General features: G+C 40.9%; 1 protein-coding gene across 2 annotated transcripts; it reads right to left on the reverse strand.

Moving 5' to 3' along the window:
* Positions 1-29038: 29038 nt before the first annotated feature.
* Positions 29039-54163, reverse strand: LOC126941770 (pregnancy-specific beta-1-glycoprotein 3-like). Of its 2 annotated transcripts, XM_050768508.1 has the most exons (7): positions 54006-54163; positions 52415-52774; positions 40335-40613; positions 37322-37600; positions 36667-36921; positions 31515-31598; positions 29039-29643 (listed from the first exon to the last, which is right to left on the reverse strand). In XM_050768508.1, the coding sequence occupies exons 1-6, from the start codon at positions 54067-54069 to the stop codon at positions 31546-31548; spliced, it is 1290 nt and encodes a 429-aa protein (XP_050624465.1). In that variant the 5' UTR covers positions 54070-54163; the 3' UTR covers positions 29039-29643; positions 31515-31545. The 2 variants fall into 2 exon arrangements, with proteins under 2 accessions (XP_050624465.1, XP_050624466.1); XM_050768509.1 differs by lacking the exons at positions 29039-29643; positions 31515-31598 and adding an exon at positions 33187-33254 and having other exon boundaries at positions 54006-54069.
* Between the last annotated feature and the right edge of the window lie 17926 nt (positions 54164-72089).

Consider the following 72089-nt stretch of genomic DNA (forward strand, 5'->3'; position numbering starts at 1 on the left):
TTAGCAGGGTGTCCTGTAGAGGGCTTCCCTGGAGCTTCCCAGGATCCAGATGCACCTGCCCTGTGTGGGCACCAGGGATATGACCATTTGCTTGTGTCCCTAAAGGTCTTGTCACTCAGGACCTTTGTGTGAGAGCAACTGGGGTGATATTACCCTCCCCTACATTTCTGGGAACATAAAAATTTGTAGAAATCTTGTAGAGTAAAATTTCTTAATGCATGTCAAAATTTAAAAAATATATATTTTTGCCTCCCACACTTTACTGAGTAAAATTTATCACAGTCCCAGTCAGGAAAAATGACACCTAATTAGGGTTATTCACTGTATTGTTTGTTTAACAGCAAAATAATGGGGAAAACCTAGACTTTTACCAGCATAATGCCAATTAAACAGGTTACCTTATAGCTACACAATAGAATATGATGCAGCTGCATTAAAAAGTATAGAAACTTTCAGCTATTCATATGGAAACACCTCCATGTTCTATTTTAATTATAGCATGTAAACATCACAGAATTAGATGCAGTTTTTGTACTAGATCTGACCTTAGAACATTATTTTTACTGGTTTTTTGGGTTTAATTTAAAAACAGAGTGTCTCACTCTCATACCCAGGCTGAAGTGCAGTGGCGAAATCATAATTGACTGCAGCCTCAACCTTGTGAGATCCTGCCTCAGTCTCCTGAGTAGCTGGAATCACAGGCACGTGCCATCATGCCTAGTTAATTTTTTGTGTTTGTTTCTGTAGAGATGGAGTTTCACCCAGGCTGGTGAAATCCCAGGCTGGTCTGAAACTTTTGGGCGCAAGTGATCTGCCCACTTTCACTCCCTAAATGGTGGAATTACAAGCAAGTGTCATCACACCTGCCTTTTTTTTTTTTTTTAATTGGACTGCCGTCTACTCACTCATCTCTTTCCCCGTCAGATGATTTCTATTTTTCTTCTATTTCTCTGCCATATGTCCATGCCAAAATCTAGATGTATTTGCTTTTGTTTAGAATTAGATTTTTTTTTTTTTTGAAAGAGAAGCCTTAGGAATGGTCTCCTAGCTGATTTTCAGGATTCTAATCTTCACTGTCTAAGCCATAGGTTTCCAATTCCAGATACTGATTAGAGTCACTTGCAGGGCATTTAAAGCCTAACAATGCCTGTACCATCTCTCAAGCTTATCTGATTTGGCTGATGTGTGATGTGGTCCAGGGATTGGTTGTTTAAAAATGCTTTCAAGGAAAAGGGTTATTTTGCAGTGGAGGAACTTTAGCCCAGTGATCAAAATTGACATCCCCAGTAATCAGAGTTAATGAAATCTTAGGGCATTCTAATATAATGCATGGAGAAGGTGCAGTATCATCCCTGTGGTATTCTTGTACAAAGTGTATAACCTGAGTTTAATCATGAGAAAATAATAGAAAAGTCCAAACTGAAGGTCATTCTACAAAATAAATGACGTATACTCTTCAAAAATGTGAAGGTCTTAAAGGTAAATCCTAACTTTCCCAGATTAAAGGAGACTGAGAGAACAGTACAATGAAGAGCAATATGTAATACTAGATGGGATCCTGGTCCAGATAAAGGACATTAGTCAGAAGATAGAGGGGGTTTGGGTAAGGTCTCTACAGGCATTCATTTTACAGTGTTAACAATCATTTATAGATTTTGATTATTAGGTACATATATATAATGTTAATATTTGGGGAAGTTGAATGAAAAGCATATGAGGACTTTGCCTAATTTTGGAACATTTTTGAGAGTCTGACATTATTTCAAAATTAAACATAAAGAGCAAGGAAAAGAAATAGAGATCTTTTAGATATTTCTATTAAGTTGCCAAAGTTGAAGGTCATTTCCCAACTTATCTTGCTTGATACTGGTAAGAGTAATCTTCCTGGAAATGCTGTTTGTCATGTTTGTGACCTTCTCGAAGCTTTCCAGTGACCTCTCTTATCTGTAGGATGAAGTTTCCATTACGTAGTCTGCCATTCACTGTCCTCATAGCATGGCCCTAATCTCCCTTTTTTTTCATCTGTGTTGAAAGACCTGACCAACATTTTACTTTCTTATGGCCAAACTTGTTCTAATTTTTTCTTATATGATGCCCTTCCCTGTCTTCTCAACTGTGGGACTTCAGTCAAGGTGGTGGGAAATATTTTAGAAGAAAAATTATAAAGATAGTTATAGGAAATAGTCACAAACCTTCTTGAAAGTCTGGGGAGTTGCATAGCTTCAGTAAAAGGTTTGGCTGAAGGCAGCTGAATTATCGTAAAAGCTTAAGGCATAGATATACAGCAATGTAGAGGAGATTATCTAAATAGCTTGTTTACTCAGGCCATCCTAAATCCAACATTTAATTTTATGCTGGGGAAACTACTCTCAGGGAGGTCCGCAATGTCAATTACCTTCTAGTGGTGTTTACTCAAGGCCTTTGTCTTTTAATCCGTACTAAATAATGCGAACTTCACTGGCTGATCAGGACCTCTGCTGTTAACTCTTTACAGGACCCTTCTTGGTATCAGTGAGTGACAGGGCCACCTAGCCTGCTGTTTCACTGGATATTTGTGTCTGAGTGTATTTGTTGATCCATTGCTGCATCAGGGTCTGCCGGTCGGACCCAGAGAGTTGGTGCCCCATGTGAGGACCTGGCATGTTGGTGCCCAGGTCTGAGGTATAGCTGCAAATAATTGCGACAGAACCCTCAAAAACTAAGGTGAAGACTGTGTGGTTGGTAAGCCAGTAAGTGGATAAGTCAGTAAGTCAGTAGGTCATCGGTACCCGCTTGGGATCTTCAAGTTCCAGGGAATTGTTCAGGGTAGGGTTTTATCACAGGACAACAGTTATCAGCACAACAGAAACAGTATTTAAAAGTATTCAAACAGCCCCTTAAAGCCACTGGATCCTCGGTTTTGCAGGCTCAATTAAGGGACCTAATGCAAATTGTATCACTTAACCCACAGTTCCTGGAAGAAGGTAAGCTAGACGTAGAGCTTTGGGAAAAAGTGGGAATAAATCTTTTTGTTGTTGTTGTTGTTGTTTTCTTTCTTTCTTTCTTTTTTTGAGACAGTCTCGCTCTGTCACCCAGGCTGGAGTGCAGTGGCCCGATCTCGGCTCACTGCAAGCTCCGTCTCCTGAGTTCACGCCATTCTCCTGCCTCAGCCTCCTGAGTAGCGGGGACTACGGGCGCCTGCCTCCACGCTTCGCTGATTTTTTTGTATTTTTAGTAGAGACGTGGTTTCACCTTATTAGCCAGGATGATCTCGATCTCCTGACCTTATGCGCAAGAGCAACGGGTCCCAGTATAATCTTTAATGCTATGGGCTTTAGTGAGGGTGACTCTGGTCCCATTATACACAGAAGATACTAAAAAGGGAAAGGAGAAAGAACCGTCACCTACTTTACCACCCCTGAGTCCCCCAGCCCCACTATCACCGGGTCAAAATAACAAAGAGGAAAGGGAGTTTTTGCCTAAGCCCCCTCCTCCAATAAACAAGAGAAAAGACAAGGCATACACTACAGCTATGGGACCCTGTCTTAAGCAAGCGGCATTAGAAGGGGAGCTTTTAGCCTGCCCAGTGATGCAAAATCAGTAAGGCAATCAGGTATATGTTTATAAAGAGATAAGAAAAGGTATTAGAAGCCGAAGCTGTGCAGCCAAGCGGGCGGCGGGCGTTAGGAAAGGCTCAGCGGGAAAAAAGCCGGCAGTGCCCAAGCTGACAGGGTTCATCCAGGCAGGCAGCCTCAGCCCAGCGGTGGGAAGAGTGCAGACAAAAAATGCCGCCTATGCAAGCCCAGGGGGCTGCTGCCCAGGACTTGAGTCATTGCCCTCAGGCTACAGGGGCGGCCCACTGTAAAATTTCATGTGTTCCTTGTATACAAGGAACATCCCAAATTATAATTCTCTGTTAAAATTTAAGTTAAATTTAAATTTAAATTAAATTATAATTATGGCCACTATTTTTCCTCCACTACCCCTGATGTGGCTCTCCCAAAATCTTAATTGGGTAGAACAGTGACCTCTGAAGGGAGAGAAATTACAAAAAGCCCATGAATGCGTTGAGGAACAATTAAAGCTGGCCATATAGAACCAGCTAACAGCCCTTGGAATTTACCCATTTCTTCATTCCCAAAACTGTCAAATGGAAACTTTTCCATGACTTCCATGCTATTAATGCTAATCTACAGCCTATGGGACCCCTTCCCCGTGGCGATTCCTCAAGATTGGCCTATAATTGTGATTGACTTAAAAGACTGTTTTTATACTATTCCTTTCACAGAACAACAGAGAAAAATTTGTGTTTACATTATCAGCTATGAATAATGAAAGGCCAACTTGCTGATTTCATTGGAAAGTGCTCCCTCAGGGAATACTGAATAGTCCTACCATGTATTAGTAGCAGGTAGATCAGGCTTTGCTCCGCAGTAGAAAAGAATTTTCTAATTGCAAGATTATTCATTTTATGGGTGATATGTTACTGGCAGCCCCAAGAGAGCCAGCACTTTTAAGTTTATATGCCTCTATCATAAAGAATACACAGTTGGCCAGGCGCGGTGCCTCACACCTGTAATTCTAACACTTTGGGAGGCGGAGGCGGGTGGATCATGAGGTCAGGAGATGGAGACCATCCTGGCCAACATGGTGAAACCCTGTGTCTACTAAAATACAAAAATTAGCCAGGCATGGTGGCATGTACCTGTAGTACCAGCTACTCAGGAGGCTGAGGCAGGGGAATCACTTGAACTCAGGAGGAGGAGGTTGCAGTGAGCCGAGATCACACCACTGCACTCCAGCCTGGTGAGAGAGCAAGACTCCATCTCAAAAACAAAAACAAAACAAACAAACAATCAAAAAACAGTTAAGAGATTTAATCATAGCACCTGAAAAAGTACAAATGTCCTCTCATTGGAAATATCTGGGGTATATATACTAACTTCCCCTTCAGTAAGACCTCGAAAGGTTAAATTAAATACTAGCAACTTACATACCTCAAATGATTATCAGAAATTTCTGGGCGATGTAAACTAACTTTGCCCTGTCTTGGGCATAACGACTTATCAGTTGCAAAACCTGTTTTCTATCTTAAAGGGCAATACAGCCCTAGATTCTCCCAGATATTTAACACCTGCAGCAAAAAGGGAGATTGATGAAATAGAACAAGCCATCTCTCACAGGCAACTAGATCGCATGGCTCTGCTCTATTCTGTTCAGTTGTCTGTTTTTCCCAATAAACACTCCCCTACAAAGTTAAGAGGACTGATGTCCCTGGGACTGTGCTTTCTAGAAATGGATTTTTGCTCACATACCAGGACTAAAACACTATCTCCCTATATCCAGTTAATAAGTAAAGTCATGTATTTGGGACACAGACGATGCAATCAGTTGCTAGGTTATGATCCTTGTATCATCAGGATTCCTTTAAGTAAAAAACAATTCGAAGCAGTTTTGCCTCTAAAAGGGAAAGAATGATTAAGAGAAAGACTAGAAGAGACAGATAAGAAACAGAAACAAAAAGTAAGACAAAGAGAGAAGACACAAGCCCCGGACATTACTTGGGGAATGCTGAAGAAGACAACTCAGGAGGCTAAATGAATCCTGCTCTGGATACAGATACCATTTACTCCAGATAATTTGTTCCTGGCTATGCTCTCTGTTGTACATTGCAACTCATGTAGGGTATTGATCGTTTTTATACTCTCGCTTTGTCTGCAACCTGTACCTGCTACACTCTATTGGGCTCATATCTTAGATCTGCCTTTCTTTCGCCCTGTCACCTGGGCAGATACTCCCTTCCCAGCCTCAAAGGATGGGATTGCTTGGTAGAAAGGATTAGCATACCCCCAGGGGGGTTTCTCAGTAATGGCATACGTGAACTGAGGTGTCAAGTAACACTAGAGGTCACTCCTTGATTAGAAAAGAATGTTGCTAATTATGTTTGTCTCATGTGATTTGCTAATTCTAGGATGCATAGCCGGAATAAGAGCAATGACCATCTCAACTGACAAACCTATTGCTGCACACACCTGTGCTCTTCAATCAACAAAGCCTGATACAAGAAACAGAAAAAGGGGAGATGTGGGAGTCCAGTCAGGGTGGTGGGAAAGATTTTAGAGGAAAAATTATAAAGATAGTTATAGCAAATAGTCACAAACCTTGGAAGGTGGGGAGTTTGCATAGCTTTAGTAAAAGATTTGGCTGAAAGCAGGTGAATTCTCTTCAAAGGTGTAGCTACATAGGATTGTATAAGAGTTTACTCAGGTGATCTTAAGAACAACCTTTGATTATCTGCAGATGCAGGATTGCTCTCTACTTGGGAGGTCGGTAATATCAATTACCCTCTGGTGGTGTTTACTCAAGACCTTTGTCATTTAATCTGTACTAAATAAATGCAAACTTAGCTGGCTGATTGGGGTCACTGCTGCTAACTATTTTCCTGAACTTTCTTGGTGTTGGTGAGTGGCTTGGCAGCCCAGTCTGCTCTTTCACTGGATATTTGTGTCTGAGTATATTTGTTTTTCTGTCACTGGGTCAGGGTCTGCCGGTCAGACTCAGACAATCAAGCTCCTTAATTGTTTTTTGTCCTAAGGCCCATTTCAGACCCTGTCTCTTCATTGATGTCTGTATGGTTATTTCTGTTAGAGGCAGCCAACTTTCCTTTCTTTGGATTCTGGTAGGTACAATTGTGTAGAATGAAATACAAGTTTTAGTTTATTACTCTTTTAGAAAAAAGAAACTAATTCATTCTGCTCATTAAAAGTTTTCTTTTCAAAACAAATCTTAAAATCTTGATTGGAGAAGGATTAGAGATTAAACTGTTGATGTTTGAAATTCATCGTGGCTTTAAAAAATGCTTATTTTAGTTTCAGGGGTACACATGTAGGTCTGTTATATAGGTAAACCCATGTCACGGGGGTTTGATGTACAGATTATATCATCAATTAGGTACTAAGCCTAACACTGAATAATTATTTTTTTCTTCTGTTGTTTTGCCTCCCACCCTCCACAAGTAGGCCCTGGTGTGTGTTGCTCCCATCGTGTCCATGTGTTCTCATTATTTAGTGCCCACTTATACATGCAATATTTCATTTTCTGGTTCCTGCATTAGTTTGCTAAGGATGTTATCCTCTAGCTTCATTTATGTTCCTGCAGTAGACAAAATCTCATTCTTTTTTTTATGGATGCATAGTATTCCATGGTGTATATGTACCACATTAAAAAAATCCAGGTTCCATTGATTGGCATTTAGGTTGATTCCATGTCTTTTCTATAGCAAATAGTGCTGCAATGAAAATTTGTGTGCATGTGTCTTTATGGTAGAATGGTTTATATTCCTCTGGGTATATAAGCAGTAATGAGATTGCTGGGTCAAATGGTAGTTCTGTTTTTAGCCCTTTGAGGAATTGTCACACTGCTTTCCACAATGGTTGAACGAATTGACACTGCCACCAACAGTGTGTAAGCATTCCCTTTTCTCTGCAGCTTTGCCAGCATGAGCTCTTTTATTTTTTGATACTAGCCATTCTGATTGGTGTGAGATGGTGTCTTGTTGTGGTTTTGATTTGTATTTCTCTAATGATCAGTGATACTGAGCTTTTTTATGTGCTCTTGGCCACATGTATAACTTATTTTAAAAAGTGTCTCTCCATATCCTTTGCCCACTTTTTGTTTTTTTTTTCTTGTAAATTTATTTAAGTTTCGTATAGATGCTGGATATCAGACCTTTGTGAAATACATAGTTTCTAAATATTTTCTCTCATTTTTTAGCTTGTCTATTCACTCTGTTGATTGTTTCTTTTGCTGGAAGCATGAGTTTTAGATTCAGAAATATGTGAGTCTGCGTCCTGATTCCACCTTTAATGGGCTCTGAGATAAGGGACAAGTTCATTGATGTTTTGGGATAGAGGGATAATAGTAACTGATTAAAGGGTCATTGTGAACATTAAATGAAGTGCAAACATAAAGGTTCCCAGCCCATAGCAGGTTTTTTCCTCTTCATTTTCATCTTCATCTTAAGATGTATATTGTCTCATAAAACAAAGTCCCTGCAATTGTAACTTTAGGTGTGCAATCTAAGTTTAGCTCCTAAAACTGAAGTCTCTTAGATTTTACACTGATGATGCTTTTTCTTTCTATGTACAGAATAAAGACAAGATGAGAACAAATATTCTTCCCCCTCCTTGTCTCTTCCAACCTGTCTTCCCTGCTTTAAGAACATGCAAAATGCCAGGCCTCCTGAAAACCTCCTCAAAGATATAAGAAGCCACAGAGTGTTTCTACAATTTGTTTTTTTCCAGGGTATGCCCTCAAGCTCTGGTCCAATAAACCTCAATTGATTCAGAAACTTGAATTGGGCACTCAATTTAGTTTACATTTTGCCAACCATGAAGGGGTCCTGTTAATGGAGTTTAGAACCTTTGACCTGCAGTGCTTCTTCTATTGTTCATGCTCAGTACCAACTATAGAGCTTTAGTTCTGACCAATTGTGTGACTTTCAGGGAATTGGATCCTACTTTCTCTTGAGGTCCCTGCTGTCTTAGATTTTTTTTGTTTGAGATCTGAGTTTTGTTTTTTCATGGAACTCCTCTCCTCATGGAGCCTTGCTCACTTCCTAAAAGGAACATGAGTTTCCTGCTCCTGTGACAATGGAGATCAGATTACAGCTAGCTCCCTGCTCAACTGAGGAGCTGGTTTGGGGTTTTGTTTTAGAATTTGCTAGCTGCAGGATAAGGCTTTTTACTACTTCATTCTAACCTCTCCTTATGCTTACAGTGTTTAAAAGTATGTAAATAGTACAATCAGTATTTGTGGTTTTGGTTTTTATCATTCTTCTTTTGGATTTGACCAACTCTTCACCCTGTCTAATGTCCAAAACCCTTTCACTTGGTCAAATCCAAATCTAACAGGAGCTCTAAATTATGTTGATGCAGGCCTTGAAATTGGCTAAAGTTCTGTAACTGCAGAACATCCAATTCCACCTCTAGAAACACCTGTTAGTTGAAGAAAATAAAAATATTTTTAACCCACGATATATTTCTTTGACAAATTTTGATGTGTCTCTCAGAAGGCCAGCAAATAGAAGTGGCCCTGCACAGTTGCCTTTTGTGGAAAAACATCAACATCATAGAGAATCATTATTAATGCAGGCATGTCTTCCCTTATCTGGATCTGGGAGAAATGGACTGAACCTCACACCTTAAAGATAAAAAAATTTAGCATTGATTTTCTCTAAGGGCTGCTACCTGCAAGGTTTCACTGACACAAGACCAGCTTTGCTAACTGAACTTCCTTTCTTTCTCCCATGAGCTGTATTACCATTAAAATCTGTTTTACTGCCATAACATCGTTTTGGACATGCAGAAATGCAGAACAATAATCAGCCAGCTAAAGGGTAAAAATATATTAGTCTCAAGTTTCCTGGCTTCTCTCTGTGCATTCTTTCCAATTGGATGGTAAAAATCACTTTCCTCCACCAAATTTTGATTAATGGGAGAAGATATGTGTTGGACTAGTCTTGGTGTAGTAATTCTGGTGTACTTTTAAGTGATGTTGGGGTATGAATATTTTGATTGCTTAATCCATTTCCTCCCAGAAATAGTCTTTTCCTTTACCTCTTTCCTTCAGTGTTGTTCATAAAGAGAGGTACTGGATAAAATGTTATCTCACCTTGTCGTATATCCTTGAGGGCTTGATTTGTGACCAAGTCAGAGCACTTACTCTTGGTCTCCACCATCAGGGGGAGGAATCATTTTTGAGTCACATTAGTTGACCAGCCTTAACATGGCTGAGTGCCTGAGGTTTTTTATTTTTTCTTTTGTTTTCTAAATGTGTTAAGCTCCCAGGAGGGCTTGTCATTAGAAATCCCATCCATCATGGACTTTTGGCATCCCAAGTCTTGTTGCCTGGATAGGGCTGTGGCAACACGAGTCTTTTGCTTTCCTAAGCCTATTCCTGAGAGTACATAACTTATTTTGTTGGGATGGGGGAAAAGATCATTGGGATTGGTTTTTCACTGAAGAGGCTGTTGGATTGAGTCACTTAGAATCAATACACCACTGGAAATTCTAATAGTCCATGGCCAGAAGATGGATTCTTTAAATTGGGACTTGTAATTTAAAAAATATTTTAGAGCTCTGTTATTCCAAACGGTTGATCAGAGGATTGAATGTCAAGGAGAGACACCTAATAGTTTTATGGGTAGCCTTAAAATTTCTTTTGACTAAATTACAGAGCAACAATCTGACCTAAAACAAAGTTAAACTTTTTTTGTAAACTCAAACTGCTTCCCTTAGATCCTCTGAGAAAATAAGAATAAAAGCCACTTTACCTTGTCATCGAATAGTTAAAAATTTTATGCTTTTACTGCCGCATCCTGGATTTAATTTCGGATGAGGGATCCAACCTTATTTGTTTTGATATTTGTGTGATTTTTGAGTTTTTGAGTTGCTCCTTCACCTCTTTGGAGATGTCTCATACATGCTTGGCTAAGCCATAATCTTGGTTAAGACTTATTAGTTTCATTTGGGAGAATACTTTTGGTTAAAAAACAAAAACAAAAACAAAACTCAAAGGCCAGAAACATCAGCTGTTTGTCCTACCTAAAATCTGACAATAAGAAATCTGAGGCCGGGCGCAGTGGCTCATGCCTGTAATCCCAGCACTTTGGGAGGCGGAGGCGTGAGGATCACGAGGTCAGGAGATCCAGACCATCCTGGCTAACGCGGTGAAACCCCGTCTCTAATAAATATACAAAAAATTAGCCAGGCGTGGTGGCGGGCACCTGTAGTCCCAGCTATTCTGGAGGCTGAAGCAGGAGAATGGTGTGAACTTGGGAGGCGGATGTTGCAGGGAGCTGAGATCGCGCTACTGCACTCCAGCCTGGGTGATAGAGCGAGACTCTGTCTAAAAAAAAAAAAAAAAAAAAAAAAAAAGGACAATCTGACAGTAGGTAGCTGGTCAGATGTAAGCCAGGCAGGAGAGCTCCTTGCACCTCCCCACAGTAGAAATGTCAAGTGATCATCACCAGGTGATGGTCAAGTCAGGTGGTTGTTAATATCTCTCTAAAGAAATAACTGGTTGCAGGTAGTGCCAGGGAGATATAGTCTCACAATAGATAGAAAACACCTGAAACAAGTGATCAGCAGCTTTCTGATAACTTCTGAGAAGTCGAGCAAGTGGGCTCAAAGATACGCATTAAGAGGCAACATAATAGAGTTTTCTGGTATATGATGATCAGGACTTCTTTTTTTTTTTTAACATTTTAGAAGAATTTATAACAACTATGTTTTCAAATTTTTACCATTTTATTTTATTTTTAAATCTTTTATTTCCATAGGTTTTTGGGGATTTGGTATTTAATTACATAAGTTCTCCAGTGGTGATTTGTGAGATTTTGGTGCACCCATCACCCCAGCCGTATACACTGAACTCAATTTGTAGTCTTTTGTCCCTCACCCCTTTGCCACCCTTTTCCCTAAGTCTATTGTATCATTGTTATGCCTTTGCATCCTCATAGCTTAGCTCCCACTTATGAGTGAGAACATCCAGTGTTTGGTTTTCATTCCTGAGTTACTTCACTTAGAATAATAGTCTCCAGTTTCTTCCAGGTTGCTGCGAATGCCATTAATTCCTTCCTTTTATGGCTGAGTAGTATTCAATCATATATATATATATACCACAATTTCTTTATCCACTCATTTATAGTTTGCATTCCTACCAACAGGGTAGATGTGTTCCCTTTTCACCGCTTCCACATCAACATCTATTATTTTTATTTATTTATTTTTGAGATCATGGAGTCTTACTCTTTCACCCAAGTTGGAGTGCAGTGGCATAATCTTGGCTCACTGTAACTTCTGCCTCCCAGGTTCCAGCCATTCTGCCTCAGACTCTGGATTTGCTGGGATTACAGGCATATGCCACCTCACCTAGGTAATTTTTTTGTATTTGTAGTACAGACAGAGTTTCACCATGTTGTACACGCTGGTGTCAAACCCCTGACCTTAAGTGGTCCACCCACTTCGGCCTCCCAAAGTGTTGGGATTACAGGTGTAAGCCATCGTGCCTGGCCAACAACTATTATTTTTTCATTTTTTGATTATGAACATTCTTGCAGGAGTAAGATGGTATCACATTGTAGTTTTGATTTGCATTTCCCTGATCATTAGTGAAATTGAGCATTTTTTCATATGTTTGTTAGCCATTTGTTTATCTTGTTTGGAGAATTGTTTATTCATGTACTTAGCTCACTTTTTAATGGGATTGTTGTTTGTCAATTTGTTTTGAGTTTCTTGTAGTTTCTGGATATTGGTTATCTTTCAGATGTATAGATTGTGAAGATTTTCTTTCACTCTCTGGGTTATATGTTTAGTCTGCTGACTGTTGCTTCGTTGTTCAGAAGCTCTTCAGTTTAATTAGTCTCACCTACTTATTTTTGCTTTTGTTGCATTTGCTTTTGGGCTCTTGGTCATGAACTTTTCGCGTAAGCGAAAGTCCAGAAGGATTTTTCCAATGTCATCTTCTAGAATTTTTATAGTTTCAGGTCTTAGATTTAAGTCCTTGATTCGTCTTGAGTTGATTTTTGTATAAGGTGAGAAATGAAGATCCAGTTTTATTCTCCTCCATTCGACTTGCCAATTACTTCAGCACCATTTGTTGAATAAGGTGTCCTTTACCCAATTTATGTTTTTGTTTGCTTTGTCAAAGATAAGTTGGCTGTAAGTATTTAGGTTTAATTCTGGGATCTGTATTCTGTTCCATTGGTCTATGTGCCTATTTTTATACCAGCACCATGCTGTTTTGGTGACTATGGACTTAGAGTATTGTTTGAAGTCAGGTGATGTGACACCACCAGATTTGTTCTTTTTCTGAGTCTTGCTTTGGGTATGTTGGGTCTTGTTTGGTTCCACACAAATTTTTGAATTGTTTTCTCTAGTTCTGTGAAGGATGATGGTGGCATTTTAATGGGTATTGCATTGAATTTGTAGATTGATTTTGTCAGTGTGTCCATTTTCACAACAATGATTCTATTCATCCATGAGCAAGGGGTGCATTTTCATATTTTGCGTCATCTACGATTTCTTTCAGCAGTGTTTTGTAGTTTTTCTTGAGGTCTTTCACCTCCTTGTTTAGATATATTCCTAGTTATTATTTCTTCATAACTGCTGTCATAAAAGTTGTTCAATTCTTGATTTGATTCTCTGCTTGGTCACTTGGAGGGGTCTTTAGGGTCTTCTAGGTATAGGATTATATTATCAGCAAGCAGCGACAGTTTTACTTCCTCTCTACCAATTTGGATGCCCTTTATTTATTTCCCTTGTTTGATTGATTTGGCTAGGACTTTCAGTACTCTGTTGAATGAAAGTGGTGAGAGCGGCATCTCCTTGTGTTGTTCCCCTGCTGAGAGTGAATGCTTTCAACTTTTTCTCATTCAGTATTATGTTGGCTGTGGGTTTGTGTGCCAATTTTGCTGAGAGTTTTAATCATAAAACGATGCTGGATGTTGTCAAATACCTTTTCAGTGTCTATTGAGAGGATCATGTGAGTTTTAAATTCTGTTTATGCGGTGTACTATATTTATTGACTTGTGTATGTGGAACGATTCCTGCTTCCCTATTATGAAACGTACTTGATCATGGTGGATTATGTTTTTGATGTGCTGTTGGATTCAGTTAGCTAGTATTTTGTTAAGAATTTCTGCATCTCTGTGCATCAGGGATATTGATCTGTAGTTTTCTTTGTTATATCCTTTTCTGGGTTTGGTATTAGGGTGATACTGGCTTCATAGAATGATTTAGGGAGAATTCCATCTTTCTCTAGCATGTGGAATAGTCCTGGAATTTGTTTTGTTTTGTTGTTAATTTTTAAATTATCTTTTCAATCTTGCTGCTTTTTGTTGGCCTGTTCAGGGTTTCTAATTCTTTCTAATTTAATCTAGGAGGGTTTTATATTTCCAGGAATTTATTCATTCCCTCTAGGTTTTCTAGTTTATGCACATAAATGTGTTTGTAGCACCTGTGAATGATCTTTTGTATTTCTGTGGCGTTGGTGGTAATAGCTCCCATTTCATTTCTAAATGAGCTTATTTGGCCCTTCTCTCTTCTTTTCTTGGTTGTTCTTGCCTATGGTCTATCAATTTCATTTATTTTTCCAAAAAGCCAGATTTACATTTAATTTATATTTGGTATTATTTTGTTTCAACTTCATTTGATTCTGCTCTGATCTTGGTTAATTTCGTTCTTCTATTGGGTTTGGGTTTGGTGTGTTCTTGTTTCTTGAATTTCTAGAAATGTAACCTTAGATTTTCTATTGGTGCTCTTTCAGTCATTTTGATGTAGGCATTTAAGGCTATGAACTTTTAGCACAGTCTTTGCATAATTCCAGATGTTTTGATAGGATGCATCATTATTGTTCATTTCAAAGAATTTTTAAATTTCCATCTTGATTTCTTATTTGACCCAATGATCATTCAGGAGCAAGTTACTTAATTTCTGTGTGTTTTCATGGTTTTTAAGGTTCCTTTTGGAGTTGATTTCCAGTTTTATTCTACTGCTGTCTGAGAGAGTACTTCACAGTATTTCAATTTTCTTAAATTTATTGAGACTTGTTTTGTGGCCTATCATATGGTCTATCTTGAAGAAAATTCCATGTGCTGATGAATAGAATGTACATTCTGGGTTATCGGGTTGAACATTCTGTAAATATTTCTTAAGTCGATTTGCTCTAGGGCATAGTTTAAATCCATTGTATCTGTCTTGACTTTCTGTCTTGATGACCTGTCTAGTGCTGTCAGTGGAGTACTGAAGTCCCTCACTATTATTGTGTTACTGTCCATCTCAATTCTTAGGTCTAGTAGTAATAGTTATATAATTTTGGGAGCTCCAGTGTTAGGTGCATATGTGTTTAGGATTGTGATATTTTTCTGTTGGACAAGTCCTTTTATTGTTATATAATGTCCCTCTTTGTCTTTTTTAACTGCTGTTGCTTTAAAGTTAGTTTTTTCTGATAAAAGAATAGTTACTCCTGCTCACTTTTGTGGCCATTTGCATGGGGTATCTTTTCCTATGCTTTTACCTTAAGTTTATACAACCCTTTATGGTTATTGGAGTCTCTTGAGGGCAGCAGATACTTGCTTGGTGCATTATTATCAATTCTGCAATTCTATATCTTTTAAGTGCTGCTTTTAGACCACTTACATTCAATGTTAATATTGAAACTGAGGTCCTGTTCCATTCATCCTGATATTTGCTGCCTGAATACCTTGGTTTCATTCATTTATTGATTGTATTTTTGTTTTTTAGGTCCTGTGAGATTCATGCTTAAAGAGGTTCTGTGTTGATGTGTTTCCAGGATTTGTTTCAATGTTTGGAGCTCCTTTTAGCAGTTATTGTAGTGCTGGCTTGGTAGTGGCAAATTCTCTCACCATTTGTTTGTCTGAAAATGACTGTTATCATTCCTTTATTTATGAGCTTTAGTTTTGCTGAATATAAAATTCTTGGCTGATAATATTTTTAAGGAGGCTGCAGATAGGTATGCATGCTCATTTGAGGCATTCTTCTATTATTGAAGATTACTAATATCACATGTGTTGGAAAGCATTTGAGATTATTTTCTTAATTGATGAGTACTCATTTATTTTTATATTAATTTGATACCATGTATAAACAATATATAAACATAGGTACTGACATATACATATATGTGATACCACATAGAACATATACATGTGCACATAAAGATAGAGGGAGACAGAAATACTTTAGATATTTGATTTTAAAACTTTCTGCATGGAACCCATAAAACTCACTATTAAATAAAACAGTTGGATTTAAATGGTGCTTTTGTAAATAGAAAAAGTTAGCATTTATCTGAGGAAGCCCTGGCTGAGTTTTAGAGAAAGTAGGTAGTAAATTAATATCTCAAAGCAGAGAGAAAGAGAGAGAGAGAGAAAAGGAATTTGGGTGTGTTCAGGGAAGATTAAAAATAGATGCCAAGGTATCACAAAAATGATAGAAATTTATAACAGGATTTTATAACTAGACCAATTTTATTTACATATATAACTTTTATTTTGGTCTCTGTTTTCCAACTGTACTCCAGGAAACACACTACACAGAGTCCCTTCATAAGTGCTAGTGGGCCACTTCATATGCAGACAGCCCACTTTAAGGGAAGAATCAGGGGAGAAGAGATGTAGACCCCAGAATTATGCCAACATTCAAAACCCTAATTCAAAGGTCAAACCACACACGTGAAATCTCATCACCTGTTTGGCCCTGTTTTCAGTGTACTTTACTTTCTTTAATTTCTGCTCTAACACCGTTAAATAAACTTTCAATCTTGGTGTAAAACTTGCCTCAGTCTCTTCTTCTGTCTTATGACACTTAGTTGAATTCTTTCTTTTGAAAATAAAGAATTGAGGCTGCTGCAGACTTGTACAGATTTGTGGCCATTAATATATTTTAGCACCATTCTACATGGTAGAATATATATATATATATATTCATATATATAAAACATATGTATTCATAGAGGCCTTGAATCTATATTCTTGCTGCACTTTATATAAACAATCCAGGTGTAAGACTAAAACTTATTTTGGAAATTCATTTGTCCCAAATGATTTCTATTTCATAAAATGGGGAACAGGAGGGGGAAAATTATTTTTCAGAGGAAAACAGCAGAACAACAGTTATTAAATTTTAGATGTGTTCATTTAAAAAAAAATTTTGTTATTTACCTACAATTTGGACTGAATCATACATTTTTTCCTGGCCAGAATTTTCAAAACTAATGGTTTCAGAATTTTCTTCCATTTTTCTTCCATTTTGGCATATTATAAATTTAAGCTGTGCTTTTCAATTTTGTATCATTTTTTTAAAATTACACTTTTAAGTTCTGGGATACATGTGCAGAACCTGCAGGTTTGTTACATAGGTATACACGTGCCATGCTGTTTTGTTGCACCCATTAACCCATCATCTACATTAGATATTTCTCCTAATGCTATCCCTCCCCTAGCCCCCCACACCCCAACAGGCCCCAGTGTATGATGTTCCCTTCCCTCTGTCCATGTGTTCTCATTGTCCAACTCCCACTTATGAATGAGAACATGCAGTGTTTGGTTTTCTATTCCTGTGTTAATTTGCTGAGAATGGTGATTTCCAGCTTCATCCATGTCCCTGAAAAGGACATGAACTCATCGTTTATTATGGCTGCATCGAATTCCATGGTGTAGATGTACCACATTATCTTTATATAGTCTGTCATTGATAGGCATTTGGGTTGGTTCCAAGTCTTTGCTATTGTGAATAGTGCCACAATAAACATATGTGTGCATGTGTGTTTATAGTAGAATGATCTATAATCCTTTGGATATATACCCAGTAATGGGATTACTGGGTCAAATGTTATTTCTTATTCTAGATCCTTGAGGAATCGCCACACTGCCTTCCGCAGAGGTTGAACTAATTTACACTCCCACCAACAGTGTAAAAGCATTCCTATTTCCCCACATTGTCTCCAGCATCTGTTGTTTCCTGAGCTTCCTCCAGCATCTGTTGTTTCCTGACCAACATTCTAACTGGCGTGAGATGGTATCACATTGTGGTTTTGATTTGCATGTCCCTAATGAGCAGTAATAATGAGCTTTTTTTCATATGTTTGTTGGTCACATAAATGTCTTATCTTGAGAAGTGTCTGTTCATGTGCTTTGCCCACTTTTTGGTCGGGTTGTTTGTTTGTTTTTTTCTTGTAAATTTAAGTTTCTTGTAGATTCTGGATATTACCCTTTTGTCAGATGGGCAGATTAAATGTTGCAAGCTGAAACTAGACAACTTATGTAAACTTCTGGAGAAATCATAGCAACTTATATATAAACAACCTTTATGCCTGCTGATGAGTAGACAACACAAAACATACACGTGAACACTGGATTCAGACTGCAATTCAGAGAATTGTGTCAGATTGCCATGGCAATTGGAAGATGCTTCAGAAACTCTAGAAAACCTAGTCTGTAGACTGCTGCAGACATTACAGGTGAACCAACATACAACTGAAAATGTTAGAGCGATGTTTGCCAAACAAATTCCTCTCATTGAAGCAGCATTTGTGTGACTTACTAAGGTTCCAGGATTATACTATCCCTTTGTTGCTGTGATTTCCCTTTGCCCTTTTCTGATTTGTCTTCATGCCCTTTTCTGTGGGATGTGACTTCTTAAGAATGAGCCTTCCTAGTCAGGTAGGATCAGATGAAACATACAGCCACAGGGGTCTTCTACAATGTTTTCTCTGAGAGCTTTTGAAGAATTGTGGGGCCAGGTGTGCTGGCACAGGCCTGCAATCCCAGCCCTTTGAGAGTCCAAGGCAGGAGGATCACTTGAAACCAGGAGTTTAAGACCAGCCTAAAGAAAAAAGGGAGACCATGTCCTTACTAAACAAAATAAATCAAATTAGCCAGGTGCAGCAGTGCATGCCTATAGTCTCAGACACTGGGAAGGCTAAGGTGGGAGGACAGCTTCAGCCCAGGAGTTAAAGGCTTAAGTGAATACACTCTAGTCTACGTGACAGAGCAAGATTATGTCTCTTAAAAAAAAAAAAAAAGAAAGAAAGAAGAGAAAAAGAACGGGGTAAACAGAAAAGCCAAAGATCTCTGGCATCTCCGGATGACTGCCTGAACAAGTTGTTTTTGTTTGTCTTCAAAACCTTTCAAGATGTATATTTGTTTTTAAAAGAAAGACATGTCGATTATAACTTTAGGTGAGCAATCAAAATCTAGCTCCTAAAACTAAAGTACTTTTACTCTCATTCTGATAATATTTATTTTCTGAGGTACAGAAGAAAAACAAGATTAGATCTATTGTTTTTCTGCCCACTCCGTCTCCTCCTACCTGCCTTCCCTCCTTTAATTAAATGTATAAATACTAAGCCTCCAGAAACCTCTTCAGAGAGAACACAAGCCACAGAGGTTTTTTGCAACTCATATTTTCCCAGGTTGCACCCTCAAGCTCTGGCTCAATAAAACTCAATTTGTCAAGACTCTTGCCTCAGTCTTTCATTCTGGAAAACAACCATGAGTCCTGCAAAGCCCTTCAGTAATGTATTGCCTGCCTAGGTGATGTGTACCTCGGTGAGTCATATCTTCATGAATCAAACACTCTTTTTCCTTTTTTGCCTTTCCCAACCCTACCACTCAGTGCTATGTGCTCTGATTTGACCCCAGCTCCCAGGTTGTTTGTGTTGGTCTAAGAAAGCAAGACCAGGAAGGGCAGGTTGAGAAGGAATTAAGAGGCCAAGAGCCGTGGAACGTGGCAGGTGGGGCTGTCATTGCTCAAAGTCACACTCCCTGGATGCATTTTATGAATTTTTCTGGATTTGGAATCTTTTCCCTGTGTGTCTTTCTAGAAACTCACCCTCCTACTTTCTTCTCATTACACTTTCTGTTTCTAGTGTACTTGGTTATGTCCAGAGAATGGCCATGCAAACAGTTGACAATAGAATAGAAAAAGACTTTTTGTGAGACTTGGAACCTGGCCTTTCTTTTTCCAAAAAGATTGAGGTTTCTAAAAGCTAGCTTTTATGCAGGACTGTGCAGTTGTGAGTGTAGTGTTAGGGAACAGGTGCATAAGTGAAGGATGAGACAGAAAACAAAATCTGGCTGTCAAATCCTGAAAGTAAATGGGACAAAAATTATTTTTGAAGGTGGATGTCATTCAGGAGACCTTGTAAATCTTAGCATGTCCTCTTACCAGATGAAGTGGAGGATGAGGTTAAGTTATGGAGTTAGGTGACAGTGGGCACATACTTCTCCGCCACAGTTCTTTTTTTCTTAATCTGTAAAAATGGTGATGGTGACACTTAGGATTTTTGTCATGACTGTAGCTACATGAAAAGCACTTAGGATGTGCCTGTTGCATAGTTATTATGCTCACTCAGGTAGACTGGAATCGACTTCTTACAGAAAAATATGATCTGTTTTGAGAGCTATCTGCTTCCTTAAAATTTCAGTGATAGTATATAACATTTGTCATGTATGGCTCTATTTTGGAGTGTCTGTACTCTCACTTAGGTGAGAATATGAACAAAACTTAAAGCATTAGCTTTAGTCTCAATAACTAATTTTGGGCTTCTATCAATTCTTTCCTGTTCTTTTTTTTTTATTTTCTTTGTCTTTAAAAAAATTTTTTTTATACTTTATGTTCTAGGGCAGATGTGCACAATGTGAAGATTTGTTACATTTGTATACATGTGCCATATTGGTGTGCTGCACCCATTAACTCATCATTTACATTAAGTGTGTCTCGTCATGCTATCCCTCCCCCCTTCCACCACCGCATAACAACCTTGGTGTGTGATGTTCCCCTTCCTGTGTCCAAGTGTTCTCATTGTTCAATTCCCACCTATGAGTGAGAACATGCTGTTTTTGTTTTTCTTTTCTTGTGATAGTTTGCTGAGAATGATGGTTTCCAGTTGCATCCATGTCCCTACAAAGGACATGCACTCATCCTTTTTTATGACTGCATAGTATTCCATGGTGTATATTTGCCACATTTTCTTAATCCAGTCTGTCAATGATAGACATTTGGGTTGATTTCAAGTCTTTGCTATTGTGAATAGTGCCGCAATAAATATACGTGTGCATGTGTCTTTCTAGCAGCATGATTTAGAATCCTTTTGGTATATACCCAGTAATGGGATGGCTGGGTCAAATGGTATTTCTAGTTCTAGATTCTTGAGGAATCGCCACGCTGTCTTCCACAATGGTTGAACTAGTTTACAGTCCCACCAACAGTGTGAAAGTGTTCCTATTTCTCCACATCCTCTCCAGCACCTGTTGTTTCCTGACTTTTTTATGATCGCCATTCTAACTGGCGTGAGATTGTATCTCATTATGGTTTTGATTTGCATTTCTCTGATGGCTAGTGATGATGAACATTTTTTCATGTGTCTGTTGGCTGTATAAATGTTTTCTTTTGAGAAGTGTCTGTTCATATCCTTGCCCACTTTTCGATGGGGTTTTTTTTTCTTGTGAATTTGTTTGAGTTCTTTTCTGGATATTAGCCCTTTGTCAGATGAGTGGTTTGCAAAAATGTTCTCCCATTCTGTAGGTTGCCTGTTGACTCTGATGGAAGTTTCTTTAGCTGTGCATAAGCTCTAGTTTAATTAGATCCCATTTGTCCATTTTGGCTTTTGTTCCCTTTGCTTTTGGTGTTTTAGACATGAAATCCTTGCCCATGCCTATGTCCTGAATGGTATTGCCTAGGTTTTCTTCTAGGGTTTTTATGGTTTTATGTCTAACATTTAAGTCTTTAATCCATCTTGCATTAATTTTTGTATAAGCTGTAAGGAAGGGATCCAGTTTCAGCTTTCTACTTATGGCTAGCCAGTTTTCCCAGCACCATTTGTTAAATAGGGAATCCTTTCCCCATTTTTTGTTTTTGTTAGGTTTGTCAAAGATCAGATGGTTATAGATGTGTGGTATTATTTCTGAGGGCTTTGTTCTGTTCAATTGATCTATATCTCTGTTTTGGTACCAGTACCATGCTGTTTTGGTTACAGTAGCCTTGTAGTATAGTTTGAAGTAAGGTAGCGTGATGCCTCCAGTTTTCTTCTTTTGGCTAAAGATAGTCTTGGCATCCTGGGCTCTTTTTTGGTTCCCTATGAACTTTAACGTATTTTTTTCCAATTCTGTGAAGAAAGTCATTGGTAGCTTAATAGGGATGGCATTGAATCTATAAATTACCTTGGGCAGTATGGCCATTTTCATATTATTGATTCTTCCTATTCGTGAGCATGAAATTTTCTTCCGTTTGTTTGTGTCCTCTTTTATTTCATTGAGCAGTGGTTTGTAGTTCTCCTTGAAGGGATCCTTCACATCCCTTGTAAGTTCGATTCCTAGGTATTTTATTCTCTTTGAAGCAATTCTGAATGGGAGATCATTCATGTTTTGGCTCTCTGTTTGTCTGTTATTGGTGTACAGAAATGCTTGTGATTTTGGCATATTAATTTTGTACTCTGCTGAAGTTGCTTATCAGCTTAAGTAGATTTTGTGCTGAGATGATGGAGTTTTCTAAATATACAATGATGTCATCTGCAAACAGGGACAATTTGACTTCTTCTTCTCCTAATTGAATACCCTTTATTTCTTTCTCTTGACTGATTGCCCTGGCCTGATCTTCCAACACTATGTTGAATAGGAGTGGTGAGAGAGGGCATCCCTGTCTTGTTCCAGTTTTCAATGGGAATGCTTCTAGTTTTTGCCCATTCAGTATGATATTATCTGTGGGTTTGTCATAAATAGCTCCTATTATTTTGAGATACATTCCATCAATCCCGAATTTATTGAGAGTTTTTAGCATGAAGGGCTGTTGAATTTTGTCAAAGGCTTTTTCTGTATCTATTGAGATAATCATGTGGTGTTTGTCTTTAGTTCTGTTTATATGCTGGATTACATTTATTAATTTGCGTATGTTGAACCAGCTTGCATCCCAGGGATGAAGCCCACTTGATCATGGTGAATAAGCTTTTTTATGTGCTGCTGGATTTTGTTTGCCAGTATGTTGTTGAGGATTTTTCCATCGATGTTCATCAGTGGTATTGGTCTAAAATTGTCTGTTTTTGTTATGTCTCTGCCAGGCTTTGGTATAAGGATGATGTTGACCTCATAAAATGAGTTAGGGAGGATTCCCTCTTTTTCTATTGATTGGAATAGTTTCAGAAGGAATGGTACCAGCTCCTCCTTGTACCTCCGGTAGAATTCGGCTGTGAATCCATCTTGTCCTGGACTTTTTTTTGGTTGGTAAGCTATGAATTATTGCCTCAATTTCAGAGCCTGTTATTAGTCTATTCAGGGATTCAACTTCTTCCTGGTTTAGTCTTGTGAGAGTGTAAGTGTCCAGGTAATTATCCATTTCTTCTAGGTTTTCTGGTTTATTTGCATAGAGGTGTTTATAGTATTCTCTGATGGTAGTTTGTATTTCTGTGGGGTCGGTGTTTATATGCCTTTTATCAATTTTTATTGGTTCTATTTGATTCTTCTCTCTTTTCTTCTTTATTAGTCTTGCTAGCAGTCTATCAATTTTGTTGATCTATTCAAAAAACCAGCTCCTGGATTCATAGATTTTTTTGGAGGGTTTTTGTGTCTCTATCTCCTTCAGGTCTGCTCTGATCTTTGTTATTTATTGCCTTCTGCTAGCTTTTGAATGTGTTTGCTCTTGTATCTCTAGTTCTTTTAATTGTGATGTGATGTTAGGGTGTCAATTTTCTATGTTTCCTGCTTTCTCTTATGGGCATTTAGTGCTATACATTTCTCTTTATACACTGCTTTAAATGTGTCACAGAGATTCTGGTATGTAGTGACTTTGTTCTCATTGGTTTCTAGGAACATCTTTATTTCTGCCTTCATTTCGTTATGTACCCAGTAGTCATTCAGGAGCAGGTTGTTCAGTTTCCATGTAGTTGTGCGTTTTCATTGAGTTTCTTAATCCTGAGTTCTAGTTTGATTGCACTGTGGTCTGAGAGACAGTTTGTTATAATTTCTGTTCTTTTGTATTTGCTGAGGAGTGCTTTACTTCCAATTCTGTGGTCAATTTTGGAATAAGAGTGATGTGGTGCTGTGAAGACTGTATATTCTGTAGATTTGGGGTGGAGAGTTCTGTAGATGTCTATTAGGTCCGCTTGGTGCAGAGCTGAATTCATTCCTGGATATCCTTGTTAACTTTCTGTCTCGTTGATCTGTCTAATGTTGACAGTGGAGTGTTAAAGTCTCCCATTATTATTGTGTGGAAGTCTAAGTCTCTTTGTAAGTCTCCAAGGGCTTGCTTTATGAATCTGGGTTCTCCTGTATTGGGTGCATATATATTTAGGATAGCTAGCTCTTCTTCTTTAATTGATCCCTTTACCATTATGTAATGGCCTTCTTTGTCTCTTTTGATCTTTGGTGGTTTAAAGTCTGTTTTATCAGAGACTAGGACTGCAACCCCTGCCTTTTTTGTTTTCCATTTGCTTGGTACATCTTCCTCCATCCCTTTATTTCGAGCCTATGTGTGTCTTTGCACGTGAGATGGGTCTCCTGAATATAGCGTACTGATGAGTCTTGACTCTTTATCCAATTTCCCAGTCTGTTTCTTTTAATTGGACCATTTAGTCCACTTACCTTAAGGTTCATATTGTAATTTGTGATCTTGATCCTGTCATTATGATCTTGCTAGTTATTTTGCTCGTTAGTTGATGCAGTTTCTTTCTAGCATCGATGATCTTTACATTTTGGCATGTTTTTGCAGTGGCTGGTACCGGTTGTTCCTTTCGATGTTTAGTGCTACCTTTAGGAGCTCTTGTAGGGCAGGCCTGGTGGTAACAAAATCTCTCAGCATTTGCTTGTCTGTAAAGGGTTTTATTTCTCCTTCACTTATGAAGCTTAGTTTGGCTGGATATGAAATTCTGGGATGAAAATTCTTTTCTTTAAGAATGTTGAATATTGGCCCATACTCTCTTCTGACTTGTAGTGTTTCTGCTGAGAGATCCGCTCTTAGTCTGATGGGCTTCCCTTTGTGAGTAACCCATCCTTTTTCTCTGTCTGCCCTTAATATTTTTTCCTATATTTCAACTTTGGTTAATCTGACAATTATGTGTCTTGGAGTTGCTCTTCTCGAGGAGTATCTTTTTGGCATTCTCTGTATTTCCTGAATTTGAATGTTGGCCTGCCTTGCTAGGTTGGGGATGTTCTCATGGATAATATCCTGCAGAGTGTTTTCCATCTTGGTTCCATTCTCCCCGTCACGTTCACATACACCAATCATACATAGATTTTGTCTTTTCACATAGTCCCATATTTCTTGGAGGCTTTGTTGATTTCTTTTTACTCTTTTTTCTCTAAACTTCTCTTGCTTCATTTCATTTATTTGATCTTCAATCACTGATACCCTTTCTTCCAGTTGATCGAGTCGGTGACTGAAACTTGTGCATTTGTCACGTAGTTCTTGTGTCATGGTTTTCATCTCTATCAGGTCATTTAAGGGCTTGTCTACTTTGGTTATTCTAGTTAGTCATTTGTCAAAGATTTTTTCAAGGTTTTTAGTTTCTTGGCACTGGATTCGCACTTCTTCCATTAGCTAGGAGAAATTTGATTGTCTGAAGCCTTCTCTCAACTTGTCAAAATCATTCTCCATCTAGCTTTGTTCCGTTGCTGGTGAGGAGCTGCATTCCTTTGGAGGTTGAGAGGTGCTCCGATTTTTAGAATTTTCAGCTTTTCTGCACTGCTTTTTGCCCATCTTTGTGCTTTTATCTACCTTTGGTCTTTGATGATGGTGACCTACAGATGGGATTTTAGTGTGGTTGTCCTTTCTGTTTGTTAGTTTTCCTTCTAACAGTCAGGACCCTCAGCTGCAGGTCTGTTGGAATTTGCTTGAGGTCCACTCCAGACACTGTATGGCTGGGTATCAGCAGTGGAGGCTGCAGAAGAGTGAATATTGCTGAACAGCCAATGTTGCTGTCTGATCGTTCCTTTGGAAGCTTCATCTCAGAGGTGTACCTGGCCGTGTGAGGTGTGTAGTGTCACTCTGCCCCTAGTGGGGGATATCTCCAAGTTAGGCTACTCAGGGTCAGGGACCCACTTGAGCAGGCAGTCTGTCCATTCTTTGAAAAAAATTCCACACTGGGAGAACCACTACTGTCTCCAAATCTGTCAGACAGGGACATTTACATCTGCAGAAGTTTCTGCTGCCTTTTGTTTGGCTATGCCCTGTCCCCAGAGGTGGAGTCTACAGAGGCAGGCAGGCCTCCTTGAGTGGCGGTGGGCTCCACCCACTTCAAGCTTCCTGGCTGCTTTGTTTACCTCCTTAAACCTCAGCAATGGTGGCGCCCCTCCCCCAGCCTTGCTGCTGCCTTGCAGTTAGATATCAGACTGCTGTGCTCACAATGAGCGAGGCTCCCTGGGTGTGGGACCCTCCAAGCCAGGCACAGGATATAATCTCCTGGTGTGCCATTTGTTGAGACTCTTGGTAAAGCACAGTATTGGGTGGGAGTGACCCAATTTTCCAGGTGTTGTGTGTCACGGTTTCCCTTTGCTAGGAAAGGGAATTCCCATCCCCCTTGTGCTTCCTGGGTGAGGTAGTGCCTCACTCTGCTTCGGCTCTCATTCATTGGGCTGCACCCACTGTCTTACACCCACTGTCTGAGACAACCCAGTGAGATGAACCTGGTAGCTCAGTTGAAAATGCAGAAATCACCTATCTTCTGTGCTGCTCATGCTGGGAGCTGGAGGCTGGTGGTGTTCCTATTGACCATCTTGACACCACCCCCTCTTCTTTTTTTTTTTTTTTTGTTGGAGTCTCACTCTGTCGCTGAGGCTGAAGTGCAGTGGCACGATCTTAGCTCACTGCAACCTCTGCCTCCCTGGTTCAAGCCATTCTCCTGCCTCAGCATCCCAAGTAGCTGGGATTATATTGCAGGATCTGGCCAGCAGCCCACAATGCAACAGGGCTCTTTCTTTGTTCCCAAGTGGATAGGCAGGTCAAGAAGTAAAAGATACACACAAGATAGTGAAAGCTGAGTCCAGGGGTGGTGATTACGTTTTGGTCCTGTGGTGCCGCCAATGCACTGGATATACCAGCATTTATTATTAAGTTTAGTGAGGGCAGGGGTAGGTTAGTGAGGGAGTTAGGGGGGTTTGATTCTGAAGTGAGATGGTCACATTGGGATGAAGTAATTCTTTAACATAACATCGGCATGCAGAAGTAGAGTATACAGAGATAAGAATTTACAACATGGTGTGTGCATCAGCATTTTCTAAGAGAGCCTTAAAACAGAAACACAGTCTATCCATAACCTATGATTAGCAAGATATTAATCAGCAGTGACAGTTGCAGGAAAAGCTGGTTGCAAACAATCAGTAGAAACAGGAAGTGAAGCTAGAAAACTGGCGAAACCAAAAAATTATCAGAAGGGAGTATGCCTTAACTCTAAAGAGACCTAGAAGAGCCGTGGCAAGATAAGGGCGTTTATAACCCTATCTTATCCATATGAACAGACGCCCCTCATGTGTCCATTAATAGGCTCTCCACAGGGTTGCATTCCATTCCCAGAGCTATGAACATCTGCTTTTCTTTGATAGGAATCTTGGTGGTGTGAAATCTCCCTGAGTACACATTCATTAATAGGCTCTCTGCATGGGGAAGCCAATCACGCACTGTTGGTTCATTGTGGCAGCCCAACCTGGCATTGTCTTTACACAATCCTGCATGCAATTTTGTATTTACAATACAGGAGCATTTCATCTTTTATTCCATAGCAATGGTTTCAGGGGGTCTCCCTATAGGACTACAGGTGTGCAGCACCTAATTTTTGTAATTTTAGTTGAGACAAGGTTTCACCATATTGACCAGGCTGTTCTCGAACTCCTGACCTTGTGATCTGCCTGCCTTTTCCTCCCAAAGTGCTGGGATTACAGATGTGAGCCACTGCCTCTGGCCCATAAACCACACATTTCTTTGAGTTTTTGAATTCCAGCCCAAGAGAAACAATTTGATATTTGAAGGATGGCTGATCACAAATATTTGCACAGAAGTAAAAATGTTCGTAGATTGCACCACATGAGGGAGACTACCAGTATGACTATCAGGACGAAAATATCAAGAGTTTGGAGTATGCACCTTAAGCAAGATGCAAACCAACTACAACAGAATAAAGAAGAAGCCAGAAGAGTCTAGTCATTTTAACCAGGCAGCACATTTGTTGATCTTTACAATTGAGTCTCTATTAGAACCCGATGTATTTATCCATGTGCAACAAGAAGTGTCAGAAACTGCACAGGCTCCTCCCTGTTAAGCTGGTAGAGAGCAATTCTATTTTCTAGCATTGCATGTCTATGTTAAATTAAAACAGAGAGTGAGAAGAATAGGCAAGTATAGAAGTGGAAGCCTAAAAAAAACTCGACACATTTGAGGAAAAAGTTGTGTTAAAGATGCAGCTAACGTCAGCTTTGGGGTGGACTAAAGGATCTCTTGTTATGTAAAAATGTGTGGACCAGGTGTAGTGGCTCATGCCTGTAATCCCAGCACCTTAGGAGGCCGAGGCGTGTGGATCACCTGAGGTTGGGCGTTCAAAACCAGCCTGACCAACATGGAGAAACCCCGTCTACTAAAATTACAATATTAGCCAAGTGTGGTGGCGCATGCCTGTAATCCCAGCTACTAGGGAGGCTGAAGAAGGAGAATCACTTGAACCCAGGAGGCGGAGGCTGTGGTGAGCCAAGATTGTGCCATTGCGCTCCAGCATGGGCAACAAGAGAGAAACTCCGTCTTAAAAATAAAAAAAAAGCGTGGTTGATGTGATATATCTGACACTGTTAAGTTACTCTCAGAAGATACTTCTTGTGAAATCCTAAGTACAGCATTATTCTGGGAAGCAAAGGAGACAGGCATAAGCAAGGACAAATTAAGAGAGGTAAGAGTCTCATCATGATTGATAATCTTGTTCTGACATATTGAGAAAAGCTGTCCACAATGTAAAGTCATCAACTTGTTGTCGTGGTTTGCAGTTTAAGTTTCTCTAAGTTATGGTCTTGAATATTTGGTGAACTCTGAGTGGCCCACTCCTCAGACATGAGGGTTTTCCCATGAAATTTACATTGAGTTGTCCACCTCCAGATTATATGGCTTCAGAAACAGAGCTGTTCTTGTTCTTAATGATTGAATTGGAAGAACTAAAAGAATTCAGGGTACAGTCCAGTCTACCAGTGGATTAAAAATACTCAAAGATAATGAACAGTGGTTCAGTCTGGTAACAGGTGTACTACAGTTTTTCTTTCCAACATAATTTTTCTCTATATAGGAGTCTCTATTTTTACCCAAGGTAATTGCAGTAGGATGAATTTATTTGCAAAATAGGTTGAGTCTCACCGAACTTGCCTAGACTTTTTACCTAAGTGCAGCAAGAGTATCAATGGACCATAGAGGATCTTTTTAAACTTTGCTTTGCTAGAAGTTTTATAGGACTCTCAGATTAAACTTTCAAAAACCTCTTGAGACTAGGAAGCCAAACCAAGGCCAACTTCAGAATTTTCCTGCGTTCCTTATGGGTTTACTCTATGTATATTCTCAAATAGAGCATCCCAGTCAAAACCTTGGTAATATAAGCAATGTTTTCAAATGTGTCCTGTTATAAAGAGAGTAGATTCTTACTAAACTTGTGCAAATAACTTTATTGCCATAAGCATATGAATACTCATGAGTAGTTTCCCAATTCTGGGGCACTCAGATAGGGAGCCAAAGCAAATATTTCAATTTTTGTTTACAAAAGTGTACTTTACCAAATTGCTGTAAAGTATAAATAGCTTAAAAGAGAAAGTTCATATCTGGAGAATAAAACATTCAAAGAATCAGCACATTTTCAAATAAAAACTTATGAAAACATTATCCTTTTAATTATTTAGTCCAATAAAATTGAGATTTTTTTTTCTTCTTTGTCTTGAATTTCATGAAGGTGTCAGCCTGTTCATTAAAATTTCAACAGCTCTCAGCGAGTCCAGTGGTATGATCTTGAAATTATCAGAAACTTGCATTCAAGAGTCGTTGTCAGAGTCTTTTCCATATATCTCCTTGAAGAAAAAGCAATTTTGGACTGTAGCTGATTGTAAATACTTCGAGGAAGAGTCAAACCAACTGTCTGGGAATGACAAATATTTAAAATCACTGTGGTTAAAAATCTAATTTGATTTTCATTAGGTTTATTATGGTAAAGACACAGCTCACATAGAAATCTAGTTACTTCTGTGGCACATGACACTATTACTGATAACATATTCGATTTCCAGAAATTTCATATAGTTTTTAGAATACTCATTTTTTAAAATGTATTTATTTATTTTTTTTGAGACAGAGTCTTGCTTGCTGCCCAGGCTGGAGAGCAGTGGCACGATCTCGGCTCACTGGAAGCTCCACCTACTGGGTTCATGCCATTCTCCTGCCTCAGCCTCCCGAGTAGCTGGGAGTACAGGCGCCTGCCACCACGCCCAACTAAGTTTGTTTTTGTATTTTTAGTAGAGATGGGGTTTCACCGTGTTAGCCAGGATGGTCTCGATCTCCTGACCTCATGATCTGCCCGCCTCAGCCTCCCAAAGTGCTGGGATTACAGGTGTGCACCACCGCGCCCAGCCTAGAATACTCATATTGTTAACATTCCCATAAATGTTATTTAGAGAAGGTTTAGCATCACTTATCACGCATTTAAAAATGCTTTATATATATTTTAACATATCAAATAAGGTGGCTTTTCCATTCAGCTTCTGTTTCCCAACTGGTACTGAGTTCTTGGTGTAGCCGATTAATAATTAGGGCCAAAAAAGTATAGTCTTATGTATGTTGAAAAAGGTCCTTAGGTAATACCAGTACTTCTAGCTGAAAATCATTGATTTATTTTTAAGTTCTACCTATTACAACAAGAGTTCTCCATCCTTGTTACATGTTTGTAGTGTCAGGGAAGACTTAAAAATTACCAGTGCCTGGGTCCCTTACCAGACCTTTAAACTGGAACTCATGGGTGGGGCTTGAGCATCCACTTTTAAAAATGTTTTCCAGTGATTCCAATGTGTAGCTATATTTCCCATCAGATTTCTCTGATTTCTTGTGGCCTTCACTTTTTTTCTATTTTGGTATTATGATTATTTTCAGGTTTCATTTCCTGTCTTAGGCTTTATGTCACCTGGGGTGGGGAACTTGCCTTCTTCATTTCTGTATCTTTTTTGAACACATGAATTGGTCACCAGGAAAATGTCTCAACCTCACATAGGTTGTGTCCTGACTCTCAGGTTCACAGACTATTCATAAAGTCTTTGTTCTCCACCAGGTCGGAGATTGTTTGTGATGAAGGGTGTGGTTAAGTCTGTAGTGCAGATGGTGGAGGGGAGTTCACCCTGTTTTTAGGCATTGCATTGGGACTAAGAATTTTATGTATATATGGGTGAAGCGACAGGGATGTGTAGGAGGACAGTTCTAATTAGGATGGAGGAATTATACTAGGAAATAGAGGTAAAAGAAGTGAGAAGGATTAGTAAATAGAGAACTGTGAACTTACCAAATAGGCTAGAGTAAACCCTTGGGGATTCTTGATTAAGTGAATTAACTAGATTTTAGAAAGGTAATGAGGCAGTTATATGCAAGGAAGGTTTCAAAGTCTGGAGACAAGAAGTCAAGCAACACTTTGAGAAGTGGTTGAGCTTTATGGGAATGGATAAAACTACACTATTGAGAGATGTTAAAAATAATGAAGAGGGTTTCACAATGTGAAATTGTGTTTCTCATGTGAATCTGAGAAACAAATGAGCAGAGGCTGGAGATAATTATGTCTAAACGACATTGGGGTAGAGGGAGCATAAAGGCCAGGGAGAAAGGGAACTGCAGGAATTAGTGCTGAGAAGCAGGAGTTTAGTGGAAGAAGGAGGAGATCCAGCCCCAGATACAGGCCAATAAGTCTTTTCCTGCTCCCAAGCATGGCAATCAGCCTTGCAGGAAACAGGACAGGAGAAAAGGCCATCATACCTGCCAGTCTTCCCGAAATACAGAAATGACATCACGGCTGATATATGGGATTAAGGCCAGGAATATGTCCTCTTCCTGAAGGACCTGTCATGGAAAGAAATGAAAAGGAATGGAGATGATGTTATTTTACAGGGAAGAGCCTCAGGAACAAACATGTAACATGAGGTACTCTATAATTGTTTCTTCAAGGAATGCATTATTTCTGTTGGAAAATTGATGGGAGATGGTTATATTCTTGCAGTTTTTTTCCCTCTCACCATGTTTCTAGTTGGTGATCAGTCCTCTGTCAATTCTCTACTGCACTCAGATATTTCAGAAAGCTTTCAGATGGGAGAAAGGCTGATTGCTATTTTCTATGTCATTAGAACTTTCCACCTTTCCACCTTTTCATGGTTGCATCTTTTTCTCAGTGTCTCTGTGTGGCAGCCATGAATGAGACCCTGCCAGGTCTCCGTGGCAGGGACCTGATTGACAGAAGGCCCAGGTCAGTGTATTTCAAGTTCACCACCTCCCTTGCACAGAAAGCTTCCTTCCCACAGGTTCCCAGCAAGGGCGTGAAAGCAAGCCTATATCTCTGAGGCTCTCTTTAACTTTCATGGGTGAGTGATTGGAAGACTCCCTATCAGCCTTGCAAAAACTCTCTTAGAACTGAATTGATACCTAAAAATTCTTTTTCTTTCTTTTTCATAGGAGTCAGCTTTGCATAGTGGTCTGTGGGTTCTCCCATACTACCTTCATGCCTGCCCCACATTCCCTCAGAGGTGTCTTCCCTGATAAATTATCTTAAATGTCTAATCCCATCCTGGATGCATCCCAGTTGGTAAAAACTAACACACCAGGCTTGATTCTTTGTACTTAGCTTTTTCCCTTTCTCTCCCACAAGTAGTCAGTCACCATGTCCTAGTGTTTTACGTGGTACCTCTTTTTCTATATGTATATGGAAATAGGTACTGTTGAGGGGCACGTCCTATGTGCCAGGACCTGTGCTAAATACTTTACCTGTACCTCATTTAATTCACACAGTAACCCTGTCAGGTAGACATTATTTCCATTTTGCCAATGAAAAGACAGAGGCTTAGAGTAGTGTAAAAACTTTCCTGGTGTCATATGGCTAGTAATAGGTGTATCTGACATTTGATTCTAGGACTATTTGACCTCAAAGCTAATGATGATGGTATTAATATAGCAGGTGACATTGGTTACTCTGTGTGTGGCATCTTGTTTCATTGACTACATTAAACCTTTAAAAGAATGGTATGAAGCAAGCTCTCTCATTGCAATTTTCAGGTGAGGAACCAGAGGTTCAGAGAAGTTAAGAGTCTTGTGCAAGAAATTTATAACTGTAAACTGTTACTTTAAAAAAGGAAGAAAGATCTCAGATCAGCAACCTACTTTAATACTTCGTGATATGAAAGAAGAACAAACTAAACCCAAGCACAGTGAATGAAGGTAACAATAAGGATTAGAGTAGATAAAATAAAATGGATAATAGAAAAAGAATAGAGTAATTAATGAAATGAAAGTTGATTCTTCAAAATGAAATCAACAAAATTGATGACCATTAACTAGACTGACTAAGAAAAAAAGAGAGAAGATTAAAATTACTAAAATCAGATATGAAAATGGAGTCTGAGCATGGTGGGTCATATTTTAATCCTAGCACTTTGGGAGGTCACAATGGGAGGATTGCTTGAGGCCAGGTGTTTGGACCAGCATAGGTAACCCGGGGAGACCCTTTCTCTACAAAAAAAAGTTAAAAGCCCATTAGCTGGGCATGGTGGCATGCATGTGTAACCCAAGTATCTTGGGAGACTGAAGAAGGAGAATTGCTTAAGCCCAGGAGGTTGAGGCTGCAGTGATCCCTAATCACACCACTGTATTTCAGCCTGGGCTGGCCTACAGAGTGAGAGCCTGTCTCTCTCTCTCCAAAGAAAAAAATAAAAAAATAAAAAACAAGTGAAAAGAAAAAACAAAATGAAGTGATTACTAGCAATTATAATAAAATAATGGTTATGAAAGTACTGTAAATAATTGCATGTCAAAAAATTTGATAACCTAGATGAAATAGACAAATACCTAGAAAAACACAAAAACATGATGCGAACTATAATCGGTAATAAGAATTAATCAATAAAAGCATTTGATGAAATTCCATATTTTTTCATAATGAAATCATTCTAACTAAGAATGCAAGGAAATGACCTCAACATAAAGTCAATATGTGAAAAACCCAATGCTAACATCATACTCAACAGACAAAGACTGAAAGCTTTCCCTGTATGAGCAGGAACAAGACAAGAATGCTGCTTTTGACACTTCTATGCAATGTAGTATTGAAAGGTCTAGTCAGAAAAATTAGGCAAGAATTTTAAAAAAGATACTCAATTTGAAGGAAAGGAGTAAAATTATTTCTTTTCACAGATAACTTGAATTCATATGTAGAAAATCCTAAAGATGGAACAAACCTATTAGAATGAATAAATGAATTCGGTAATGTTGCACAATACAAAATCAACAAACATCAATTGTATTTCAATACATTACCCATGAACAATCTAAAGGAAAATTTTAAAAAATTTAATCTGTATTAATATCAAAAAGAATAAAAGAGTTAGGAATAAGTTTATCCAAAGAGGTGAAATGATTATACCTGAAATCCGTAAAATATTGCTTAAAGATGACATCAATAAATTGAAAGACACTTTGTTTCATGAATTAGAAGGCTCAATATTGTTAGGAGGACAATGCTACCCAAAGTGAGCTGCAGATTCAATACAATTCCTATCAGAAACTCAGTGACATTTTTGCAGAAAAAGAAAAATTGGTCCTAAAATTTATATTGAATCTCATGACTCTAAATAGACAAACAACTTTGAAGAGGAAGAATGAAGCCCAGAGGACTGACACTTCCGGATTTCAGCATTTACTACAAAGCCCCAGTAACCAATACAGTGTGGTACTGGCATAAAGGAGGACATAGAAATTAATGAAACAGAACAGAGAGCCCAGATAGAAATATTTGCATATATGGCCAAATGATTTTCATCGAGTGTGCCAAGATCATTCAATGTTGAAAGGACAGTGTTCTCAGCAAAAGATATTGGGAAAGGTGGATATCTAAGGTCAAGAATGAGTGGAACCTTTACCTAACATCATATACAAAAATTAACCCACAATAAATCAAAGATCTAAATGTAAGAGCAGAACTACACAACTCTTAGAAGAAAACATAGGAGAAAAGCTTCGTGATATTGGATTTCACAATGATTTTTTGGTTGTAACATGGCAAGCACAGGCAACAAATAAAATTTATAAATTGGACTTCATAAAAATCAAAACCTTTCATATATCAAAGAACATTATCAAGAGAGTAAAAAGGCAACCCATGAAATGAGAAAAACATTTGCAAATTAAAAGTGTGATAAGAAATTAATTTCCAGAATACATGAAAAACTACAAGTCAACAACAGCAAACATCCAAAAACCCAATTAAAAAATGAACAAAGGATTAAAATAGAGTTTTCTCCAAGGAAGATATACAAATATCCAATAAGCCCATGTAATGTTCCTCAATGTCATGAATACTTAGAGATATGCAAATCAAAACCACAATGTGACACCACCTCACACACTTTAGGATGGCTTTGATAAACAACAACAATGACAGCAACACAAAACATCAAATGTTTTCAAATAGATGGAAAAATTGGAGCTCTAGTGCATTGCTGATGGGAAGGGGAACTGTTATAGCCACTGTAAAAGGTGGTATGGCTGTTTCTCAAAAAATTAAACAATAAATTACCATTTGATCCAGCAATTCCACTTCTGGACATACTCCCTATAGAATTGAAAGAAATTTGAAGAAAGATTTGCACATTGATGTTCAGAGAAGCATTACTCACAATAGCCAAAAAAGGAAACAATGGAAAAGTCCATTGAAAGATAAGTGGGTAGGCAAATGAGGTATATCTATACATCAAAATGTTATTCAACCTTAACAAGGAATAAAATTCCAATACATCATGAAAAATGGATGAACCTTGAAGACATTATGCTAACTGAAATAAGCCAGACACAAAAGGATAATTATTATATAATTCTATATATGAAAGATAGAATAGCCAGTTACATAGAGACAGAAAGTAGAATGATGGGTGCTAGGGGTTAGGGGGAGAAGGAGTGAGAGTTACTGTTTATCGGGTAAAGAAGTTTAATACGGTAAAAGGAAAAAGATCTGGAAATAGATAGTGTGATTATTATACAACACTAAATTACACAATTAGAAATAGTTAATGATATATTAGACATATATAAAGTGTCTGGCAGTCTTACCCTCTCTATAAATACACACTTTTTGGCATTGCCCCTTTCCTGCCATGCAGAGCCTGAGAGGTGATTCTCACTATTTCTCCAAGTGCGCATCACTCACTGTCCTCTGTGCTGTGTCCCACCTGCTGTGCCCACAGCCTCATACAGCCGGTGACTTCAGAACCAGGACACAGCTCAAGGGTCTGCCCCGAGGCTCCCTCTCTTCTTATTTCCCTGCAGCCTAGGCTTCACTTCAACTGGCAGCTCAATTTAGCCGAATTCAGGACAGGCCACCAGGACTCTTTCTTCACACATGCTGGTCCCACCCCAGGTGGAGTCAGGCAGGGCCAGTCACCGGAGAACCCTGGAGCAGAGCAGGGAGTGGTTGGAGCTGCCCCTCTCTCATCCAAGGGGCTTCCTCCTCTCATTTAGGGGAAAAATGTGAGCTTGTTTCATAGCCTCAGATGTTCGTTGTAGCTCATGGAGTAGGTAAAAGAAAACAAAGACGTAGCGGAAAGGGATGTGTTGCTGACAGCAAGAAGCAACTTGATCTTGAGGACTCTCCTTGTCCTCTGTGAAGCCTCTTCCACCACATAGGGCTCAGGGCTGACAAAGCCCCCTCCCTACCGTTCTCAGGGTGGACACAAGGTCAGCCATGAAAAACAGAAGAACAAGCAGAAGAGAATCTGTAGAGACAAATTGGGAGGGTTCAGGAGGAGAAATTAGGATTTGCTTCTGCCCATGGGGCACAGACTGGGAATAAAAATGTTTTCCTGACTCTTCTCTGAAGGCCAGATAGACTCCACCTAAAACCCTATTGCCAGTGATGCAGGGATCCACTTACCAGAGACTTTGATCGTCTTGAATGTGGAACGTTCCCTGCCAGTGACGGAGTTACGAACACAGCAACCATAGCGCCCGCTATGCTCTGTAGTAATTTGGGGGATAGAGAGTATTTGTCCTGATTGCAGAAACTTCCCATTAATCGTCCAAGTATACTCTGCCGGTGGGTTAGAGTCCGCGTAGCAGTACAAGTAGAGGTTTCCTCCTGAATGGTAGTAGGTGAATGAAGGGGAAATCCTGGGGAAGTCTGGACCATCTGGAGTAAAGACAATAAAGTCACAGGTGATGTCATCCGAGGGAAGGGGATACTCCTCGTCTCTTAAAGGGACACAGTGTCCCTCTGAACCAAGACACACCCTCAGGTCCCAGCCAAACCCCTTCTGTGTTCACTGAGCTGAGGCCTGAGGTATTCACCTGTTTCTGCCATCAGAGACTGTAGATCCCAAGTCTCCCATGACAAGGGCATCCCCTCCCCTTATATCCTTGGTTAAGGCTGTACCTGCCCAGGTTTTCCCAGGGCAGGGAGTCATGGCCAGCTCGGGTGTCCAGAAATGAAAGTGTCTGTACTTTGACCTGAGAGAGACTGAGATGCCTGGCCTATGTTTCTTTGAATTTAAGTTGGTGACTTGGCTCACAGAGGAACCAAAGATACTCACAGAGGACATCCAGCGTGATGGGGTCACTGCGCATGCTACCAACTCGGTCCCGTATTTCACATTCATAGGGTCCTGTGTCATTTCTTGAGACATTGGGTAGAATGAGGAACCTGTTTTTACCGGGTTGCTTTAGCCTGGGACTGACCGGGAGGCTCTGACCATTTACCCACCACACGTAGGTGTAGTTCTGAGTCTTAGGTTCACAGGTTAAGGCTACAACATTCTTATTCTCCATGGGGTTGAAGTTGTTGCTGGTGATGTAAGGCTTGGGCAGCTCCGCTGTGTGGATAACAGAGAGAAGTTTGTCCCGTGTGGCAGCTTTGATTCTTCCACAGGCATCCTTCAATCAGAGTTGGCATCTCCCACCTCTCAGCCCACCCGAGTCCTTGAAAACCAATAGCTGGTGCGTGTGTCACAAGACAGATGCATGATGACCTAAGGGCTCAAAGACTGTGAGGCCGCCTGCTCTGTCTTATGGAAGCACAGACTTTCTCAAGTGTGAATTGAGCAGCAGTGCTGGGTCATGGACAGACACGTCAGTGGGAGTGAGAGCACCTGGTACCCCTCCCAGTCCCTCTCTAATCAGCTGTCTGGCTGGCTCACCTTGGGTTCCTTACCTGGAATGTGCAACTGCTAGGCCCCTTCCAAATTCCATCCTACTTTGCCCCGCTAGATGTGATTTCTCTGCGGCTTCCATTTCTAAGGACATTTTAGAGATGAGTAGTAATGGGACTTCCCATTGTCCTGAAATCCTGAAGATACTGAGCATCCTGGCCTGGGACTGGATGTTTCAGCAGAAATAAAATAGGGGAGACCAGAGTCAAGCCTGGAGGTCAGTTCAGTCATCAGGCAGTGGAGGCACAAGGTGGGGCAGTTTTCTGCAAGAGTTTCATGATGACTTACTTGTTCCAGTGACCTCCAAAGATAGAGCAGAGTGCAAGGAATGATCTAGAAAGAGTGAAGGGGACAGGCAAGAGCTGGTGGCTTTGGAGCAGAACCATGTTCCCTGTTCTGAGTTCTTTAAGTTTCCTCTCCTTCTGCAAAGGTCTGGTGAGGACTATGTGGATCTTTCCAGAAATACATGTGGACATTTGCAAATGCAGAACTGAGTGGTGGAAAGGGTGGGAATGAACTGCTGGAAATCTGGTCCTCATTGGACCATGTGTATTTGATGGATATGAGACAAATGTGGGGGGAAATTTTGCAAATATTTTCTTTCACTGGACACTCTACTCTCTGATTCCATGGGTTTGAATACTCTAGGGACCTCATATTAGTGGATTCCAGAGTGAATCTGAGAAGAGACTGCTGGTTTCCAGGAGCTGGGATTGGGGAGAATCAGAAGTTGTTCATGTGTGTGCAGTTTCAGTTATGCAAGATGGGGAGGTTCTAGAGATCTGCTGTACAGCTCGATGCCTATAGTTCACACAGATTGAGTGTTTCTTATGCATAAGACTTAGGAAAAAAAGTGTTTTGGGTTTCTGATTTTTTTTTTTATTCTTAAATATTTGTCATATACTTACTGGTTTAGCATCCCAAATCTGAACGATTCAAAATCTAAAATGCTCCAGGTAGCATTCCTTTTCAGCATAAGATTAATACACCAAAGTGGTAGGTGATTATCCAAATACACTCTTCCACCCCCCTTTTTTTTTTCTCTCACCACGTTTCTATCTTGGTGATTAGTTTTTGGTCAGTTCCATACTGGCCATGCTGCACTAGTATATTTTTGAAGGCTTTGGGATGTGAGAAATAATGATTGCTATTTTCTACGTCATCAAATCTTTCCACCTTTTCATGGTTGCATCTTTTTCTCAGTGTCTCTGTTATGGCAGTCATCAATAAGAGCCTGTCAGGTCAGATTTAGGACAGATTTTTGTAATTCTGCAAAAAATGTTACTGGGATTCTGGTAGGGGTTGCGTTGAATCTGCAGCTCACTTTGGGTAGTATTGTCTTCCTAACAATATTGATTCTTCCAATCCGTGAAAATGAAATGCTTTTCCACATATTGATGTCATCTTTAATTTCTTTCAGTAATGTTTTGTAGTTTTCAGGATATAACCCTACAACCTTTTGGTTAAACTTATTCCAAAATATTTTATTCCTTTTGCTGTTAATGTGAGTTGAAATTGTTTTCTTAATTTCCTTTCAGATTGTTCATTGTTAGTGTATAGTCTAAAGAATGATCTAGAAAGAGTGAAGGGGACAGGCGAAAGCTGGTGGTTTGGATCAGAAACATATTCCCTGTCCTGTGTTTTTGATTTTCCCTCTCTCTTTGCAGAGGGCAGGTGGCTCTTTCCTGATAGCCAGATAGACTTCACTGGAAAACATATTGCCAATGCTCCAGGGATCCACCTACCAGGGACTATGATCCTCTTGATTATGAGATTTCTTCCACCAGTGACTGAGTTATGGATGAAACAGACATAGACCCCTGTATATGTTTTAGTGACTTGGGAGATAAAGAACACTTGTGCTGATTGCTGGAACTTCCCATCAATCAGTCAACAATGCTCTGCCAGTAGGTGAGAGTCTGTGAGGCAGGAGAGTTTGGGGACTCCCCTGTATGGTAATAGGTGTATGAAGAAGAAATGGTGGGGGCATCCAGACCATCTGGAACAAAGAGAATAAAGTCACAGGTGATGATGTCAGAGGGAAGGGAAAATCCTGGTCTGTGGAAGGACCAGAGTGACCCTGTGAGCTAAGTCACAACACTGAAGTTCTAGCCAAATCCCTGCTGTGTTCACTGATCTGGACCTGAGACATTTACCTGTTTCTCCCATCATAATCTGTGGAGCCTGAGTCTCCCATGACAGGAGTAGCCTTTTCTCTCCAATTTTTGTTCAAGGCTAAGCCTACTCTGTTTTGCCTGGGGCAGAAAATCATGGCCAGCTTTGATGTCCAGAGGTTAAGGTCTCTGTACTTGCACCTGAGAAGGACTGAGAGGCCTGGCCTCTGGCCATGTGTATTTGGGATGGCAGCCTGCCTCACAGAGAATTAGAAGATACTCACGGAGGAGATTCAGGGTGACTGTGTCACTGCGGCTGGAACTCACTGGGTTCTTCATTTCACATTCATAGGGTCCTGCAGTATCCTTTGTGACACCAAATATAACAAGGGTCCTGTTGGTTTTGGACAGCTGCAACTTGCGACTGATAGGGAGGCTCTGACCATTTATCCACCACCGGTAGCTTACGTCCTGAGTGTCAGGATCACAGGATAAGATCACAGTCTCCACGGCCTCCCTGGGGTGTAAATTACTGCTGGAGATGGATGGCTTGGGAGTCTCCACTGTAGAGATAACAGAGAGAAGATTGCCTTGTGTGGCACATTTGATTCCTCCTAAGACATTTTTCAATCAGTGTTGGCATTTCCCACCTCTCAGCCCACACAAGTCCTTAAAAGCCCATGGTAGGTGTATGTGTTACAAGAGAGATGCATGGCAATCTGAGGGCTCAGAGATTGTGAGGCTGCCTGCTTTATGTGGGAGAAGCACAGACTTTTTCAAGTGTGAATTGAGCAGCAGTATTAGGTCATGGAAAGACACAGGACCAGCAGTCACAGCTCCTGGTGCCTCTCTGAGTCCCTCCCTCTCCAACTGCCTGCCTGGCCCACCCTGTGGTCCTCACCTGGAGCATGCAGTACTGGAATCTTCTTAGTTTCAGTCTTACTTTGTCCCCCAAGGTATGCTTTCTCTGCGGCTTCCCTTTCTAAGGACATCCTAGAGATGGATGATGGAACTTCCCATTGTGCTTAAACCCTTTGGGTACTGGGAAGCCTGGCTTGGGACTCAGCACTTCAGCAGAAATAGCACAGGGGAGACCAGAGTCAAGCCTGGAGGTCTGTTCAGTGATCAGGCAGTGGAGCCAAAAGGTGTTGCAGTTTTCCCAGCTGTCTCATAGTGACTGACTTGAGCCAGTGACCTCTAAAGATAGAGCAGAGTCCAAGGAATGAAGAGTGAAGGCAACAGGCAAGAGCTGATAGCTTTGGACCAAGACCATATTCCCTGCTCCGTGTCCATGATGTTCCCTTCCCCCTGTAGAGGGCAGGTGAGGACCATGTGGATGTTTCTAGAAATACATGTGGATATTTGCAAGTGCAGAACTAACTGGTGGAAAGGGCAAACATGAACTGATGATGGAAGTCTGGCCCTCATGGACCCTATGTATTTGGTGGCTATTAGACCAATATTTGGGAAGAAGTGTTGCAGATACTTTCTCTCATTAGACATTCTACTCTCTGATTCTATGAGTTTGTCTACTCTATGTACCTCATCTCAGTGGATTCCAGAGTGAATCAGAGAGTAGAATAGTAGTTTTCAGTAGCTGGGATCGTGGGAATAGGGCATTGTTCCATGTGTGTGCGGTTTCAGTTATGCAGGATGAGGAGATTCTAGAGACCGTCTGTAGAGCTTCATGCCTATAGTTCATGCAGATAAAGTGTTCCTTATGCAAAAAGCTTAAATCGAAGTGTTCTGGATTTCTAACTTTTTTTATTTTGGAATATTTGCAGTAGATGTACTGGTTTAGCATCCCAAATCTGAAAAATTTAAAATCCAAAATGCTCCTGTGAGCACTTCTTTTTAGCACCACATCAGTGGTCAGAAGTGTTGGATTTTGGAGCATTTCAGATATTGGATTCTGGATTTGGGATATTCAGTTTGTAATACGGCAATTTTCCCATAAAAATTTGTCAGGAGTTTAGACCTCATGTTATGTTCTGATTCTAGTAACAAAACAAAAAAATATTTGGGGGAAACATTAAAATGTTGTCATAAGTGGAAATTTTTTACTGATAGTCCAAACATCTAAGGTCAATTTCTGGTAGCAGTATTTCTCTTGATACCCAATTAAGGTTTAGGTGTGGGGTGAATTCCAGCACGATCACATTATGCTCAAAGAAAGATGCCAAAGGTGATTTGAAATTAGCAAGTCCTTTAGTAGAGAGAGTCCCGTTAAAAGGACAGAACTGGCCAGTGTGTCTATTACATAAAGGGAGGAATGATGCAGAATTTAAAGAAGTGATGTGTGTTATGTTAGTAAATATAGAAAGAACTCCTTGTTTCTAATTTCTGTGTAGAGTTAGGAAAAATGGGGAGGAGCCCAAAGCAGGTATGTGAAATGCTTTCTTCATTTTCTCTTAACCTCAGGAAATACAACTAGAGTTTCAGTTTGTGTGAATTAGGAAGAGTCTAAGTGAGATGCCAATGACTCATGTGTCCCCCACACAAAGAACCCCACCTTATGAAAATGGCATCATCATGAGGAAACAATTGTGTGTGGCACAGGCAGTGAAACCGTCAGATAACACCCACCTGGCCACTTCCAACAACTCCCGGCATCCACCAGTATTCCCATTACATGTCTATTACATCCTTGGCAGTTCTCCCACAACTACAACATTTAGAAATTGCTATTGTCAATACAAAGTATTAAATATGAAGTTGAATGTGTTCTTCCACATTTCTCCCCCTACTCTTTTTGAACTTTCCTGTTTCAGTTTTGGAAGTTTCTATTCACACATCCTCAAGCCAGGGATTCTTTTTTTTTTTTTTTTTTAAATTTATTTATTATTATTATACTTTAAGTTGTAGGGTACATGTGCATAACGTGCAGGTTTGTTACATATGTATACTTGTGCCATGTTGGTGTGCTGCACCCATCAACTCGTCATTTACATCAGGTATAACTCCCAGTGCAATCCTTCCCCCCTCCCCCCTCCCCATGATAGGCCCCGGTGTGTGATGTTCCCCTTCCTGAGTCCAAGTGATCTCATTGTTCAGTTCCCACCTATGAGTGAGAACATGCGGTGTTTGGTTTTCTGTTCTTGTGATAGTTTGCTAAGAATGATGGTTTCCAGCTGCATCCATGTCCCTACAAAGGACAGAGACTCATCCTTTTTTATGGCTGCATAGTATTCCATGGTGTATATGTGCCACATTTTCTTAATCCAATCTGTCACTGATGGACATTTGGGTTGATTCCAAGTCTTTGCTATTGTGAATAGTGCTGCAATAAACATACGTGTGCATGTGTCTTTATAGCAGCATAATTTATAATCCTTTGGGTATATACCCAGTAATGGGATGGCTGGGTCATATGGTACATCTAGTTCTAGATCCTTGAGAAATCGCCATACTGTTTTCCATAATGGTTGAACTAGTTTACAATCCCACCAATAGTGTAAAAGTGTTCCTATTTCTCCACATCCTCTACAGCACCTGTTGTTTCCTGACATTTTAATGATCGCCATTCTAACTGGTGAGAGATGGTATCTCATTGTGGTTTTGATTTGCATTTCTCTGATGGACAGTGATGATGAGCATTTTTTCATGTGTCTGTTGGCTATATGAATGTCTTCTTTTGAGAAATGTCTGTTCATATCCTTTGCCCACTTTTTGATGGGGTTGTTTGTTTTTTTCTTGTAAATTTGTTTGAGTTCTTTGTAGGTTCTGGATATTAGCCCTTTGTCAGATGAGTAGATTGCAAAAATGTTCTCCCATTCTGTAGGTTGCCTGTTCACTCTGATGGTAGTTTCTTTTGCTGTGCAGAAGCTCTTTAGTTTAATGAGATCCCATTTGTCAATTTTGGCTTTTGCTGCCGTTGCTTTTGGTGTTTTAGACATGAAGTCTTTCCCCATGCCTATGTCCTGAATGGTACTACCTAGGTTTTCCTCTAGGATTTTTATGGTATTAGGTCTAACATTTAAGTCTCTAATCCATCTTGAAATTAATTTTCGTATAAGGAGTAAGGAAAGGATCCAGTTTCAGCTTTCTACTTATGGCTAGCCAATTTTCCCAGCACCATTTATTAAATAGGGAATCCTTTCCCCATTTCTTGTTTCTCTCAGGTTTGTCAAAGATCAGATGGCTGTAGATGTGTGGTATTATTTCTGGGGACTCTGTTCTGTTCCATTGGTCTATATCTCTGTTTTGGTACCAGTACCATGCTGTTTTGGTTACTGTAGCCTTGTAGTATAGTTTGAAGTCAGGTAGTGTGATGCCTCCAGCTTTGTTCTTTTGACTTAGGATTGTCTTGGAGATGCGGGCTCTTTTTTGGTTCCATATGAACTTTAAAGCAGTTTTTTCCAATTCTGTGAAGAAACTCATTGGTAGCTTGATGGGGATGGCATTGAATCTATAAATTACCTTGGGCAGTATGGCCATTTTCACGATATTGATTCTTCCTATCCATGAGCATGGTATGTTCTTCCATTTGTTTGTGTCCTCTTTTATTTCACTGAGCAGTGGTTTGTAGTTCTCCTTGAAGAGGTCCTTTACATCCCTTGTAAGTTGGATTCCTAGGTATTTTATTCTCTTTGAAGCAATTGTGAATGGAAGTTCATTCCTGATTTGGCTCTCTGTTTGTCTGTTACTGGTGTATAAGAATGCTTGTGATTTTTGCACATTCATTTTGTATCCTGAGACTTTGCTGAAGTTGCTTATCAGCTTAAGGAGATTTTGGGCTGAGACAATGGGGTTTTCTAAATATACAATCATGTCATCTGCAAACAGGGACAGTTTGACTTCTTCTTTTCCTAACTGAATACCCTTGATTTCTTTCTCTTGCCTAATTGCCCTAGCCAGAACTTCCAACACTATGTTGAATAGGAGTGCTGAGAGAGGGCATCCCTGTCTTGTGCCAGTTTTCAAAGGGAATTTTTCCAGTTTTTGCCCATTCAGTATGATATTGGCTGTGGGTTTGTCATAAATAACTCTTATTGTTTTGAGGTATGTTCCATCAATACCGAATTTATTGAGCGTTTTTAGCATGAAGGGCTGTTGAATTTTGTCAAAAGCCTTTTCTGCATCTATTGAGATAATCATGTGGTTCTTGTCTTTGGTTCTGTTTATATGCTGGATTATGTTTATTGATTTGCGAATGTTGAACCAGCCTTGCATCCCAGGGATGAAGCCCACTTGATCATGGTGGATAAGCGTTTTGATGTGTTGCTGAATCCGGTTTGCCAGTATTTTATTGAGGATTTTTGCATCGATGTTCATCAGGGATATTGGTCTAAAATTCTCTTTTTTTGTTGTGTCTCTGCCAGGCTTTGGTATCAGGATGATGTTGGCCTCATAAAATGAGTTAGGGAGGGTTCCCTCTTTTTCTATTGATTGGAATAGTTTCAGAAGGAATGGTACCAACTCCTCCTTGTACCTCTGGTAGAATTCAGCTGTGAATCCATCTGGTCCTGGACTTTTTTTGGTTGGTAGGCTATTAATTATTGCCTCAATTTCAGAGCCTGCTATTGGTCTATTCAGGGATTCAACTTCTTCCTGGTTTAGTCTTGGAAGAGTGTAAGTGTCCAGGAAATTATTCATTTCTTCTAGATTTTCCAGTTTATTTGCGTAGAGGTGTTTATAGTATTCTCTGATGGTAGTTTGTATTTCTGTGGGGTCGGTGGTGATATCCCCTTTATCATTTTTAATTGCGTCGATTTGATTCTTCTCTCTTTTCTTCTTTATTAGTCTGGCTAGTGGTCTGTCAATTTTGTTGATCTTTTCAAAAAAACCAACTCCTGGATTCATTGATTTTTTGGAGAGTTTTTTGTGTCTCTATCTCCTTCAGTTCTGCTCTGATCTTAGTTATTTCTAGCCTTCTGCTAGCTTTCGAATGTGTTTGCTCTTGCTTCTCTAGTTCTTTTAATTGCGATGTTAGAGTGTCAATTTTAAATCTTTCCTGCTTTCTCTTGTGGGCATTTAGTGCTATAAATTTCCCTCTACACACTGCTTTAAATGTGTCCCAGAGATTCTGGTATGTTTTATCTTTGTTCTCATTGGTTTCAAAGAACATCTTTATCTCTGCTTTCATTTCGTTATGTACCCAGTAGTCATTCAGGAGCAGGTTGTTCAGTTTCCATGTAGTTGAGCAGTTTTGATTGAGTTTCTTTGTCCTGAGTTCTAGTTTGATTGCACTGTGGTCTGAGAGACAGTTTGTTATAATTTCTGTTCTTGTACATTTGCTGAGGAGTGCTTTACTTCCAATTACGTGGTCGATTTTGGAGTAAGTACGATGTGGTGCTGAGAAGAATGTATATTCTGTTGATTTGGGGTGGAGAGTTCTATAGATGTCTATTAGGTCTGCTTGCTGCAGAGATGAGTTCAATTCCTGGATATCCTTGTTAACTTTCTGTCTCGTTGATCTGTCTAATGTTGACAGTGGAGTGTTGAAGTCTCCCATTATTATTGTATGGGAGTCTAAGTCTCTTTGTAAGTCTCTAAGGACTTGCTTTATGAATCTGGGTGCTCCCGTATTGGGTGCATATATATTTAGGATAGTTAGCTCTTCCTGTTGAATTGATCCCTTTACCATTATGTAATGGCCTTCTTTGTCTCTTTTGATCTTTGATGGTTTAAAGTCTGTTTTATCAGAGACTAGTATTGCAACCTCCGCTTTTTTTTGTTCTCCATTTGCTTGGTAAATCTTCCTCCATCCCTTTATTTTGAGCCTATGTATGTCTCTGCATGTGAGATGGGTCTCCTGAATACAGCAGTCTGATGGGTCTTGACTCGTTATCCAGTTTGCCAGTCTGTGTCTTTTAATTGGAGCATTTAGTCCATTTGCATTTAAGGTTAAGATTGTTATGTGTGAACTTGATCCTGCCATTATGATATTAACTGGTTATTTTGCTCGTTAGTTGATGCAGTTTCTTCCTAGCCTCGATAGTCTTTACATTTTGGCATGTTTTTGCAATGACTGGTACCGGTTGTTCCTTTCCATGTTTAGTGCTTCCTTCAGGGTCTCTTGTAAGGCAGGCCTAGTGGTGACAAAATCTCTAAGCATTTGCTTATCTGTAAAGGATTTTATTTCTCCTTCACTTATGAAACTTAGTTTGGCTGGATATGAAATTCTGGGATGAAAATTCTTTTCTTTAAGAATGTTGAATATTGGCCCCCACTCTCTTCTGGCTTGGAGAGTTTTTGCCGAGAGATCTGCTGTTAGTCTTATGGGCTTCCCTTTGTGGGTAACCCGACCTTTCTCTCTGGCTGCCCTTAAGATTTTTTCCTTCATTTCAACTTTGGTGAATCTGGCAATTATGTGTCTTGGAGTCGCTCTTCTCGAGGAGTATCTTTGTGGCGTTCTCTGTATTTCCTGGATTTGAATGTTGGCCTGCCCTACTAGGTTGGGGAAGTTCTCCTGGATGATATCCTGAAGAGTGTTTTCCAACTTGATTTCATTTTCCCCCTCACTTTCAGGCACCCCAATCAGACGTAGATTTGGTCTTTTTACATAATCCCATACTTCTTGCAGGCTTTGTTCGTTTCTTTTTCTTCTTTTTTCTTTTGGTTTCTCTTCTCGCTTCATTTCATTTATTTGATCCTCAATTGCAGATACTCTTTCTTCCAGTTGATCGAGTCGGTTACTGAAGCTTGTGCATTTGTCACGTATTTCTCGTGTCATGGTTTCCATCTCTTTCATTTCGTTTAGGACCTTCTCTGCATTAATTACTCTAGCCATTAATTCTTCCACTTTTTTTTCAAGATTTTTAGTTTCTTTGCACTGGGTACGTAATTCCTCCTTTAGCTCTGAGAAATTTGATGGACTGAAGCCTTCTTCTCTCATCTCGTCAAAGTCATTCTCCGTCCAGCTTTGATCCGTTGCTGGCGATGAGCTGCGCTCCTTTGCCGGGGGAGATGCGCTCTTATTTTTTGAATTTCCAGCTTTTCTGCCCTGCTTTTTCCCCATCTTTGTGGTTTTATCTGCCTCTGGTCTTTGATGATGGTGATGTACTGATGGGGTTTTGGTGTAGGTGTCCTTCCTGTTTGATAGTTTTCCTTCTAACAGTCAGGACCCTCAGCTGTAGGTCTGTTGGAGATTGCTTGAGGTCCACTGCAGACCCTGTTTGCCTGGGTATCAGCAGCAGAGGCTGCAGAAGATAGAATATTTCTGAACAGCGAGTGTCCCTGTCTGATTCTTGCTTTGGAAGCTTCCTCTCAGGGGTGTACTCCACCCTGTGAAGTGTGGGGTGTCAGACTGCCCCTAGTGGGGGATGTCTCCCAGTTAGGCTACTCAGGGGTCAGGGACCCACTTGAGCAGGGAGTCTGTCCCTTCTCAGATCTCAACCTCCGTGTTGGGAGATCCACTGCTCTCTTCAAAGCTGTCAGACAGAGTCATTTGCATCTGCAGAGGTTTCGGCTGCGTTTTGTTATTGTTTACTGTGCCCTGTCCCCAGAGGTGGAGTCTACAGAGACAGGCAGGTTTCCTTGAGCTGCTGTGAGCTCCACCCAGTTGGAGCTTCCCAGCAGCTTTGTTTACCTACTTAAGCCTCAGCAATGGCGGGCGCCCCTCCCCCAGCCTCGCTGCTGCCTTGCCAGTAGATCACAGACTGCTGTGCTAGCAATGAGGGAGGCTCCGTGGGTGTGAGACCCTCCCGGCCAGGTGGGGGATATGATCTCCTGATGTGCCTGTTTGCTTAAAGCGCAGTATTGGGGTGAGAGTTACCCAATTTTCCAGGTGTTGTGTGTCTCAGTTCCCCTGGCTAGGAAAAGGGATTCCCTTCCCCCTTGCGCTTCCCAGGTGAGGCAATGCCTCGCTCTGCTTCAGCTCTCGCTGGTCGGGCTGCAGCAGGTGACCAGCACCGATCGTCCGGCACTCCCCAGTGAGATGAACCCAGTACCTCAGTTGAAAATGCAGAAATCACCGGTCTTCTGTGTCGCTCGCGCTGGGAGTTGGAGACTGGAGCTGTTCCTATTCGGCCATCTTGTTCCGCCCCCCCAGGGATTCTTTCCTCAGCGGTGTGCAGTCTACCAGTAAGCATCAAAAACATTTTTCATTTCTCTAACAGCACTTTTTTTTTTCCTGAGACAGAGTCTCGCTCTGTTGCCCAGGCTGGAGCACGATCTTGGCTCAAGCAAGCTCTGCCTCCCAGTTTCATGCCATTCTCCTGCCTCAGCCTCCCGAGTAGCTGGGACTACAGTTGCCCACCTCCACGCCCGGCTAATTTGTTGTGTTTTTAGTAGATACGGGGTTTCATCGTGTTAGCCAGGATGGTCTCTATCTCCTCACCTCATTATCCACCCACCTCAGCCTCCCAAACTGCTGGGATTACAGGTGTGAGCCACTGTGCCTGGCCATCTCTGAGAGATTTTAACAAGTTGTTGACTTTTCAGTTTGTTCAGGTTTTTACTTACTGCTAGAACCAAGTGACAAATTTCAAGATCGTTATATGCCTGACAGGAAACCAGAAATCTCCAGGAAGTGACTGGAGAATGTGAGCTCCACGGTAGGTTGAGGTTGGAGTCACGAGTGAAATGGGTGAAATCAGCCCATGGGCTTTGGAGACTGCAGACCCGTCCAGCCTCTGACACCCTGGTGAGTCAGTGCAAAGATTACAACAGTGACAGCAAACTAGCATGGCTGACTCCATCTGGCATCTAGTCTCAGGCTGGCTGTCCTCACTCATTCCTGGACATAGGCCAGGCTAACCATGGGAGGAATTTAATTTGTGGCTTAACTTTGAAGCAAGAATGATAATAGTTCCTCCATAAAACGAATACCCTTACTTTGCCCAGGGATTGCCTTTGTAAAACTGGTGAAAGACCATGAGAGTAAGATTATAGGAGGGAACTGAGTTCTGCTAAAATGTAGGCACAGTTTCTATAATCCCTTACTGCTCAAATGTCATTTGGCCAGATTTTACAAAATTTGTAACTGATTGCTTCTATAGGTAACATCACTATTGTAGAACCTGAGATTGGTCTTTTGAGATGTTTCTCATTTCTTGCATTCTGGCAACCGGCTGACCTCATCCATACCCATGACTAATGGCTCAGTCAGTCACGTGGTCCCCACCTAGAGGCAGATTCAAGCACAAGCACATCATTTCCCTCTGCCCTCATGATTCCATCCCCAAACAATCAGCAGTAGCCATTTTTCAGTTCTGTGCCCCTGAAACTATCCTTGAAAATCTCTAACCCCTGATCCACTAGAGAGGATGATTTGAGTAATAATAAACCTCTGTCCTCCTGTTTGGCAGACTTGGAGTCATTAAAATCTTTCTTTACTGCAAATCATCATCAGGATAAATTGGTTTGGTTTGTGCAGGAGGCCAGAAGAACTTGTCTGGGAATTATAAGAGTGGATGGAGGAGCTGCTTATCCCTGTCCCATGGTCTTGTCCACAGAACAGCCTCACAAAGGGACAGAGCCCTGGGTGGGGATACAGTGGAAGCTTATTCTCTTAGTGACCTCGGGTCACTGGCTCGAGATGAAGCCTGGCAGGAGTGACAACTCCAGGTGACTTCTATGCCTTTCCCATTTCCTGGGAGGTGAGCCAGGCAACAGTGTTAGCAGGAAGGGAACAGAACAGTCAGCCTAGTTAGAGGGATTGTCTGGGGAAGGCCTAGGGGTGGAGGAAGAAGCTGTGCAGGACAAGGCTTCCAGGTAGAATGAAATGGGGCAAGATGAGGGACACAGAGAAGCGGAGAGAGGCAGAGACAGTGTGGCAGTGAACAGCGGGGGCCACAGTGACTTCAGAAACCCCAGGGACCAGGTGCCTCCAGTTCCACCGTCCAAGATCAGGGAGCCCTCAAAAACCCTCCAGACGCCAAGGAGATTCAGAGTTACACATGAGGTGGGGTGGCTTTAGGGGCAAGAGGTAGTGGGGGGGATGAAACATGGGTGTCAGCCTCTGAAGGAGAAGGGACAGGTGTGACTAGAACTTCCTAGGTTTCTGCATCCAAGATCCAGTCTCTAAAGAGGTTATGGGTCATTCCTTTCTTCATTCAATTCCTTCATTTGTTATGTGAGAGCTCCTCAGTGTGTGTCTCTCACTGGTCCTGTGCTGGTGCGGGGTGTGAGTGGGGAATGAAAACAAGGTCCTCTCTTTTATCCTGTCATACCAGTGACATGGACACTTTGAGAAACACAGGATTTCAGGTTCAGTGATAGGGGTTAAGATCTGAGGGGGAGGCCTGGACATTTTTTGCACTGACTCTGACAGTTGAGACAGGTGATTTAGTTCTGGAGAACAGACTAATCAGCTGACCATTTGCTCTCACTCCTCTGATGTTTGGATGCCTAAGAAGAGAGGATTTGAGCCAATAAATGACTATGGGGTCCTTGGAACTCAATGATTTGTCACTTCTGGTGGAGGAGAGGATGGGCCTGTGGCTGCAGACAGACCTCATGTGACCCTGATCTGCCTTTTGTGTTTGTGTGACTCTGGTTCAGTGACTGTGCCTTCCTGTGCCTCAGTTTTCTCTCAGTCAAATAAGCTAAATGGCAAATGGACTGTGGCTTTTCATACTATCTGTGAATAAACTGAAAATTCTTCACAGTCACACGACCTAATGCTTGGCACAGTGGAGGTGTTCACACAAACAGCATTTATTATCATTCACTTCCATGAGAGAGCACCTTTAGGTCAGATCCCTGTGGACAAACTGCTGCCAGGTACATTTTCTCTCTTCTGTTTCTGCTTCTGGGGACATTAGACTTCCTATGGAGTTTCCTAATCCTCACAAGGCAGTTGGCTAATGGTCTACAAAGCTTGTTTTTCTGTCCTGTCCACTCTGAGTGTCAGGTGAAGAAAACTCTGTCCTTGGCCAGATAAGGCTCTGAGGGCTGAGCCCTGGCTGGTGAGCAGCTCCTCAAACAGCTGGTGAGTCCTTGGTCCCAGTAAGCCCTGCCACAACCCAGCCATGGCACAGGCTCCTCAGCTTTATCTGGAGTAAGGATTTAAGGACAGGGGTCTGGGGTTGAGGCTTCTAGGACTGAGCTTCTCTGAGAGTATCTCATGGGGCCTCTTAGGCAAAGCCCTACTCAGTTCTCCAGGGTCTTTCTCAGGGTCAAGTTTATGAAGAGGGCATGAGGTGCTTGGCTGAGGCTGATCTCCTCCTGCTGAGCATCCCCCCCCCATCAGACTGTCCTTCCTGTGCAGCAAGTGTCTGCAGGGTCTGGAGGCAGGAAAGGAATTCTGATCTGTTGTGATTTGTCTCCTCTGTGTGTGTCCTGTACTAAATGCCGAAACCCCAACATGGGACATAACGCAGAGGGGGACACAGGCACAGTCCCGGTCTGACCATCCTGTGTGTGCAAAGTAGAAGTGACCCCGCCCCCCAACACCCAGGGATCATGTGGAATCACTCACGGTATAAGGTGAAATGTCCAGTTACTCCTTTAGTGGTATCACCTCGCTTTATGATTTGTATGGTGTAGGATCCTGTGTCCTTCTGGGTGACATTCTTGATCAGCAGGGATGCATTGGAATATACTGTTTCTCGTCCACTGTATGCAGGTCCAAATACAATTATTTCAGTGTCTATTACATATGATGTAATGTAATGGTGGAGGTCCATTATGTGCCCTTTGTACCAGATGTAGGCAGCAAGATTCTGGGGCAAATTGTGTACAAGTAGCAGAACATCCTTCCCCTCAGAAACTTTGGTTGGCTGGGCTTCAATCGTGACTTGGGCAGTGGTGGGCGTGTTCCAGAAGATTAAAAGTGATGCTACGAGGTGGAGAGAGCATCAGTCAATATAGAGACCTATGTATGGGAGTGAGAATATGGGGCCCTGGGTTCTGAGAATGTCTCTTCAATCATCAGCCTTGAAAACACACACCCACACACACACACTCACAGACACACACACATACATACCTTTTGTCTGTGTGTGTGTCCTACTGTCTTACTGGATAAAGATCAGCAGCATGACCCCCATTCCTTCAACACTTCTCACCTTGGCACTTTTCTGTTTGGCATCCTCTTGCCCAGGGGTCTGCATGGCTCCCTCCATACTGCTTTCTGGTCGTGCTTATATCAGGGCATCTTAGACTTCTTTCCTGACACCTCCTTCAGAGACCCTGGGTCTTTCCTTTCTGACCTTTCCCTGCTCTGCTCCCTCCAGAGCACTTGTCAACACCTGACCTCACATTCTAGATCTCTTTACATGTCTGTCTTCCTCCCCATGACAGCATGAGCTCCGTGAGGACAGGGACTTTTGATCTTGGTTGCACCCCAGTGCCTCGGACAGACTGCAGACTCCTGTAGATGTGAGAGTTCCCAGGGCTCTCCACGCCTGGGGTGTTTTTTTTTTTTCTTCTTTCCCCAATTGTTGAAGTTTTTTGCTGACTACAGTGTTTCATGCCCTGCTTATATTTTCATGTGAAATATCATCTGATAATAGTTATTATTATCATTTTTCAAAATGTGGTGGCCAGTGATGATTGACCAGTAAAACGAAACACTTGAGATTTTTCTACCTCTTACCAATTCCAGTTCAGTGTGATTTTCCTGTTTTGACCCCTGTCCCTCTCAAGTATATTCTCCCCTATCCAGGCTCCAACAGAGAATTCTTTCCTGTTTTTTTTTTTTTTTTTTTTTTTTTTTTTTTTTTGAGATGAAATCTCGTATTGTCGCCCAGGCTGGCATGTAGTGTTGCGATCTCGGTTCACTGCAACCTCTGCCTCCCGGGTTCATGCAAATCTCCTGCCTCAGCCTCCCGAGTAGCTAGGATTACAGGAGCACACCACCACACCTAGTTAATTTCTTGTATTTTTAGTAAAGACGGGGCTTCACTGTGTTGAGCAGACTGGTCTTGAACTTGACCTCATGATCTGCCCACCTCAGCCTCCCAAAGTGCTGACTTCTTTTATTTTTTAGAACCCCATCTTCTCCAGGAGACCCCATCCAAGCATTCTGCTTCCTTCTCCTGTCCTCTCCCAGGAAGTTCTCTCCTCACCTGTGAGCAGGAGATCCTTCCAGGTGATGTGTAGTGTGCAGGGAGGGACTGAGGGGGCCCCCATGGTCTGTGCTGCCTGTGTGTTCTCCGTCGAGATGAGCCTGGGATCCAGAATCTTTCTGAGCACTGCTGTCAGCTGTGCTGTCCTTCCTCCTTCTGTGCTGAGCCTCTTCCCGCGGCAGGAGCACTTCTCAGGCTCATGGGTGGGGTCTGTGCCCAGGACACGTCTCTTTCCCCTCCCCTCTCAGTCCTGCCTCCTTGTCCCTCCTTCTCTTTTTCCTTTTGTCTGTGTGTCAGGTCCCTGGGAATTGTGGAGGCCTCTGCCTTTTTCAGCAGTGTCACCAAACCTCGACACACACTATGTGCAGAAACACAAACGTACACACAAAAGAGACACACACAGACACACACAGTCACACACATACCCTGTAGGTTGGGCAAGAACAGTCCTGGGCCTCAGCCTCCTGCTGTCCCAGTGGCTCTGGGTCGGGGTGCACATTCACACCCCTTGCCCTCTTTCATCCCCATCTGGCTCTCCCCTTCAGTGCAGGAGGCTGGAGCTGCACCAGGTCCCTGTCACAGGGACACCCCATTGTGCTGTGGGTGAGCTGTGTGTTGCCTGGTGACAGGAACCCTTCCTTTCTCTAATTGTGTCTAGCTTGGCTGCAGCTTCCAAGGATGGATATTCAGGACCTGGGTGTCTCAGAGGAAAGTGTCCTTTTTGGAGGTGTGCAGGGTGAATCTCTCATGCCTCTTGTGAGGAGAGGCCTGTGCTGGTTGCTCAGTGGGGGCTGTGAGTCCCATGGTCAAAGGGACAGTTCTCAGTCACTCTATTGCTCCCTGGGGTCTGGTGGCTGAGCTGGGGCTCAGGGTTTCTCCTTTCTTCCTGACCATTTTTGGTGTCCTCTCTTCTGTGCCCATCTGATTTTCCTGTGGACACCACACCTTCCCCGTGGTGGCGCAGGAGGAAGTGGGGAGTTACCCAGGAACCCTGTGGAACTTGGCTGGTTGAGATGCAGGAAGGGGAGCCTGGGACAGAGCAGGGGTTCAGAGCTGGAGAGATTAATCCCGACTTACTCCGTGGTCGTGATGGGCTCATCCCTCCATGTGCTGACATACCCAGGGGTCTGTCCTGAGGGTTTTGACCTGGCCGAGCTGCTCTTTGTAGAGGAGGAACAGGCAGTCGCCTGAGAGCCTGTCTGGAGGGATGTTGCTCATACCTGAGAGGGCAGGTGAGTATGAGTTGTATTTTGGGAGCAAAGAGCAATAATACCCCCTTCTCCCAGCAGGGACACAGGAGAGGTCTGTCTTCCCAAGGGACAGCCGGGGGTAGGTGGCCACATCCTGGATTGTGCCTGTGTGTGACCATCACAAGTGCTCTGAGCCCCCCCGGGGTCCAGCATGCAGACAGGTCACAAGGTGCCTGACTGATTCCCGGGGAGGCTGTTGGCCCTCAGGTAGCCGCTGTTCTGTGTCAGCGCTAGGCTTGGCCTGGGATGCCCCAGAGAACAGGACAGATGGAGCACAGGCGGGCATTTAGGGAGCAGTGACAGAAAGAGTTGATGAGGATGAAGGGAGGTCACGAGGGGAAAGTACACTAGCGCTGCCCTGGGAGATGTCTTTTTAGCTGAGCCCAGGGATGGAGCAGGTGTGTGGAGCAAGAGCTGCCTGCAGAGGCAGTGGTGTTAGGTTGGTGGCCGCCAGGTCAGGGAGGAGCTGACGGGGTCCGTGTGGGGAACATGGAGGATGCTGAGGACTTGGGCTGAGGTGACCCTGGTGAGGGTGGATCCTGCTAGGCTATGGGTTCTGCTGAGGTAGGTTGGCATCCCCTGGGAAGGTTCCAGGCTGGAGGGACTTTGCCACCCTCTGGTGGACCGGAAGGGAAGTGTGGGTGACCACAGTCCCAGGTCAGGCTGCCTTTTTTATTTCACAAGGATCTGCACATTTCACAGGAGGTCACACATATGTTATGTTACAGCTCCATCACCTTCCAGCTCCGTGAGTCCCAGTCTCTGTGGCTCTATGTTCACTGTTCTCTCTCTTTCACAATTGGATGTTCTGAATGCAGATTTTTGTCACCTTCTGTGAGTTTGTGTGCAGTAGGCGGCACTGTGTATACCCTGGGGGCACTGATGTCTAGGTCTGAGCACTGCATATGGGCTTGGGAGTAGAAGACGGAGCAGCAGGGTGGGAGGATCAATGCCAGGGGAGTAGGGACAAGTCATTTTCATTTTCTCACTCCCAGGGACCAGAACCCAGGATTCTGACTCCAGGGCACAGTACCACACCCTGCTGGTGTCCCTGGACGTCGCGAGTGCCCATAGTGTCATGTTGCCTTGGCATTCATTTTCTAAAGTGCAAGTTTATTTGTCTAACATCAGAGGCAGGCCTTGGTCACCATGGCAGTTTTCAATACTGTGTCTGGTTGTTCAAGTGGCTCCAGTTGGTTGCCAGAGATAAAATCTTAGAGGCATCTCTCCTGCTTGGTGTGCTGGGCTCCCTTCTCTCCAGCTGCTTTCTTTAAACGGATAATTCTGACATTTGCCCTCACATTTAAAGTGACCACTTGTCAGTCACAGCATGATCTCCTAGTCCCAGTGTTTGCTGTTCCCTTTACACACATTCATTAAAGCTCCCTGCTGGAAACCTGTCAGGTAACACCTGGACTTACTAAAGCCATTGGCTTACCGGTCTCTTCTCTCCTCCCTGCCTGGGCTTGCTGACCTCTGTATCTGTGGTCTCCAGGTGTGCGGAGTTCTCCCCAGTGTCTGTAAGTACTAAAAACACACTTTCACTTTGTGGTTGTATCACTATAGCCTCACATGCCATCCAGGGCCTGACATCGAGACTGCCCTATGGGACCTGTGCTGGTTGAGCCCGTGCTGGAGCTCTTGTTTTGGGACCTCTGGTTCTTCTGGGGACAGGAGCTTCCAGCTAACTTGATTGATAAACTGATACATTTCATTGAAAACACTGGGTCGGATGACGTATTCATGGACTTCAGCTGCCATAACAAACACCTTAGCCTGGGTGATTTAAATAATAGAAATAGATTTTTCACAGTTCTGTGAATAATGTGCTATTTAAAAAACTTTAAAATGTGCAATCAAGTGGAAATAAACACATACACAGTGTTCAGTTACCATCACCACTATTTTTCCTAGAAAATTTTTATCATTTTAAACTGAAACTTTGTATCTTTTAAACAATAATAACTCCCTGTATTTTCCACCCTAGACCTTGATCTTCTCTACTCTGTCTCTTTTCTTGATGTTTCATGTAAATGGAATTATACATATATGTTACTTTGTTTCTGACATATTTCACTTAGCATAATGTTTCCAAAGACCATGCATGTTCCAGCGGATGTCAGAGCTTCATTCCTCTTTAAGGCAGATTAACATTCTGTTGTATGTGTGACCACATTTGTTTATTCATGTGTTGATGAACACTTAGATCGTTTTCATATTTTATCTTTTGTGAGTAATGCTGCAATCAACATTCCCATGCGAGTACCTATTTGAGTCCCTGGATTCAATTCTTTGGATATATACCTAGGAATGGATGCTGTTTCACATGAGAATTCTATGATTAGCTTCTTGAGGAACAGCACAACTGTTTCTCCCGGTGGCTGTACCTTTTTATAACCTCACCAGCAGTGCATGAGGATTCCAAATTCTACATAAGGCTTTCACTTGTTATTTAACATTTTAAAATAATGGTAGCCATATTTGTAGGTGTAGTGTGGTATCTCCTTGTGGCTTTGACTTTGTATTTTCCTAATGACTAATGATGTTGAGATTCTTTTCATGTCCCTCTTGATGATTTGCATATCTTCTTTGAAGAAATGTCCATTTGAGTCCTTTGCCCATTTATATAAATTGGGTGGTTTGTCTTTTTGTTATTGAGTTGTAGCAGTCTTTTATATGTTCTGGGCATGAAACCATTGTCTATGTGATTTGCAACTATTATGTATCGTTCTGTGTTTGGTCTTTTTATTTTCCAGATAATATCCTTTGATGCACAAAAGGCTTACATCTTTAGCCCAATATATCTATTTTTCCTTTTTGTTTTTCATGCATTTGGGTCATACCTGAGAATCCATGGTACATTTGAGGTCATTAAGTTTTACCCCTACGTCTTTTTCTAAGATGTTTTTATGGTTATAGATCTTATAATTAACTCACTGATCCATTTTTAGATAATTGTTTGATATGGTTGGAAGTTTAGTTCTCTAAGTTTATTGTTTTGCATGTGGTTATCTAGTTGTTTCCACATCGTTATTTGAGAGGATGCTTGTTCCTCCATTTAAGTATCTTGACAACCTTATGCAAGAGCAATGAACTATAAGGGTGAGTGTTTATTTCTGTTCTCTTAATTCTATCCCTTTGACCCCATTTGTATTCTTATACCAGCAGCTTCTGTTTTTAATAGTTATAATATTTTGTGAGAGTTGAAATAAGAAAATTCAATTTCTGCAATTTATTTTGGCAAAATTGTTTTGGCTCTTTCAAGGATACTTTTTTAAAAGCAAGTAGGCCAATGTTTTGCAGTTGGAAAACCATTTCTGTCATCTTTCAGAGGGGAATTTTTCAGTCTAGGGATCTTTTCAGGAACTTTATCAAAGTAGGTAAATTATCACCACTTCCATTGCTGAGGTACTGTGTTAAAATGTGTGTTGCCTCCCGTTGAGGAATTGAGAGACCCTGGAAGCACTTACCCATGTGGTGAGGGACAGTGAGCTCCTTCATGAGGGGCACAGAAGACATTGCTTTGGGACACAATGTTGTCAGGGAAGGTGTGTGCATCTCTACTTCTTTATTTTTTTGTACAGGTTACATCTCTACTGGATATACTAGATATTGAAATCTTTGCTCATTCTCTTGGTTCTGGTTTAGCTGACCTGTCAGCTGGAGCTGGAAGACATGCCTGGCAGGGGAGTGACCCCCATGTGAAAGAGCAAGACTCAGCAGAGTGAAAGCAGCTGAGACCCAGAGAAGCCAGTGAGGTCTGACTCTTAGAAGCCAAAGACCAGCAGGTGGGTGTCCTCAGGGGCAAATGGACTACACTGGTACCCATTGCAGTGGATTGGAAAAAGGTAAGAGGCTTTGGATATTCCATTTTCTCTCTCAGCTCTTCAGCAGGAGATTTGGGCCCTGGGCTGGTACTGTCCTGCATCAGGGGCAGGATAGACAGGAATGGCTGCATATCAGGCCTAAGTCCATGTCATCCTCTCAGGCATTGCCACTGCAGATGGAGAATTTTGTTCAGAGGCCTAGCCTTGGCACATGGGAGGAACCACCTTATTAAAATTAATTTAAGAAAATAGTATGCATGCCTTATTCTTCTCAAATAATTATTAATGTCATGTTTTACAATGTATCTCTTAAAGGAATGGTGAGAATCATCTACATAATGTATGTTTTAGGTTGTCCTTTCTATAATTGCAGCTTTCACATGTTCTTATAGAAACCATTTTCTTTGGGAGCACACAGGCAGTGTCTCTGTGTTCATTTCTACTGGGAAATTTTTATGCAGGGTGGAGAGAATCTCATTTCCTAATGAGAGATGGAAAGCATCTGGCTACCAGAAAACATGTCCAAATGCTGCTGGTATGATCATGGGGCTGCAGGTGGAGGTCAGTTTAAGGAGGTGTCAGGCAAAGTAATTTTGAAAGTCTTTTTTTTTTTTTTTATAAAATCATGGGCAGAAGCCACCATCTGGACCCACCACATGTTGGAATGGATGAGAGACAGATATGGAGCTCAGTAAATTGAGAATGAAATCCAGGAGTGGCAAGAGGTTTGAGAGGTCGATGGGTGTGAGAGGTGAATGAGTGAAGGATGAAAATGTTCAAAACGTCTTCTTTCTTCATAATAAGAGAGCATTTAGGTCCCCGAACCAGACAGTGTACAGGCCAGGGACCTAAATGCTACCATTCATAGATAGCCAAGATGGCCCTAAGATGGTGAGAGAATCGGAATGGGATTTGGGTTTACATTGTGTATTTTTTTCTCCCAATATCTACAGAATTCCCTACATCACACTTTTTAACGTAACCCATTGCGTGTCATTACCTTTCCCAGTTCCAGACCTTTCCAGTTCATGGTTACAGACCCTTGGAAAACCCATACCCTTTCTGCTGTGAGGTACAGGCAGCCATGTGGCATCACCCCTAAACATGCCTTCCGGGACATCAAATTGCTGATTAAGTAAAAGTTCAGTAAATATTGAAGACCTCCATTTTACCCATCTCACACTTGTAATTCTTCTACCAAGAGGTGATGGATTTTAGTGGTGATTTGCTTTTACAGATTAGTGTAGATTAATGCTTCTGCCAGGGGCAATATTTTCATTTTTAAAAGCATTTGGCAAAGTCTGGAGACATTGCTGATTGTCAGAGCTGGGGAAGGGAGTCCTGCTGGCCTTGAGTGGGTAGAGTCCCCAGATAGTGCTGGACATTCTAGAGCTCACAGAGCCCCACCAGCATGACCACTACAAAGTTCAATGCTGAGGAGGAGTGGAGAGCCCTGATGTGCCTCCCCTAACTTCCCTGGAGCTTTTTACCTTCTCCTTCCATCAGTCTCTACCACTTTCTCACTTCAGCTTGCTCCTTGAACCTTAATATCCTCCACTTGAACTTTCTCTTAGTTTAAGACCTGCTGTAATCTCTCAACTTCTTTGGCCCCTTTCTGATCCTTAGCAGCGTGTCCTCTAGAGGGCATCCTAACATTTTCTGGAGCTTCCCAGGATCCAGAGGCCCCTGCCTTGTGTGGGCACCAGGGATATGGCCCTGTGCTTGTGTCCCTAAAGGTCCTGTCACTCAGGACCTTTGTGTGAGAGCAACTGAGGTGATATTACACTCCCCTACTTTTCTTGGAACATAAAAATATGTACAAACCTTGTAGAGTAAAATTTCTTAATACATATCAAAATTTAAAAAAATATGTATTTTTGCCTCCCAAACTTTACTGGGAAAAATTTGTCACACTCTCAGTCATGAAAAATGACACTTATCAGGGTTATTCACTGTATTGTTTGTTTAACAGCAAAATATTGGGAAAAACCTAGACTTTCACCAGCACGATGCTATTTAAACAGGTTACTTTATATCCACACAATAGAATATGATGCAGCTGTATAAAAAGTATAGAATCTTTCAGCTATTCCTATGGAAACACCTCCATGTTCTATTTTAATTATACCATCTAAACGTCACAGAAGAAGATGCAGTTTTTGTACTAGATATGACCTTAGAACATTATTTTTCCTTTTTTTTTTTTAAATTAAGGAGAGAGTGTCTCACTTTCTTACCCAGGCTGAAGTGCAGTGGCGAGATCATAATTGACTGCAGCCTCAAACTTGTGAGCTCAAGTGATCCTCCTGCCTCAGCCTCCTGAGTAGCTGGAATTACAGGCATGTGCCACCATGCCTAGCTAATTTTTTGTGTTTGTTTCTGTAGAGATGGTGTTTCACCCAGGCTGGTGAAACCCCAGGCTGGTTTCAAACTTCTGGGCTCAAGTGATCTGCCCACTTTCACTCCCAAAATGCTGAAATTACAAGCAAGTGTCATCACACCTGATCTCCCCCCCTTTTTTTAAAAATTGGACTGCAGTCTACTCGCTCATCTCTTTCCCCATCAAGTGATTTCTGTTTTTCCTCTATTTATCTACCATATGTCCATGCCAAAATCCAGATGTATTTGCTTTTGTTTAGAATTATATATATATATTTAAGAGAAGACTTAGGAATAGTCTCCTAGCTGATTTTCAGGATTCTAATCTTCACTGTCTAAGCCATATTTTTGTGTTTCCGGATACTGATTAGAGTTAATTGTACGGCATTTAAAGCCTACCAATACCTGTACCATCCCTCAAGTGTATCTGATTTGGCTGATGTGTGGTGTGGCCCAGGGATTAGCTGTTTAAAAATAGTTTCAAGGAAAAGGGTCATGTTGCAGTGGAGGAACTTTAGCCCAGTGATCAAAGTTAACATCCCCAGTAATCAGTGTTAACGACATCATAGGGCATTGTAATATAATGGATATAGAAGATGTAGCATAATCCCTGTAGTGTTCTTGTACAAAGTGTATAACCTGAGTTTAATCATGAGAAAGTAATAGAAAAGTCCAAACTGAGGTTCATTCTACAAAATAAGTAACCAATGCTCTTCAAAAATGTGAAGCTCTTAAAGGTAAATCCTAACTTTCCCAGATTAAAGGAGACTGAGAGAACAGTAGAGTGAAGAGCAATATGTGATGCTAGATTGGATACTGGTCCAGATAAAGGACATTAGTCAGAAGATAGAGGGGATTTGGATAAGGTCTCTACAGGCATTCATTTTACAGTGTTAATAATCACTTATTGATTTGGATTATTAGATGCATATCTGTAATGTTAATATTTGGGGAAGTCAAATGAATAGCATGTGAGGACTTTGCCTATTTTTGGAACATTTTAGAAAGTCTGAAATTATTTCAAAATTAAACATGAAAAGAAAAGAAAAAATATAGGTCTTTTAGATATTTCTATTAAGTTTCCAAAGTTGAAGATCATTTCCCAACTTATCTTGCCTAATACTGGTCAGAGTAATCTTCCCAGAAATGCTGTTTGTCATGTTTGTGACCTTCTCAAAGCTTTCCAGTGACTTCTGTTATCTGTAGGATGAAGTTCCCATTATGTAGTCTGCCATTCAGTGTCCTCATAGCATGGCCCTAATCTCCCTTTTTTTGATATGTGTTGAAAGACCTGATCAACATTTTACTTTCTTATGGCCAAACTTGTTCTAATTTTTTCTTGCTTGTATAATGCCCTTCCCTGTCTTCTCAACTGTGGGACTTCAGTCAAGGTGGTGGGAAATATTTTAGAAGAAAATTTATAAAGATAGTTATAGGATATAGTCACAAACCTTCTTGGAGTCTGAGGGTTTGCGTAGCTTCAGTAAAAGGTTTGGCTGAAGGCAGCTGAATTATCTTAAAAGCTTAGGGCATAGATACACAGGAATGTAGAGGAGTTTATCTAAATAGCTTGTTAACTCAGGCGGTCCTAAAACCAACATTTAATCTTATGCTGGGGGAACTACTCTGGGGGAGGTTGGCAATGTCAATTATCTTGTAGTGGTGTTTACTCAAGACCTTTGTCATTTAATCTGTATTAAATAAATGCAAACTTCACTGGCTGATTAGGGCCCCTGCTGCTAACTCTTTACCCAATGCTTCTAGCTATCCATGAGTGACTTGGCCACCTAGCCTGCTCTTTCACTGGATATTAGTGTCTGAGTGTATTAGTTCATCCATTGCTGGGTCAGGGTCTGCCGGTCAAACAGTGCCCCATGTGAGGACCTGGCATGTTGGTGCCCAGGTCTGAGTTATAGCTGCAAATAATCACGACAGAATCTTCAAAAACTAAGGTGAAGACTGTGCGGTTGGTAAGCCAGTAAGTCGATAAGTCAATAAGTCAGTAGGTCATGGTGCCCGCTTAGGATCTCCAATTTTGAGGGATTGTTCGGGGTAGGGTTTTATCATGGGACAACAGTTACGAGCACAACAGGAGCAGTATCTAAAAGTATTCAAACAACCGCTTAAAGCTACTAGATCCTCATTTTGCAGGCTCAATTATGGGACCTAATGCAAATTGTGCCACTTAACCCATGGTTCCCGAAAGAAGGTAAGCTAGACTTAGAGCTTTGGGAACAAGTAGGAAGAAATATTTCTTTTGTTGTTGTTGTTGTTGTTGTTTTCCGAGAAAGATATGAGAAACAGAAAAGGGGGAGATGTGGGAGTTTAGTCAGGGTAGTGGAAAAGATTTTAGAGGAAACATTATAAAGATAGTTACAGGAAATAGTCACAAACCTTCTTGGAAGGCTGGGGGCAGGGGGTGTTGCATAACTTCAATAAAAGATTTGGCTGAAGGCAGCTGAATTCTCTTAAAAGGTGTAGATAAATAGGATTGTAGTGGAGTTTACTCAGGTGGTCTTAAGAACACCCTTTGAGGCCGGGCGCGGTGGCTCAAGCCTGTAATCCCAGCACTTTGGGAGGCCGAGACAGGCGGATCACGAGGTCAGGAGATCAAGACCATCCTGGCTAACACGGTGAAACCCTGTCTCTACTAAAAAATACAAAAAAATAGCCGGGCGAGGTGGTGGGCGCCTGTAGTCCCAGCTACTCGGGAGGCTGAGGCAGGAGAATGGCGTAAACCCGGGAGGCAGAGCTTGCAGTGAGCCGAGATCCGGCCACTGCACTCCAGCCTGGGCGACAGAGGGAGACTCCGTCTCAAAAAAAAAAAAAAAAAAAAAAAAAAAAAAAAAAAAAAAAAAAGAACACCCTTTGATTATCTGCAGGTTCGTGATTGCTCTCTACTTGGGAGGTTGGTAATGTCAATTACCCTCTAGTGATGTTTACTCAAGATGCTTGTAATTTAATCTGTACTAAATAAATGCAAACTTAGCAGGCTGATTGGGGCCATGGCTGCTAACTCTTTTCCGAAACTTTCTTGGTATGTTTGAGTGGCTAGGCAGCCCAGCCCCATGTTTCGTTGGATATTTGTGTCTGAGTACATTTGTTCATCTGTTGCTGTTTCAGGGTCTGCCGGTCCGACTCAGACACTCAACCTCCTTAATTGTTTTTTGTCCTAAGGCCCATTTCAGACCCTGTCTCTTCAATTACGTCTGTATGGTTATTTCTGTTAGAGGCAACCAACTTTCCTTTCTTTGAATTCTGGTAGGTACAATTGTGTAGAGTGAAATACAAGTTATATTTTATTATTATTTTAGAAAAAAGAAGCTAATTTATTCTGCTCATTAAAAGTTTTCTTTTTAAAACAAATCTTAATATTTTGAATGCAGAAGGATTAGAGATTAAATTGTTGATATTTGAAATTCATTGTGGTTGTTAAAAAATGCTTGTTTTAGTTTAAGGGGTACACGTGTAGGTCTGTTATATAGGTAAACCCATGTCACGGGGTTTAATGTACAGATTATATCATCAATTAGGTACTAAGGCTAACACTCAATAATTATTTTTTCTTCTGTTGTTTTGCCTCCCACCCTCCACCCTCTAGTAGATCCTGGTGTGTGTCACTCCCATCGCGTCCATGTATTCTCTTTATTTAGTGCCCACTTATACATGCAGTATTTCATTTTCTGGTTCCTGCATTAGTGTGCTAAGGATATTATTCTCTAACTTCATTTATGTTCCTGCAATAGACAAGATCTCATTCTTTTTCTTCCATGGATAGGTTGATTCCATGTCTTTTCTGTAGCAAACAGTGCTGCAATGAAAATTTGTGAGCATGTGTCTTTATGGTAGAATGATTTATATTCCTCTGGGTATATAACCTGTAATGAGATTGCAGTCAAGTGGTAGTTCCGCTTTTAGCTCTTTGAGGAATTGTCACACTGCTTTCCACAATGATTGAACTGATTGACACTGCCACCAACAGTGTATAAGCATTCCCTTTTTTCTGCAACTTTGCCAGCATGTTATCTTTTTATTTTTTGATAATAGCCATTCTGATTGGTATGAGATGGTGTCTGGTTGTGGTTTTGATTTATATTTCTGTAATGATCAGTGATATTGAGCTGTTTCATGTGCTGTAGGCCACATGTATAACTTCTTTTAAAAAGTGTCTCTCCATGTCCTTTGCCCATTTTTTAATGGTTTTTTTTCTTGTAAATTTATTTAAATTTTGTATAGATGCTGGGTATCAGACCTTTGTCAAATGCATAGTTTCTAAATATTTTCTCTCATTTCTTAGCTTGTCTGTTCACTCTGTTGATAGTTTCTTTTGCTGGAAGCATGAATTTTAGATTCCGAAATGTGAATCTGAGTCCTGGTTCCATCTTTAATGGGCTCTGAGATAAGGGACCAGTTCATTGATGTTTTGGGATAGATTGATAATAGTAAATGATTAAAGGGTCATTGTGAGCATTAAATGAAGTGCAAATATAAAGGTCTCCAGTGCATAGCAGGTTTTTTCTTCTTCGTTTTCATCTTCATCTTAAGGTGTACATTCTCCCATAAAGCAAGGTCACTTCAATTGTAACTTTAAGTGTGCAATCTAAGTCTAGCTCCTAAAACTAAAGTCTGTTAGACTTTACACTGATAATACTTTTTCTTTCTATGTACAGAATAAAGACAAGATGAGACCAAATATTCTTCCACCTACTTGTCTCTTCCTACCTGCCTTCCCTCCTTTAAGATGATGTATAAAGGTCAGACCTCCTGAAAACCTCCTCAAGGACGTAACAAGCCACAGAGGGTTTCTACAACTTGTGTTTTTCCAGGGTGTGCCCTCAAGCTCTGGTCCAATAAACCTCAATTGATTCAGAAACTTGAATCAGGCACTCAATTTGGTTAACATTTTGCCAACCATGAAGGGGTTCTCTTAATGGAGTTTAGAACTTTTGACCTGCAGTGGTTCTTTTTTTGTTCATGCTCAGTACCAACTACAGAGCTTTAGTTTTGACCAATTATGTGACTTTCTGAGAATTGGATCCTACTTTCTCTTGAGGTCCCTGCTCTCTCTGATTTTTTGTTTGAGATCTGAGTTTTGTTTTTTCATGGAACTCCTCTCCTCATGGAGCCTTGCTCACTTCCTAAAAGGAACATGAGTTTCCTGCTCCTGTGACAATGGAGAGCAGACTACAGCTTGGTCCCTGCTCAACTAAGGAGCTGGTTTGGGGTTTTGTTTTAGAATTTGGTAGCTGCAAGATACGACTGATTACTACTGCATTCTAACCTCTCCTTATGCTTAGAGTGTTCAACAGTATGTAAATAGTGTAATCGCTATTTGTGGGGTTTTTTTTTTTTTTTAATCATTCTTCCTTTGGATTTGACCAACTCTTCACCCTGTCTAATGTCCAAAACCCTTTCACTTGGTCAAATCCAAATCTAACAGGAGCTCTACATTATGGTGAAGCAAGCCTTGAAATTGGCTAAAGTTCTGTAACTGCAGAACATCCAATTCCACCTCTAGAAACACCTGTTAGTTGAAGAAAATAAAAATATTTTTAACCCACGATATAGTTCTTTGACAAATTTTGATGTGCCTGTCAGAGGGCCAGCAAATATAAGTGGCCCTGCACAGTTGCTTTTTGTGGAAAAAATTTACATTATAGAGAATCATTATTAATGCAGGCATGTCTTCCCTTATCTGGATCTGGGAAAAATGGACTGAATCTGATACCTTAATGATAAAACATTTAGCATTGATTTTTCTCTGAGGGCTGGTACCTGCAAGGTTTCACTGACACAAGACCAACTTTGCTAACTGAACTTCTTTTCTTTCTTCCATGACGTGTATTACCACTGAAACTTGATTTACTGCTATAACTTTGTTTTGGATGTGCAGGAATGCAGAAAAATACAAGCCAGCTAAAGGGTAAAAATGTATTTGTCTCAAGTTTCCTGGCTTCTCTCTGTGCATTCTTTCCATTTGGATGGTAAAAATCACTGTTTCCTCCACCAAATTTTGATCAATGGGAGAAGATTTGTGTTGTACTAGTCTTGGTGTAGTAATTCTGGTGTACTTTTTAGTGATATTGGGGTGTGAATATTTTGATTGTTTAATCCATTTCCTCCCAGAAATAGTCTTTTCCTTTATCTCTTTCCTTTTTGTTGTTCCTGAAGGGGGGTACTGGATAAAATTTTCTCTCATCTTGTCATATGTCATTGAGGGTGTGATTTGTGAGTGTATCAGAGCACTCACTCTTGGTCTCCACCGTCTGGGGAGGAATCATTTTTGAGTCATATTAGGTGACCAGGCTTAACATGGCTGAGAGCCTGAGGTTTTTTATTTTTTCTTTTGTTTTCCAAATGTGTTAAGCTCCCAGGAGGGCTTGTCATAAAAAATCCCATCCATCTTGGACTTTTGTCACCCCAAGTCTTCTTGCTTGGATAGGGCTGTGGCAACACGAGTCTGTTGCTTTCCTAAGCCTATTCCTGAGAGTACATATTTTATTTTGTTGTGGTGGGGAAAAGATCACTGGGATTGGTTTTTCACTGAAGAGGCTGTTGGATCGAGTCACTTAAAATCAATACACCACTGGAAATTCTAATAGTCCATGGCGAGAAGACGGATTCTTTAAATTGGGACTTCTAATTTAAAAACATATTTTAGAGCACTCTTATTCCATATGGTTGATCAGAGGATTGAATTTCAAAGAAAGACAACTAATAGTGTTATGGCTAGCTTTAAAATTTCTTTTGACTAAATTACAGAGCAAAAATCTGACTTAAAACAAAGCTATTTTTTTTTTGTAAAGTCAAACTGCTTGTCTTAGATTCTCTGAGAAAATAAGAATAAAAGCCACTTTACCTTGTCATTGAATAGTTAAAAGTTTTATGCTTCTACTGCTGCATTCTGGATTGAATTTCGGATGAGGGACCCAGCCTTATTTGTTTTGATATTTGTGTGAGTTTTGAGTTTTTGAGTTGCTTCTTCACCTCTTTGGAGATGCCTCATACATGCTTGGCTAAGCCAAAATCTTCGTTAAGGCTTATTAATTTCATTTGGGAGGACACTTTTGGTTGAAAAAACAAATCAAATGCCAGAAATATCAGGTGTTTGTCCTACCTAAAATCTGATAATAAGAAATATGATGCCAGGAGCAGTGGCTCACACCTGTAATCCCAGCACTTTGGGAGGCTGAGGCGGGTGGATCACGAGGTCAGGAGATCGAAACCATCCTGTGTAACACAGTAAAACTCTATCTCTACTAAAAATACAAAAAATTAGCCAGGCGTGGTGGTGGGCACCTGTAGTCCCAGCTGCTTGGGAGGCTGAGGCAGGAGAATGGTGTAAACCTGGGAGGTGGAGGTTGCAGTGAGTTGAGATCATGCCACTCCACTCCAGGCTAGGTTACAGAGCAAGACTCTGTCTCAAAAAAAAAAAAAAAAAAAAAAAAAAAAGAGAGAAAAAGAAAAAAAATCTGAAAGTGTTACAGTAGGTAGCTGGTCAGACATGAGCAGGGCAGGAGAGATCCTTCCACCTCCACACACTAGAAATGTCAAGTGAACATCACCAGGTGATGGTCAAGTCAGGTGGTTGTTAACTGTCTCTCTAAAGTAGTAATTGGTTGCAGATAGTGCCAGGGAGATACAGTCTCACAATAGATAGAATACACCTGCAACAGGTGATCAGCAGCTTCCTGAAAAGTTGTAAGATTTGAGCAAGTGGGCTGAAATATTCACATTAAGAGGCAACATAATAGAGTTTCTGGTATATGACCTTCAGGGACTTTTTTTTTTTTTCATTTTAGAAGCATTTTGTAGGAACTGTTTTTAAATTTTTTATTATTTTATTTTATTTTTAAATCTTTTCTTTCCGACGGTTTTTGGGGATTTGGTATTTAATTACATAAGTTCTCTAGTGGTGATTTGTGAGATTTTGGTGCACCCATCACCCGAGCAGTATACAATGAACTCAATTTGTAGTCTTTTATCGCTCACCCCCTTCCCACCCTTTTCCCCAAGTCTATTTTATCATTCTTATGCCTTTGCATCCTCATAGCTTAACTCTCACTTATGAGTAAGAGCATTCAGTGTTTGGTTTTCCATTCCTGAGTTACTTCACTTAGAATAATAGCCTCCAATTTCTTCCAGGTTGCTGCGAATGCCATTAATGCATTCCTTTTATGGCTGAGTAGTATTCAATCATATACATACCACAATTTCTTTTTTTTATTTTTTTATTATTTTATTTATTTATTTTTATTATTATACTTTAAGTTCTAGGGTACATGTGCATAACGTGCAGGTTTGTTACATATGTATACTTGTGCCATGTTGCTGTGCTGCACCCATCAACTCGTCAGCACCCATCAACTCGTCATTTACATCAGGTATAACTCCCAATGCAATCCCCCCCCCCCTCCCCCCTCCCCATGATAGGCCCTGGTGTGTGATGTTCCCCTTCCCAAGTCCAAGTGATCTCATTGTTCAGTTCCCACCTATGAATGAGAACATGCGGTGTTTGGTTTTCTGTTCTTGTGATAGTTTGCTAAGAATGATGGTTTCCAGCTGCATCCATGTCCCTACAAAGGACACAAACTCATCCTCTTTGATGGCTGCATAGTATTCCATGGTGTATATGTGCCACATTTTCTTAATCCAGTCTGTCACTGATGGACATTTGGGTTGATTCCAAGTCTTTGCTATTGTGAATAGTGCCGCAATCAACATACGTGTGCATGTGTCTTTATAGCAGCATGATTTATAATCCTTTGGGTATATACCCAGTAATGGGATGGCTGGGTCATATGGTACATCTAGTTCTAGATCCTTGAGGAATCGCCATACTGTTTTCCATAATGGTTGAACTAGTTTACAATCCCACCAACAGTGTAAAAGTGTTCCTATTTCTCCACATCCTCTCCAGCACCTGTTGTTTCCTGACTTTTTAATGATCATCATTCTAACTGGTGTGAGATGGTATCTCATTGTGGTTTTGATTTGCATTTCTCTGATGGTCAGTAATGGTGCTGGGAAAATTGGCTAGCCATAAGTAGAAAGATGAAACTGGATCCTTTCCTTACTCCTTATATGAAAATTAATTCAAGATGGATTAGAGACTTAAATGTTAAACCTAATACCATAAAAACCCTAGAGGAAAACCTAGGTAGTACCATCAGGACATAGGCATGGGCAAAGACTTCATGTCTAAAACACCAAAAGCAACGGCAGCAAAAGCCAAAATTGACAAATGGGATCTCATTAAACTAAAGAAATTCTGCACAGCAAAAGAAACTACCATCAGAGTCAACAGGCAACCTACAGAATGGGAGAAAATTTTTGCAATCTACTCATCTGACAAAGGGCTAATATCCAGAACCTACAAAGAACTCAAACAAATTTACAAGAAAAAAACAAACAACCCCATCAAAAAGTGAGCAAAGGATATGAACAGACATTTCTCAAAAGAAGACATCCATACAGCCAACAGACACATGAAAAAATGCTCATCATCACAATTTCTTTATGCACTCATTTATAGTTCACATTCCCACCAACGGTGTAGACGTGTTCCTTTTTCACTGCTTCCACATCAACATCTATTATTTTTATTTATTTATTTTTGAGATGGATGGAGTCTTGCTCTTCACCCAGGTTGGAGAGCAGTGGCATGATCTTGGCTCACTGTAACTTCTGCCTCCCAGGTTCAAGCCATTCTTCTGCCTCAGCCTCTGGAGCAGCTGGGATTACAAGCATGTGCCACCTCGCCCGCGTAATTTTTTTGGTATTTTTAGTATAAACAGGATTTCGCCATGTTGTATGTGCTGGTGTCAAACTCCTGACCTTAAGTGATCTGCCCATCTTGGCCTCCCAAAGTGTTGGGATTACAGGTGTAAGTCACTTTGCCTGGCCAACAACTATTATTTTTTCATTCTTTATTATGAACATTCTTAATATTCATAATAATTTCCATTCCTCCATAATACTCCATAATACTCCATTCCTCCATTACTCCATAATAAGGAGTAAGATGGTATCACATTGTGGTTTTGATTTGCATTTCCCTGATCATTAGTGATATTGAACATTTTTTCCTATGTTTACTGGCCACTTGTGTATCTGCTTTTGAGAATTGTTTATTCACATATTTAGCTGACTTTTTAATGGGATTTTTTGTTTGCTAATTTGTTTGAGTTTCTTGTAGATTCTGGATATTGGTTATCTTTCAGATGTATAGATTGTGAAGATTTTCTTTCACTCTCTGGGTTATATGTTTAGTCTACTGACTGTTGCTTTGCTCTTCAGAAGCTCTTTTGTTTAATGAAGTCTCACCTACTTATTTTTGCTTTTGTTGCATTTGCTTTTTGGCTCTTGGTCATGAACTTTTCGCGTAAGCCAAAGTCCAGAAGGGTTTTTCCAATGTCATTTTCTAGAATTTTTATAGTTTCAGGTCTTAGGTTTAAGTCCTTGATTCATCTTGAGTTGACTTTTGTATAAGGTGAGAAATGGGGATCCAATTTTATTCTCCTACTTTTGGCTTGCCAATTATTTCAGCACCATTTGTTGGATAAGGTGTCCTTTACCCATTTTATGTTTTTGTTTTCTTTGTCAAAGATAACTTGGCTGTAAGTATT

The sequence above is a fragment of the Macaca thibetana genome, chromosome 19 (genome assembly GCF_024542745.1).
Source record: "Macaca thibetana thibetana isolate TM-01 chromosome 19, ASM2454274v1, whole genome shotgun sequence".
NCBI classification, from domain to species: Eukaryota; Metazoa; Chordata; class Mammalia; order Primates; family Cercopithecidae; genus Macaca; species Macaca thibetana.

What these genes read in the sequence shown, in the direction of transcription:
- LOC126941770 (XM_050768509.1), bottom strand. Translation starts at nt 54,069, where the DNA reads ATGGGGGCCCCCTCAGTCCCTCCCTGCACACTACACATCACCTGGAAG. An exon ending in CATCACGCTGGATGTCCTCT is followed by an intron (nt 36,922 to 37,321) that starts GTGAGTATCTTT and finishes TCTTTACTCCAG; the next exon opens with ATGGTCCAGACTTCCCCAGG. An exon ending in CAAGACGATCAAAGTCTCTG is followed by an intron (nt 33,255 to 36,666) that starts GTAAGTGGATCC and finishes TTTTTTTTGTAG; the next exon opens with AGAAAGGGTCTCCCCGGGTT.